Source organism: Grampus griseus, assembly GCF_964374135.1.
Source record: "Grampus griseus genome assembly, chromosome: 20".
Classification (NCBI taxonomy): Eukaryota; Metazoa; Chordata; class Mammalia; order Artiodactyla; family Delphinidae; genus Grampus; species Grampus griseus.
In genome coordinates, this window is record NC_139014.1 from 22,833,458 (window position 1) to 22,901,524 (window position 68,067).

Sequence of the window (68,067 nt, forward strand, 5' to 3'; positions counted from 1 at the left end):
ACCCCACCAACTCCCTTCCAGCAGCCCAGTGGTATTGCTGCAAAGAATGTTCATAACAAAGAAACCCACATTAAAAGTAAGAAGAACTTTAGGGTTTTTTAAATCTTTTTTCCTTGTCTCTCTTGTCCTGGAGATCAAAGGGCCTCACGTTGGGAGAACAAATGCTGAAGAAGAAAGCAAATGAAAGAGGAAAAGTTCACACTTGGGGCTGAGAAACAGATGGTGCAGAGTGTTGGGTAGAGCGGAGGCTCCGTGGTGGAGGAGGGGCCGGGAGATACTCCTCAGAAACCTTGACAAACTTTCAACCCGAGAAGAATTCTCCCCCCACCCCAATAAAGAATCAATGGGGAAAAAAATCTCTATTTTAAGATTTTTATTTTCAAAATAGGAGACTTTTTGGAGATTTGGTAAATGGAGGTGTTGGAGTGGAGAGCTTTAAATCTTGCAGAAAATGTACTTTCAGATCTTCTGGTAAAGATATGATTCCCTTTGCCCCCTCAGGGGCTGTGAAAAACCCACCTATCTGAAAGGAGTCTAAGAGGGAAGCAGTTTGTCATCTATTCTGGAAAGTTTAACAATGTGTTTTTGTTTGTTTGATTGTTTGTTTGTTTTTACCAACCTCTCCTTTGTCATTTATGATAGAAAATACAGTGACCTTCTGTTTCTGCAAATCAATGCTTTCTGTGTAGACCAGTCTGAGGCCTCAGATAAGTGGGATTTTAGGAGAGCACAAGGTGGGGAAGGGGTTAGGATCAAAGGAGATGGGGGGGCTCAGACGTATTGCAGATTCTTTTGAGCCTGCCCCTCTGTTAACAGAGAATTGATTTGCCCCTCATCCCTCCCTGGGGGAATCTGATAGTTCCTTCTGCTGTGGCCAAAATCCAAATAGACCAGCCTCCCCCAGGACCTGTCAGCCCCAGTCTGAGGTCCAGCTTCACCATCCTTGGGGTCCTGCTCTAACCAAAGCTCCTTCCTCTTCCCTGATTTTCTGCCCACGGGTCCAAAGTTTGCAGGATCCAGAAATATCCCAACCAGAAGGCTCTACCAGCTTACACTGAATGGCTCCAAGCAAGAGTTTTGTTTCCACAGACACTGCTCTGTCTCCTCTGTCAAGGTGACCCCCTTGGGAAAGCCAACCTTGGTGGCAATTTTAATTAAATGCAGAGAAGCAGTTAATAGATTTTTTTTTTTTAAGACAAAGGCCAAGGCATCAAGCTCTGGGAAAGCTGAGCTTCCTCTTGCAACACACTTCTCTTCCCCTCCAGCTGGACTGTGCCATTATTGATAACTTGGCCTCTCCTATAATAGCACCAATTTCATTAGGAAGCAAACGCTCGGCTTTTCTTGCACACACTCCTAGTCCTTTTTGCTTCTTGTCTTCCTCTGAAAGGTCGAGAATTCAGTAGATGGGGTGGGGTAAGACGCCCCCCTTGGTCTTGCTGCCCGACCCCAGCTGTCTTGACTCCAGGGCATTGGGGGGTCCCCGGAATCAATAAACCGGTCGGGAGCCCGCAGGCCCGCGTCCTCTGGACGGCACTGCAGGGCGAGAGCGCTGGCGGTTAGGCGGCCGTCGCGGCGCTGCCCGAGCCAGGCCCGCCTCCGCCGCCCCCAGCCTCCGCCGACCAAAGGGTTGTCAGTGGGACCCGCCAGGAGACAATAGCTGCCCCCGCGGGCGCGCCGTCGGCTTGTTTGGAAAGCCCGGGGGCGCTTCGAGGTAAAAAGGTCAGCGCGGGACCGGGGTTTACCTCGGCCTCCTTCGCCCACCCCAGGCCTTCGGGACTCCAACCTGCCGCTCCCGCCGCAGCCCTCCCTTCCCCGCCTCCCCCTCGGCCCTTTCGCCTCGCCTCCGCTGCTGTCCAGCGCCGGAGACCCGGGAGTCACCGGGAGCCGGGTGGACGGCACTGCGGAGGCGGGCGGCTGCGGCCAGAGTCTCTCAGCCTCCCCGGCTCCTGAGCCCCGAGGTTCCGGTTGGGTGGAAGGGCGCCAGGCTGGGAGCGGGAGTGGAGGGGTAACCTGTGTGTCAATCTGAAGTTTATCGAGGGACCTGTCCTCTGACTCTCTGAGCAAGAATTGGCGGGGAGGGGGACGATGCACAGCCTCCGCAGCGCATATTAATATTTACCGAGGCACACTCTATGCCAGGCCTCGCTCTGGACGTGGGGGACGCAGAAGGGAGAAGGGGTAGTGGGCCCTTTGCCTCCCCCCGAACTTTCTCCTCTTTTCAAACCCTTTTCTGTTCTCTCCAAACAGATCCGTTTTTCTTCTTTCCTGCCTTCCTTTCAGGACCCTCTCTGAACTGTATCCTCCCCACCACCTTTTCCCTCCAGGTCTTCCCACATTCCTCCAACGACCTGAGGGCTGACGGCTGTCAGATCTGGAAACCTAGGGTGCTGTTCTGCTTAGGCCCCACCCAGTAAGTCCTTCTCTTTATCCAGCTGAGCTCTTAAAGCTCAGCTCCTTCCAGCCCAACCAGCCTGCACCTACTCTTTCCTCATCTCTCCCCCTGGGCTCTTGGAGAGAGCCTCCTTTACCCCTGGGTGGAGGAGTAGAAGAGGCGGGAAGAGGGGAAAACACACTTTATTGAAATGAGGTAGTTGGAAGTACAGAGAGAACCCGATGGCTTGGGGCTCAGGTTTCCAGAAAGAGTGGTACCTCCACTGTCTCCAAGGTTCAGAGAAATGTTTGCTGCTGGTAGGAGCTCTCCCTGCACCTGGGCCTCCCTGGGCTGCACCAGGGGTCGGGGTGGAGATGAGGAGGGTCCTGGCTTTTCCAGGAGGCAATAAATAGGGGAGGAACTAGTGGGGGCGTGCCTGCGCCTTCCTGGTAGAGGCTTGCTGGGGTCCAGCCTCAAACAAAATTCCAGAAGTCTCCGAAGTACCAAGTTCCAAAACACTTTGGTAGCTTAGAGATGAGGTCGCTGGTGGGAGGGGAGGCAGGTCTCAGAAAACAACCTCTGGAGGCTGCTAGTGCAATACAAATGTGCCAGGTGGGGGTTAATAGGCTTAGATTGGCGGGGGGGGTGCTTTTTGGTCTGTCACAAGGCAGCTGGTGCTGTTGTAAGGTCTGTGGCGACTAGAAAGATTAAGCATTGGTAATATGCCTGCACCCAAACACCTCCCACACAAGAAACCTCAAGGCCTTCTCTCTGTCCTGGGCCTAGAAGGGGGAGTTAGGATATGAGTGCATGAGGAGAGTCCTCGAAGCTCAAAGGCACTGGACTGAACAAATTGAAGTTGGAAGGGAAAGGAGAATCCAGGAGGTTGGGACTTGCTTCCACCCCGCCCACGTGCTGATCCCCAGATTAAAGGCCGAGGGAAGCCCTTCCCTTCACTCTTGACAGGTTGGGTGTCTCCCATGCCTCTGGTCCTCCGGTAGGCTCCCCAGCCATCAGCACCTTGCCCAGACCGGAGAAAAGGGGTCCCCCATTCCTCCCCAGAGCAGCTGTAAACTGGCGCCCCAGCCTTGGTGAGGATCGCCTGAGTAGTAAAGCCGAGGCCCAGGGTTAGGGAGAGCAGAGGAGAGGGCTGGACGGCGGCGCTCGGGTGCCGCGGAGCCCCGTCGGTTGGGAAGTTTAGTTCAGGAGGTGACGGAGCTGGGCGAAGCTTCCGGCGAGGTGCACGTGGACTGGTCGGAGGCGTCTCCAGCTGCCTCCTTGGGACAGCCTGAAGGGGCTGGGGGCACCCGGCCTCCCTCCCGTTCGCGCTTCTTCTGCTTCATGCGCCGGTTCTGGAACCAAATCTTGACCTGCGTCTCGTTGAGCTCCAGGGTGGCGGCGATCTCCACCCTCCGGGCCCGGCTCAGGTACTTGTTGAAATGGAACTCCTTCTCCAGCTCGGTCAGCTGCCGCGTGGTGAAGTTGGTTCGGAGGCCACCGGGCGCGCCCAGGCCCAGCTCCGACACCTTCGCTAGGGGCGGGGCGAGAGAAAGGCCACGTCAGTTCTCTCACCTCTTTCTCCTTCCCCTCCCCTCCCCCCTGGCCAGCTCCGCACCCCCATTCACCACGCTGTCCCGCTTCAGCTCTCGAAGCACCAAGCACCCCTCCAGGTGACCTGGATCAGCCTCCCCACGCTCCCATCCCCCATCCCTCCGCAGGACACCGGGTCCTGGGCCTGAGCTGGGCACACAGATCCGGAAGTGCGGGTATGTGTGGAGACTTACTCTTAATGGGAACCGGGCACTCACTGGGTGGGGAGAGCCCACCTGACCTGAGACCGGGCAGAGTGCTCTTACCTGCCTCTACCCGGCGGCGCAGAGACAGGAACCCAGCCCAGGACACCTCAGTGCAGAAGCAGCAGAGCCGCTCTGAGCCCCAGAGAGGGGGTAGCCACCTCTGAGCCCTACCTGTCTTGGGTGGGTTCCTCTTAACCTTCATCCAGTCAAAGGTCCGGGCTGTGGGGAGGCTGGTTTCTGACGGGCAGGGCGACTCCTTGTCCTCGGAGAGGAGCTCAGCATAGGCCGGTGCAAAGTTCCCTGTCTGCTCGTTCCCGTAAGGGGGCTGCGGCGGAGGGTATGGCCCCGGGCCCGTCCCAGCAGTTCCATAGCCGTCGGACAAGGCCCCTAGCTGGGCCCCATAGCTTGAAGGATGAAAATAGCCTCCATCTCCTTCCGGCTGGCCCAGAGGGTAGTACTGAGAAGGCCCGTAGCTGGGGCTGCAGGCAGTCGGGGCGTACCCCGAGGTCCCGGAGCTGGGGAAGGGCACCCCTAACGCCGAGGGCGGGTGCTGGGCCGGATAGCCTGAGTTCTGCTGGAGCGCGGGGCTGGGCAGCCCCCCACCATAGCGGGTCTCGCCTGCATAGCTGTCAACAGAGGGAGCCGAGCTGGGGGGGAAAGAGGTAGGGGCGCTGTAGGCGCTGGGTGCCCGGTTACAGAGTGGGTACTCTAAGAAGGAGTTCATCCTATTATAGTCCATGCGTCGAGGCCGCAGGAGGGTCGGCCCGTTTGGGGGAGACACCCTCTTGCCCTACAACCTTTCCGCAGTATGTCACAGCGCCAAAGCTTGCATCCATGGCCTAACCCAGCTCGCCTGGGCCAGGGCTCCCCCAGGAAGGGGGTAGGGAGTGGGGGTGGAGGGGCGCATGTGATCTCTCCCAGACCAATGGGCGCAGCGGGCCAGAGTTTGGCAGCCCCAGCGCCCATCCATCACCCCCCGAGCATTAGCATGACAAAGACACTTCAATCACCCGCAGCCCATCCATCTGAGGGTGACGTGGAAGCGTCAAAAACATCTTTCTTCAAAGACTTTTGGAAAGAAGGGACCAGAGGGAGAGGGGGGAAAAGTTAGAGGAATATTCAGGACTTTCCTCCCCTCCCAACCCCCAAGGCCTTCAATAGCCTCCTAGGTTATTAGATTTGGACAAATTCAACCCAGCTGCCCTTCATTCTTCCCACCCCCCCACCCAAAGGAGCCTTCCCCCCTCACCAAGTCTGTAGACCAGGAGATGGGGAATCCAGGCTTCTTTGCCCAGAACTCCCGCTCTGAGTTTCTTTCTCCCAATTTGGGGTGATGGGCTAGGACAGCCGAGTGAGGTATGTTATTTTGGGCCAAATGGATGACTGTGAAAGAAGAGGGTGGAAAAACACCTCAGGGTGTGAGGCAGGGCCTAGAATCTAGAGGAAGAGTTAAGTGAGGGGTGGGAAACTGGCATATCAAGGAGCGAGACAAGATGACAGAAATGTGGAGAGGATGAGAAATGCCCCGCTCCTCTCTCCATCTCTCCACATAACCACTCTCTCCTCATTCACACATGCATTTCTCTCCCTCGGCTTCTTTTTGTATTCTCTCTGTCTCAATCCATCTCTCTGTTCGTCCGTCTCTCTCCATATTTATATTCGTTCCCTACCTATCCATCAACTCATTTCTCTGGATGTATTTATCCTCTCTCTAGCCATCCATAGCTGTAGCTGGCTCACTCACTCAGACTCAGATAACCCCCCGTATCTCTCCAGAGAGTCACAAGGAGCACAGAGCTAGGTAATGTTTACTTACAGGTGAAGAGGAGGGAATTTTTATTCTCTTTCTGAAGTGATTAAAACTAGCGTAGTGCATTCTTCTGGTTCCTTCCTACCCCACAGCACACACACACACCCCCAAGCCTCAAATCCATAAATTCAATACCAATTACATCTTAAAGATGACTCAAGTTTCTGAGGACTTTCTAGAATAGGTCAAAGGAGTTTGCTTAGAGAACGGGAGCTCCGGGCTCAGGAGCGGGGTCTCACGCCTTTCTGCTCCGTGTGTCTGTTGGGTTAGGGCTGGGGGAGGGGAGGAGAACAGGAAGTGGTTCCTTCACTCTGTTCAGACGCGGATGGAACTGGAAGGGAAGCTCTTAGGTAGAGCCCATTGATTCTCCTCCTCCAGACTCCGAGGACAAGAGCTTGGCGCAATCTAACACCCACGCTCATTTGTAACCTGTCAGGGTGTCTGCCTGGCCGGAGGCCTGGGGCCGGGGCTAGGGCAAGTCCAGGAGGGCAAGAGTTCAGGGGAGGATCTCTGTAAACAATTGAGCTGAGGAGAGGAAGGGGAAGCAGGTGGGACAGGTCCAGAGAGGACCCTCAAAACTTCTCAGGTTTCCCTACCCTGAGAAGGCAGGGTGGGTACTCATCCCTCTGCAAGGAGGCCCAAAGTTGTCCCTCTCAGTCACTGTGTCGCTCCCTCTCTCTGTTTCCCAGTCCCCTCATTTTGCCTGTCCTCTCCTACTTTGTGTCTCTATCACCAGAATCACAGTGCCTTTCTCTTTTCTTAATAACTGTAAGCCTTGCTTAGCCCTCAGCTATGAAAGAGCTTAGAGCATTTCACAGGACCCCTGCCCCCCTCCCTCCTCACGGGTACTCTGCTTCAGACCCTGCCTCAGAGCAGGACAAGTTGGGGGGAGGGGACCAGCTGGCAACTCCTTTAAGAGAGATGCAATGGGGGAGGGTGAGAGAATGTTCAGTGCAAAGGGATGAGGGCGGACAAAGGAAAGGAGAATTGAGGTGGGGGGTGGGGGCGGCCTACAGAGGGATTGAAGAGAAAAGGAGTGTTGAGGTGAGAACAAGATTTCTTTCTATTTCCCCTTTTGGGTTTGTAGATGCTCCCAACAGTTTCCTCTCACTTTGAGATGTTCTCCACAGAGGCATTTGGAGAAGAGGGAAGTAGGGAACCAGGGTTTCTCTTCAAACCCCAAATCTGAGCTAGGTCTATATCTGACCTGGCTGTCCTGCTTCTGGGAGACTTGGGACTCCACTTTCGACCTTTCCCTCAATCCAGGGAGAACCTCCTCCCCTCATCCCTCGCCCTCCTAATTAAGGGAACAATTTGAGGTCTAAAGGGGGAAGTAAACTCCAAATCAGTTTAATAAAAGAGTAGAAATCATTCTGGGAGTTGGGGAAATGCAGTCTCCCTAGTAACAGCTGAAGTCACCAATAGTCTATTATAAAGAGTAGAAGGAAGGGGGCGGAGAAAATGTGCCTCAAGTTATATTGTCAAGTGCAGTGGTTGCTTTGGTCTCAGCTCTCCCAATTCACTCTGCTCTCCAATTCATCCCTGAGCCTTGCTACCTTCTCTTGTGTAGCAGAAAGGTAAAAACTTTTCAGATTTCCTGGTGGCTCTCCCAGCCCCAGCAGAAAAGACTGGGAGAAAAAGCAACATGGGACCATAGGTTCCCAAGTCTCTTCCTCCTTAAAAGAAACTCCACTGGCCTCTGGCCTGCGGAGAAACCCTATGGAGCCCGGATTCCTTGCTAAGCCCATAGCTGAGTGCAACACAAAACAAACAAACAAACAATGTAATCCACATCTGGAGTAATCTATGGCCTATAGGATTATCTGGTTGACCAAATTAAAGTCACCAGAGATGGTCTGGGTAGATCCAACACCAAAGTGAAATATAGTTGATTTCCTCTTTTCTATAATCTATTTAGACATATAGGAGAGCAAGGAAAACACAGGCATGTTTAGTACTGAAATGATCTTTGAGAGATGCTGACCCCTGTACCACTAAGGCAGGGAGACCATTCTAATCAGAATGGGGAAGTGTTAGAAGTTTGCACCTACTTCTGGCCTTTTCTATGGAGGAAGCTGCTTTAGCTGGGGGTTGGCAGAATCAATCTAACAGTTCTTTCATTAGGCCCTTAAGTGCCTCTCTGCCTGCTCTCCCCAGCCCAGATCTTGAAGACCAAAGTCCAAGATCAAAGATTGGAACTTAAGAATTTAAAAGATATTCAGGGTTATAATTTTTTTCTCCATAAGAAATGGTTTCTTGTTGCTGTTTTGGGGGAGGATGCAATCTGAATTCAGTGCTGTTTGTTTTACTACAAGCTCATTAAAATGTCACAAATCTGGTTGAGAACCATAGGCTATGAGTGGTGCATAATGTACTGGGAAGACTATTAGTTTTGGGGCCAGAATACTTGGGTTCAAATCCTTGCTTGGCCATTCCTTAGCATTATGATCCTGGACAAGTTCCCCGGTTTCTCTGAATCTCAGCCTCAGAGAAGAAGAATGGGTTTAATACTGCTTACTTCACTGCATTGTTAGTAGGATTAAAGCAAACAAGAAAATATAAACCATAGAGAACTCTGTAAGTGTATGATATTGGCATTCCATGCACAGTCTGAAATAGTGAGTCAGTCTTCAGTTTTTTAATATAACTAGCATATTAAAATATGGAAATATGTGATAGGGAAATAGCACATGTGCTATGTATTTATGTAACATATCACCATATATTGTACAATATGTACTTTATCATATGCAAATGTCATTGAGAATCAGAAGGCTGGCTCCGTTTAGGCAAAGGATTTTCGTCCAAACTGAAGAGTTTTTTTGAAAAGTAAAGCCTACTATTGTATCATCTGTAACACATCTAAATGATTAAAACCGCAGCAGAAAGATTTCAGGTTGGGTATTAGCCAGAACTTCCTAACCTTCCAAATTTTGGAGAAAAGTTTTCTAGATGTTTTCTCTCTTCCCTTGAAGGGTTTAGCTTAGAAACTGTCCTTCCCAAGGTAGGGGTTGAACCTGACTTCTGTGATGGCAGAATAGGATATAAACTTTCACCTGGAGGGAAAAGTAAGTCAGAGAGTCGGGATGTTTCTAAAAGGAAAGATTAGAGAAACATGAAGAATTGAAATAACTTTCTACTTAATTGGGTCTATCCAGGTATGGTGGTTGCAGCTAAACTACCCACGGTGGAGAACTTACTGAACACCCATCAAGGTGAATTTATATCTGAATGACTGTCCAGACTGTGATTTTTCTGTGGTGGTTGGGAATTAGAGAAGGTTTTAGGAAGGCACTTTTACTGTTGACTCTCCTCAGAGGAGGAAGCAGTTTGTTAGATCTCCTTCAGGCACCAGATATCTGCCTCACCACTGAGTATGGAGAGGGATGGGGGTGGGGGAGCAGGAGGGCCGAGCTGGGCTGGAGAGGTCAGTGGAGGATTTGGGCCACACCAGCCATAGCAGGTGAAAGGAATGATGTAGGGCCCGAGAGTCTCCTTTCTGCAAACTGAGGACATGTACTTGATAGACCATATTTCAGGAAGATGTACAGTGGGGCCAGCGAGTGTTTGTCAGAGACCTGGAGGAAAGGTGGGCAGGGGGTTCAGCAGAGCTCTTTAGGGAGACCCAGAATTTGTACCTATGCTCTGATACCCTAGCAACCAGATAAAACCTGACTACAGGGGACTTTTAAAGTCTAGTACACTGGGAATTCCCCAGAGGCCCAGCGGTTAGGACTCCATACTTCTGCTACAGAGGGCAGGGGATCGATCCCTGGTCCTGGTCCGGAAACTAAGATCCCACGTGCCTCGTGGAGTGCCCAAAATAAATAAATAAACATTTTAAAAAATAAATAAAGTCTAATACACCATGGCAAAGAAGTTTGGTGCCTCTTTTTGTATAAAACGTCCTACTCTTTTTCAAACAAGAGTAAACATAACCAAATGCTGGGGAAGGTGGCAGAGAATGAAAGCCAGGGGAAAACTTGGCTAGGACACTTTTTTTGGTTTTGTTTTGTTTTCATTTATTTTTATTTTTTTAATTAACTGTTTTTAAAAAGAAAAGTTTAATTAAAGACCAAGTTTAGTTCAGAAACAATGTTCATCAGGCAATAAATTAAGCACCCTGTGTAGTGGACCGGAAATTCTATTTCTCTGCTGCCTTTACAGGAGTAGCATCACAAAGGTGAAACTGGTAGCATGTGATGCTCAAGTACTTGGTTCACACCTTCCTGAGTGTCGTGTCTCCTGTACCCAGCTCAGGGCACAGAGTGGATGCTCATTAAACACCAGGAGGAAGCGACTCTGGGGTCTTGATGGAGGAGTGAGAGTCAGCCTGCAGGATCCCGAGACTTAAAAGGGCCGACCCTTGAAATAAAGAACACTGTCTAGCTACAGATGGTTCAGAGCTCCCTGTATGATGCTTATTCTCCTCTCTTAGCCCATCGAAATTTGCATTCTTGGTCCTCCTACTGTGGGAAAATCCAGCATCGCTGAAGTGTTGTCCAAATACTACAAACTGCATCATATTAAATTGAAGAATGTCATTTCTGAAGCCACAGCAAAACTGGTAACACTTTTAACTACTTTATTGGGACTTTTTAGGACACTTCTTAATACTCATATTCATTGAATACCTGGCACCTGGCCCACAGCACTACAACCAGCTACATGCTTGTTGAAAAGATTTCTCTCCCTGCTTTTAAACAGTGATCGGGGCATGACTGTTTGTGTAAAGATACAAATTAAAATTTGTTAAAATGGCTGTACCAGATACTTGGGACGTGGGTTATCCTCAAACATCACAAGTCACCACCTCCATTTAAAAGCACATGATACCAGCCATAATAAATATGTGATACATTGTTTGTGAAGACTAATGAATATACTTTCGGCATATACTGATGCAGAGAACATTAGAGGCATTTAGTTCTTCCATTTATTTTATAGTTGGAGAAACTGAGGTCCAGAAAGGGGAAGGAACTTACCCAGGCGTAAGTTAAAAAAAAAAAATTAATGACTCATGGTTATCATGATTGCAAATAATTCCTCAATCTAACGGTCTTTTGCTTTCATCATAATATTAATGGGCCATTCTTCTTCAAAGAATGACTCACCAAGAGCAGGGCAGACTGACCAGCAGCTTTCAGGACTGCACTGAAGCCTTCCCACTCCAACCACAGCCAGTTTATAACCAGTCTGTGCTACATACCACTCAAGAGGAGTCCTGTCCCATCAGGATAGGATAAGTGAGCACAGCCACCTGGCACTGCCCTCTAACCTGCCATCACTGGGGGGTCTGCTGCCTTATCTGGGAAACCATCCTCTTCTCCTTCCTTCTCCATAGCCAGCCTGGAAAACTCAGGTTAAAGGGGATGACCCTAGAGTTGAAACAAGGAAAAGGAGCTAATTTGGAACACAGGCATCCTGAATCCTGGCCCCTTATGAATCCTGGATTGCCAGGCATTCCTTTGAATTTAAAATTGGTTGAGATAGAAAAGAGGAGTCATTTCCTTTTGGAAATACCTTGCCTCTTTGTTCTGCTCTGGTGGCATCAGAGATGGTGAGTTTCGTGAAACATGGGACAGAAGAAAGAGAGAGAGGCTGTGTGTTGCCTGTGAAAAGAGTTCTAACTCCTCTCTAATGATCAGTCAAGGGAAATGCTGGATCTCCTGATTCCCTGACTTGGTTGCTTCTCACCCCCAGGACACACAAAGTACCTAGATCTAAACAGGTAGATCGAGCCTTTCGTTGGGCCCTCCACTCACTTTGGCAGGGAGGATCAGGGAATGATGCAGCCTCAGGCAGGAGCTGAAATTCAGTGCCCTTTGGGCCACTGGTTTAGGTTGGGGTAGATTGCAAGGCAGTGGCCAGGTAAAGTGGGTCAAAAATTCCTAAGCATGGGAGGAAGGCAGGAAGAAAGGTGGCATTATGATCCAGCAGTACTTAAACTTTCATGTGCATATAGATTACTTGGGAATCTGCTGAATTGAGATTTTGATTCAGAAGATTTGGAGTGGGGCCTAAGATTCTGCATTTCTAACTATCCCACAGATACTGCTGATGCTGCTGGTCCATCAAGTCTCTTAGAGAACCGGAACCTCAGAGGCCCCTGAGTACTGCAGACCAAGCCGTGAATCCTCTCCAGCGGAGCAGACCCTGCATTTTTGGCATTGATCAAGGGTGCTCTCCTTTTGACCAAAGAAAGCTGGAAGGTGGGCAATCAGCAAGGTCCTTCTGATATTCTTGCTCTTTGCTACAGCTGAAAGAGCATTTTTAACTAGACCAAATTATCTAGTTTGGCTGTCCACAGAAATCAAAACCCCAGCTGAAATGTCTTTATTTTGTTGGCGTAGAGATAGCCATGTGCTGTGATTTTAAAGATGTTAAACACTGTCCATGGGCATATTTTATGGAGGAATAAACACACAGCCCAATGAGATGTATAGTGTGGTTGTAATATATTATATGTTCACTTATTTATGGGGAAAATAAACACACAAGCCAATAAGCTGTGTATTATTACTTTAATATATTGAATTTATTTCATACCTATATATTTTACGAGGGAAAATAAACTAATAAGATACATGATATCATTATTAATAACACATCTAATTGTTCTATATTAATTTACTTATGAAAGAAATAAGTGCAATTTAATGTGACATAACATTATTTAATGCAGGAGATGAATTCTATATTAAGACAGTTTAAGGGATTAAATTCCAGAGGAATAAGATGTGTGTGCTTCCCACACTGAGGGACCAGGTTAAAAAAATATGCAAGGGCCTGTCTAGTCCTATATGTCACGACCTATGTCGGCTCCTGGCTTTTCCTGACAGTTGTTGCCTCTCGGTGCCTGGTACTCCAAGTCCCCGTCCTGCTGGTTCAGGGGAAAGTCTGGGAGGCCTGGGAAATAAACTGCTTTTCAAGAACGGCAGCATCTGCTGGGGAGGTAGCCCTGCGGTGTCTGTTTCTGAGCCCGAGAAATATTAAATAAACCTAAGGAGGATGGATGGCTTTCCAGGGCCCTTTAAATCTCCACGTTCCCCGGAACAAACCAGGAGGCAGATGGGGCGATCGATCCTTGCTTCCCGCTTACCGGGTTTGCAAGAAGCCTGGCAAGGTGCGGTGGGGGGTAGGCGATAGTGTTGAGATGGCAAATGAACTTGTGGGCAAAGACAGGTACGTCTGCACTTGGAGAAAGCTCTGGCCGGGCATCAAATCCCAGAGCGAAGGATCAAAAGTCAGATTCGGCTACGCAGACCCGGGCCAACAAGATCCGTCGTTCGCCCCCTCCCACTCCCACCCCCTCGCGGACCCTCCGTCCATCTCGCGTCCTTAGCATCCGTTGGGCTGATTTTTTTAAACAATACAAAAACCAAAAGGAGGCTCCCTGGCTTCTTTTCTTCACTGGCATCTGGACGATCCGGACAGGCGAAGGTGGGTGCGGGGACGGTGCCCGGGGCTGGCCCCGCGCATCCCGAGGCGGCCGTCATGGCGGCCACAATCTCTTCCCTCGCCCTCCCTGCCGCCCGGCCCCAGCGCCATTTTGAGCATCTTCCTTGCTTTCCTGTCTCCCTCCCGCGTTCCTCGCTCCTCCTTCGCTGCCTGCAGGCCAAGCGCCTCCCAACGCAGCCCGGGCTTCCCGGGGCTTGTCGCCCGGCAGCTCTTCGGACGCTCCTCCCAACTCCAGGTGCCTTAGGGTGACTGAGGGGCCCGAAGAGCATTGGTGCCCGGACCCCGCTACATTTTCCACCCGGTCTCCTTTCTTGTCCACTTGGAGGTCAGTTACCATCCCTGGGCACAGGCGCTGCTTCCCAAGAAAACTCCCGACCGCACTCCACTACTTGGCCCTGCCCACGACCCCAGGAGTCGGGTCCCCAGGCGTCCTGGGAAAAGCTCCTCCACCCCGCTTGGGGCAGAGGCGAGAAGCCTAGGAAACCCTAGGACCCCTCCCAATCTAGCTGAACCTCTGCGCCTCCCACCGCGACCCCGAAGCCTCTTCTCTTGGCACCCACTTCAGTCGGCAGCGCACCCTCTCCCCCTACCTTTATTTTTAAGCAGAGCCAAAGGCTATCTGTTACGGGGTGGCAACAAACGCCCACTCTCGTCAGAGCTGCGGGCGGCCAAATAGGACCCCTTTTGTACCATCCGGGCTTAGTCGGCCCAGGGCCAGACAAACCTGGCGCTGGTCCTGAGGGAGTGAGGGCCGGCCTAGGGGGTGCGGGGAGGAAAGGGGCTGGGTCCCAACACAAACACTCGTTTTCGTATCATAAAGACATTTATTTAATCTATGAAAATAATGTACAATAAATACTTTTCCCTTTTCCTATTATTAAAGAATTTTAATAAATAATCTACGATCTAAAACTTAAAAAAAAAGAGGAAAATAGGTTCCTCTAGTTCCTTTTAAGAAAGCACCCCCCCGCCACCGCGCCAGAGTTTAATTATTCCTGAGATTTCGTTGGAAGGACTCTACCAAACGGATTTTTTCTGTGTGATTTTTAAAAGACGCCCGAGTGCCCAATATTTTAAAGAGAGAAGAAAGGAAGTGGATTAAACGGTAATTCAATAATACCTGAATTTTAGCAAAACACATAAAGAAGTCTACACGGCTTGGGGAGGGGATCCTCGGCAGCCGAGGGGGGCGGGGGTCGAGGGCCGGGAGGAGGAAGCGGGTTATTAGGAGAACTGCAGGTCGATGGCACAGAGGGTGCTGGTGAAGAAGTCCAGCTCTTCTTCGGAAAAGGGAACCGGGCTGTCAAGCGAGCCCTGGAGGCTGGGGGAGAGGCCTCCGGACAGCTGGAGACAGGAGTCGGCCGCGAAGAAGCTGAGGTCGGGCAGGAAAGGTGAATCCTGTCGCTCCGGGAAGACGTCTTCTGGCAACGGCTCCGACCCCAGCCCTCCCGCCCCGCGCAGCGCGCCGCCCGGCCTCCGCGCGCCCGCGTCCTCCACGCGAGCTGCCAAAGGCCGGGGTCCCGAGGCGCTAGGAGGCCCCGGCGCGACCTCGGGCGGGTGACAGCAGGCTTCCCGAACCGCCTGCGAGGCGGTGGGGCGGCCCGGGCTGGCCACGGGCTCCTCGGCGGGCTCGCCGGTGTCCTTCGGCGCGCCGGCGCAGGCTGGCTCCCCGTCGGGCGGCTCTCGGTGCTGCGTCTGCCGCTTGTGCTTCATGCGCCTATTCTGGAACCACACTTTGACCTGCCTCTCGGTGAGGTCCAGCAAGGCCGCTATCTCCACGCGGCGCGGCCGGCACAGGTACTTGTTAAAGTGGAATTCCTTCTCCAGCTCCAGCAACTGCGTGTTGGTGTAAGCAGTGCGCAGCCTGCGCGCCCCGCCGCCCGCGGCCTCCTGCAGTCCCGGCCCATCTGCAGGGAAAGCGGGCTGGGCGTCAACGCTGGCCGTGTCCTTAGCCCAACCTCGACTTGGTTGAAATAAAAACCACCCCATCAGCCCAAAACAATAGCAGCAGCACCCCCGCCCTTACCGCTTACCAAAGCGGCTCGCTCCCAAGGCTCTGGCCTTCTTTCCCGTCCCTGTCTCGCCTCCAGACTCGGCCCGGGTCAGGGCAAAGCATTCAGAGAGCCGCCCACGAGCCACGCATGGGGTAGGAAGCTGTTCCCTTTCTCCCCCAGAACCTCAGAGCCCCCTCCCAGGTCCTCTGAATGGACCCCTAATTTCGGCACTTTCCAACTCAGCCTGGGGAGAGGGTTCATAAAGAAAGATTGTTCCTCACCTCCTTTCCTCCCTAGCTCCCTAGGTCTCAAATTCTCCCTCTTCTAGAGCTGGGGTAGATGGGACCGAATCTTTTCCTGCCTCCAGATTCGACCCCAGCCAACAACACTCCTCCACACAGATAAAGGTGAACCTCAATCAAATCCCTTTCTTCTAGCAGAAAAAAAATGCTCTTCCCCAACCAGCTTCCAAAATCTGCTGTAGAAAGAAAAAAAAAAAAAGTGCAGGCAGCGGCCAGGCCTGAACCCCAGCGGTCTTTTCTGCTTCCTCATCCCTGGAACCGACGGGGGCAAGGAACCCCAACAGGCTCGCCAGCTTTTCTACCTCCCCCATCGCTCCTTCTCCCCCTTTCTTTCTAGCTGCCCCTCACCCCATCCCTACCGCGCTTACCGACCTGCGGGCGATCCGACCCCGGAGGCCGGGACGGAGGAGGCGGCCGGGGGAGACGTGGCGGATTGGCTGGGTTTCTTGGCGGATTTCTTCTCTTTCATCCAGGGGAACTCAGGAGCCAGGGGGGCAGCGGGGAACGGCGGCGGCGGCAGAGCGGGCCCATCTTCAGCTCGCTTTTGGCTCCCGGGTCTCTGAAGGGTGGAGGCGCCGGGCTGGAGGCTGGGGAAGGTTTGCTCGAAAGGAGGAGGAGGAGGAATTAATGTCGACTCCTTGATTGATGAAGTTTGAAATGTCTCCAAGACAGCGGGGAAGGAAGTCAGACACTCGGCGAGCGATGGCTGGCTGTTTATAAACCCAATCTCCCTCTCAAATTCAAAATTCATGGCTTTCAATGGTGGGGGAGGGGGCCTGCTGGGGGGGCGTCAGGAGGGAGGATCGGAAGGGACCCCCCCTCCTGCCCCCCCCAGGTCTGTGTGATGGAGCGATTTTGGGAGGGGAAGATTTTGCTTTTTTTTTTTTTTTTTAATTTTGGGCCTTTATAATTGTATATTGCTGATAAATACAAGCGTATGGGGACTCTCTCTATTAAACCCAGGACTCCGGCGAAATTGCAGGGAATTCATGGTCACGGGACCGGCCTTGGCCAATCGCTTGTCTGGGCCTGGTGGAAAACAGAGAGCGTTATTTGCTTTAATTGATTCAAAAACTGTAGAGGACCATGACCTGGACACCATGAGCCCCCCAGTCCTACACTCCCTCTCCGCATGACTCACTTTCTCCAGAAAAGCTAAAGGAACCTTTTCCTCATCCCCTTCAGAGGATGGGAGGTTCTGGAATCCCAGGAAACAAGAGAACCTAAGGGAGAAATCGTCCTCTTCTGCAAATATTTTTAATAGAGTAAATTAAAGCTTTCTTTACAAGGCCAGCAGCATTCTCTTCCCCTCCCCCCCCCCCCCAAAGAAGCTGAGTGAGGATCTCAATGTGAGAGGAAGAGGTAGTAAAAAGAGGCTTTCGCCTTTGGGAAAGGTCGGTGTTACCGTGCAGCAAGGAAGAGATTTGCAAGCATCAGCAGCGCTATCCCCAACCCACCCCCCAAAACAACAGATAAATCTTGGGAAATCGACAAGCACTCCTAGGCTGACACAGAGGGGTGAGAGAGATAGTGAGGGGCCCTTTTGCACCTCTGGCCTACATAGCTGTGTGGTCTCAGTTGCCTTCTCTGCCCAGCGTTTGCAGCACTACCCCTGCCCCTATGTCTACCTGCCTCCTCACCTGGAGGCATCTGCACTCCTATATGACACCCCCAACAGACAGGGTCTAAGATGCATATGCACCCACCCACTCAAGCCTCAAGCCTGTATCTGCATCTATATCCAGCAACAGGAACAAGAACCAAGGTAGCCACCGATTCAACTTAGAGAACTCTCAAACCTCAGGTCAATGTATGGGGTGGAGGTGGGGCTTTTCCCTCAAGGAATCCCCCTGCCATTTTTGCCATTGTATTAATTAATATCCCTGACAAGGTAGAATTCCCTAAACATGGAGGGGGTGAAAAAATAATGACTACTGAGACGATATTCCATTTCTGGCCCCTGGGGGGAATTGTTGTTGTTTATTTCTTTTCAGAGGCTCAAGATAGTGTGAACTTTAGGGAGTGCTGTGATTTACGGGAGGGAAGGGATACAAGACTCAGGGCCCCAAGCAATCGGTGGGAAACTAGATCTCAAAACAGAAAATGAAAAGTCGATCTGGGGTAAGATTTTTAAATAAGTGGGTCAGAGGGACCGAGAGGAGATGAGGTGATCAATCTTAGCCCCCTGACAGCTCCCTCGGATGGCATCAAAGAATTTGGCTCTTTGGGAAAGCAGAGGGAACAGCCGAAATTCCACATCCCTTTAAAAGGCCTGGGGATGGGGGGTGCTAGCAAAAGAGAAGGGTGATTCTGGGAGAGCAGGGAAACAGATGGGAAATGGGGACAGAGGAAGGGCGCTGGGTTGGGTGGAAAGTTTGTCTGGAGAACTCCCACGGCTCTGGCCTCCCCTCCCCCTCCTTGCTCGCTGCCTCTTAGCAAGAAGGAGAAGGCTGGTTAGCAGAGAAATGGCATCTCGGCCGGGAGCTGGAACTAGAAACTTTCTGTCAATGTAACAGACGCGTGGGTGGTGGTGAGTATTCATCCGCGTGGGTGGTGGGTGAGTAAAAAAAGACAGAGAAATCTGAGGAAAAGGGTGGGGTGGAGGAGAGCCAGGAGGAAAAAAGGGGAGCTGGAGGCAAGGGCTGCAGGGCAGGGGGCGGCAAGCTCTGGAGGGTTCAGATCCAAGAGAGCTGCTCTGAAAAACTGGGCAAACTCGCCAGAGACGGTTAGTTGTGTCCAGCTCAGCTCCAAATAAAGTAATTTTTGCTACTTGGAGGAGGGGATGGGGGTGGGAGTGGGGAGTAGGCAGAGAAGAATCTGAAGAGTAGTTGTCTGGAAGTTGTGCAGTGAGGCCTGGGAGAGGGTTCTTCCTCCGGCCACCCCCTTGAAAAGCCCTGCAAGTTTTTCACAGCCTCTCCGGCTAGCTGCAGGGTTGAGTGCTTCTCTCCGCAACAACTCCGGCTGCCCCTGCAGGAAATACGGCTCTCTCTAACCCTGCTGACAGATTTTATGGCCAGATTAGAGAACAGCAGAACACTTGGGTGTTAAAAGGGACCAAGAGAACCTTCCTTCCCCGAGACACCGCTTCCCTGCCCCCTTGCTGTGCTGTGAATCTTACAGCGCAGATATTTCCCCCTTCCCCAGATATTTTCCCCTTCCCCCTGCTTAGCTAGGGCCTGAAATCCCTCAGAAGGAAGGGTAGGGGACACCAAGCCAAGGCAGCCCTTATTTTTCTTGTTTGCAATGACAATTTCAAGCCAAGGCTCAGTTTTTCAAACTTGAGCTAAACTCTCTGACTTGGCCTGCCTTTCTCCTGCTAGATAAATAATCTATCCACTCAACCCCCAGAGCCAAACGCGGCGCTTCACCTAGTTACATCATTCAGAAGATGTTACTCAGGGAAGAGGAAGAGAGAGAGAAAGACAGAAAGAAAGAAAAACCCTTGAGCGTTATTTGATCCCAATCAAACTTTGCACGCTCTTATGCCTTCAAATTATAGCCTGACCCAATGCTAAATTGCTTGCTGGTTAGGTGAGCCTAGTCCAGTTAAAATCCTACTTGGTGGGTGGGGGGGGGGAGTGTAGAATTCAGGTTGCTTTTTTATTGTTATTTATTGTTGCATAAAGACTGTAATTACTAACCTTGGACTGCCAGGATGCAACATAAAAATGAAAATCAGCTCTCGCTTTAAGGCTGAGGGCCTGGAACGATTCTCACTGACACGCCCCCCCCCATCACTATCAACAAATATATGCTCCTAATTAAGCAATGCGGGCGCATCGCTTACAATCAGAATTATGCAACTCTTCAGCAAGCAGCCATCGCCTCTCTTTCAACGAATTAGCTCCATATTTCAGCCTGTCTCCTCGCTCTTATCGGCTCCAGCGACGCAGCAGTGACATTTCATCTTTGACAGACTCTCTCTATCCTCGCTCCAATGTGATAAAAGTTTTATGGAACCACGACTAAGAAATGAAGTTTTCCCAAGGATCGTGGAAACAGAGCAGCACATTAGCCTGGGGACCATTTTATTTACGCTTGGATCCAACAGCTTCTCCTACCCTCCTCCTCTCCCCTTTCTCTGGCAGTGGAAATCAAACACGCCTCCTCTCCCTCCGCCCTGAGTTTTATTTAGTGATTTAATTTCACTTTAGTTTTAAGGTTTGACCTGAGAAGTCTAGGCCTCAGATTTTTTTTTTAGATTAATCATTTTCCTTTGTTTTCATTTTAGACCCAATGGTGGTTGGGCTTCGGGTCACGTGACGACTTCTTTGTCGCTCCGGAAGAGAACTGTGAAGTTTAGGTTGTGTGTAAGAAGCAGTAATGGGCCAGGTTTTTGTTGTTGTCCATAGGGTGGGGTGGGGTGGAGGGGGTGGGGGGGCGGTGAGGAAGTTGTGGCCAAAGAAGCAAAAAGACAAAAGACCAATCAATGAGAAAAACTGAGAGGCAAAGAAGCCAAACAGAAAGATGGAGAGGGAGCGCCCAAGTCTCCTGTCCCCCCAAACTTGTTACTTAAATCTTAGCTAAAGAACTTGGCAGAATGTTCCAAGCTTGCGTGAGAAAAACCAAATAAACCTGAGACACAGATGGGGGAGGTAGGGGCCTGAGCAGGGGAATAAAAAGGCCAGGATAGGGTCTTCACCATTCTTCCCTTGGGGGAAATCTGGCAGTCAGCAGCCTGCTGCTCTGCTATCTAAATTGGACCACCAGGACAAGATAAAATTGATAACAGAAAGTTTATTCAAGAATTGTTTGACAGACAACCCTTTTAAGTAAGGAAAAAAGTAACTACAGAAGAACAAAGAAAGTTCCAAGAGGGAATTAACTCTAATTCTACAAATTCAGGACTATACAGTGACAATTAGGAGCTGAGTTCATGCCTTTTAGAACTAATTACAATTGCTCATAAGTACGAGTTTAACATAAATCTACAGCTCTTTTCTAGAGTACAATATAACTAAAATAGCTGGTTTTACATGACAGGGAACACAACATCCTTTATAACAAGTAAATACTAAAAAAAGTACAATTTTTTCCTTTTTCCTCATATAAATACATAATGTAGGGGGATAAATAATACAAAAAAGGAAAATATTTTAACAGGCTATAACCAATAAATATATATGAAAATGTTCACTAGAACACACACTTTTTGAGCAATGCTGGACTCCTGCAGGCCCAGGCATCTCTCACAGTTGTTTTTATATCCATTAAAATGTAAACTCTAAGTGCAACAAAAGTGTCCTGTCCCGGTTGAGCAAGGCACACAGGCCCAGCTGCAGACCCCGCCTGGGACAGACAGTTTGTTAAAATATACCCTGTTTTCACGTTAAGTCAAGAGAGCAACGGAAGAAAAGAAAAGTGTAGAACCTCGTGTCACCGACTGCTTTCTGTGGAGAGAGGGGGATGGACCTGGAGCTGAGATGCGAAGCAGCAGAATGGGCAAACCTTCAGTCCTGACAACTTGCCTGCCCTCACCTCCCAGCTTTGCCATAAAAGAAAATATATATATATATATTTATAATATAGACAGCTCTGACTTTCAGGATCTCTCACCATCCCTGAGCCCTCTGTAGACTGTAATTGATGGGGGCGGGGTATAGATATTAATGTCCTAGAGCAGGAAAAGTGTGGGACTAGAAATGGAGGGAGTGCCCAATCAACCGCAAATCGATTGACAGAAATTTGAGGATTCAGGGAAGTGGGAGGGGTACGTGCTTTGTGCCCTTGGTTTTGAAATGTGTTTTAATTTTTTTTTTTAAAAAAGGAGAATTGCCAGGAAAAAAAAAATCAAGATTTGGGGGAATTACCCACATAGATGTAAGGTAAGTTGGTTGGTTGGCTGGTGATGGCCTAGCCATCTTGTCTGTTTTTTAAAATGTGCTTCTCTGCGTTGTTTCCCTATCTCCTCTTTCTCTACCCCACTCTCGAGGGTGAAATTCCAACTGGGTATTGCTGGAGGCCTAGGATTGATAGGGTCATCTCCAATCTGCTGTAGATTCCTTTCCAATGGGTGGGCAGGCGGACTTAACAAGAGCTGCAGGACTTAAAAAAGCAACTTCTCAGGCCAGGAGAATGGGAAGGAACTCCAGGCCCTTTCTTCCCGGGAAGCCTGGCTGCCACCTCCCTGCCTCTCTTTCAGACCTCCAGGCTGTCCCGCAGAACTCCACAGCCCCCGCCCTTCCTGGGTCTCCCCCACCCCAGGACCTGCCCCTCAGCCCTCCCTCTTCCATCACAGGTGTGTTAACTTGGGCGCTTCTTGGATTCTACCCTGAGGAGGAGGCGCATGGTGAGAAGAGAGGTCTGTGTAGGTGGGGTGGGGGTCGCAGGGTCCGTGATGCTGGCTGGGGGCCATAGGAGGCGCCCCGTTGTAGTCCAGGTTCCCCGACGGGTGGTGGGAAAGGTGGTTGAGGCCGTAGAGGGAGGGGCCGGCAGAGGGCGGCAGCGGATCCGCGTAGCCGCCCCCGCCCACGTACACCGGGCTGCCCTGCATGGTGGGCGTCCCGTAGGCGCCCCCGTTGGCTTGGAGGACATGAGGCTCATAATCGGGCGCCGGGGTCGGGGGGTACTTCTGAGGGGCGCCGCAGCCTTTGAGGGGGGGCTGGTAGTTGGAGGGCAGCGCATAGGCATTCTGGTGGGCTTTGCCGAAGGCGGGCGGGGACGGGCTGTCGTAGCTGGGGGTCATGGAATGCAAGGCGTTCATGAAGCCGGCCGTGGACTGCATGGGCTGCGGGGGGCTGCCAGCGGGGGAGGGGCCCCCCGAAGACGAGGCCAGGCCCTTGGCCTTCTGGTCCTTCTTGTACTTCATGCGCCTGTTCTGGAACCAGATCTTGATTTGCCGCTCGCTGAGGTTCAGCAGGTTGGCCATCTCCACGCGGCGCGGCCGGCACAGGTAGCGGTTGAAGTGGAACTCCTTCTCCAGCTCCACCAGCTGCGCGCTAGTGTACGCCGTCCGCGCCCGTTTGGACGCCGCCGAACCCGGGGGGCTCTTGTCCCCTCCCCCGCCGCCGCCCCCGCCACCGCCACTGCCTCCGCCGCCGCCGCCGCCGCCGCCGCAGCCCTCTGCTGGATCCGAGGGGGAGGGGTGGGAAGGGGAGAAAATGAAATAAAAGATAATTACTGAACACGCCGAAATTGAATGCATCGTTTCTTAATAAATCCAGGCCTGGACTCGGAGCACCCGCCGCCCTCCCCTTCGCGTCCCCGCCGCCTCCTCTCCACTGCCCCCCCACCCGCCCGTCGCATTAGCGGACACTCTATAATAGTGGCATTTATTAAGAGACCTGTTCGCCTCTCGCTGCCCCAGCTTATGAAAATTTGATCATGTCACGCAGACAGAGCCGCATGGCCATTTATTTAGGCCTGGATTTTCTCGCGCACACTTCCTCCCCCTTATTCCCAGTTCCAGGTGTGGAAGACACTCCTCCCACCCCCACCCCCACCCCGCCCGGTCCTGTGGACCCGGCAGGTGCCTGAGGAGAATCCCGGGGGGGGGGGGGAGTCTGGACATTCTGGGCAGGGCGCGGAAATGTGGGGCGAAGAGGCTGTAGTGCCTGGAGGCCGGGACCCCGGGCCGCCCAAGCGAGTGATTAATGCCCACAGTAATCATCCTTAATAATAATCAATCGTTGACGACTCTGCGTCTACTGGCAGCGTCTGACTCTGCGGCCTTGCGAACGGCTGAGGCCGAGCACCTGGACTTCTGGACCTCTCAGAAGCTCAGGTGGAGGGGGCTGGAGGGAGAGGGTGTTGGCGGGGTCAGGGGTCATCAGGTGGTGGGGGGTACGGGGAAATGCGCCGCTAACGCCGCCACCTGATATTGTTCCCAGGCCGCCGCCTGGGCGCCTAGGGGCTGGGTGCTAGAATAACAGTGACATTCCTGGCCTGGACAAACGCTGACGACGAGGAAGCCAGAGAGCCGGTACCTGTGCCAGGGGAGATGTTTTTCAGCTTGGACGTTTGCCTCGACTCTTTCATCCAGGGGAATATCTGTTTGGTGAGGGTGGAGTTGGAGCCGGCACCGCACTTGGGGGGGCCGCTTTTGCTGGGGCCACCCCCGTTACTGCTGTTGCTAGTGGTACTGGTAGGTGCAGCGCTGGGCGGGGGTGAGCCGGGCGGGGCGGGCAGGGGCTCGGGGGCCAGGCCGGGCCTCATGCAGCTGCCGTTGAGCTCCTTGCTCTTGGCGTGCGGGGCGGCGTTGCCCAGGGACTGCAGCGAGCACGCTGAGCGCTGGTAGTCACCCTCCAGGTGCGTGGCGGCCTGGAAGGGGGGTTGAGGGGGACCGTCGTAGCCGAAGCCATTGCTGCCAGGGTACGAGGAGTAGCCTCCGAAGAGTGCGGCCGCAGCGTTGTCGTAGTAGGTGGCTTTCTGCATCGCTGGGCGAGGCCCGGGCGGTGGGTGGCAACTTGCAAGGGCTTGATACCCTCACGACCGGACATTGGCACCCCTGGGGTCACGTGGCTCGTCGGACCCCCCTCCCCTTTCTGCCCCCCTCCTCCCGGGGTCTGTTCGTAGCGGTTGACCTGCGGGGTGAGAGAAGAGACACAGGGGGAGAAGAGGACTGGGGCTCGAATCCATCTTAGGAACTGAAAAGGGAACTGACATCAATAGGGTTTTTCTACTCCCCCACCCAACATCTTCACAGCAGATGCTGAGGCCACTTCCTTGACCTGAAATGGATTTTTCTTATTGCAACGCTTTAATTTTAAAAGAAAAAGCTACCAGTTTTCATTTCCACTCAAAAAATAAGGACTCTACTCCTTTGGGGACTGCCTAGATATAGAATCTTACTATTGCAAGGGACATTGCTTCTCTCCTGCCTGAACACTAGCCCCTGACCTCTCCTCTTCCCTCCTTCTACACCGCCCCCCCAATCTGGGATAGGTGTGTGGGGGGGGGTTGCAGACTCCAAAATAAAAGCATCATCAACACCGTCCTCTGAGCTGAGAGGCCTCCTGCCTCTGCCTCCATCTAGGTTCCTTTCATCCAGGGTCTAGCCTGGAGAAAAAACTGAGTATCTCTGAAAGAGGCAGGAGGGAGAAGCAAGTTGAGCAGGGAACCTTCTGGTGTGAGGGATACTCTCCTTCCCCTCCCACCTCACGAAGACTGCAGCCTGACCTAGAAACTTCCTGAAGATTTTTAACCTGCAGAGCCAGTGGCACTGAGCCTCCTCCATGGCCTTGCTGCAGGTACCAACACCTCCAGTCTGAGTCTTTTCTAGCCAAGTCTGGGACCCCACAGCCAGCAGCCCCCATGGGGCCCCCAAATGGAACAGGATTGTTTTCCTGGCGGGGCTGGTTGGTGCTGTGACCATTTGGCCCAGGTCTCCCCCCACCCTCTGTTTTTTTTTTCATCAGGCTTAATTTTTTCCCCACCCTTTTCTTGACAGTCTGTTTCCTTTGATTTTTCTAAAGAAGAAAAGAAGAAAGAAATTGGATAACTGCTGGACTTCTCCTGAGAGATGGGAAAGTGCTTTCTAAAACAGAAAATTTTTCCCTAGGAAAAAAGGAAGTAAACAAAGCAACTTGAACAATATTATCCTCTGGGTTGGAAACTGGGTGCCCCTGTTTACTGAAGTTCTCTGAGGCCAAAAAAAAATGATTATTTTAATGCAGGCTTTTAAAAGTGTGCTGGAAAAATAAAGGTTCAAGCTGTCACAGGATCTTGTGTATTTCTTCTGAAACTTCTGACTGCATCCCCCATCTATCTTACCAACCCCTCACCATCACTTTTCATAAAATCTTCAGACTGACCCTCTCTTCTGACATATGAGTTTGGACTACTTAAATCTCATTCAGCCCAGCTGGTCAACTCCAAAGAAAACTAAAAATAGGAAAATAAAACAAAAAGGAGTGCAGGTGAAGGAAATCCCCCCCACACATAAACCCCCTTCTTAATGGCACAGATTTATACTCAAAAGGGAGCCGGGTAGCCCTGAGTTCTGATTGGGTTCTGGGAAGAATTTGTTTCTGGGAAACACGCATGGGTCTGCAAAGCAGCAGGTCCTTCCAGGGAGGAGAACTGGAGTTCAATTGACCAGGCTGACCCAATCCCTTTATTATTATTACCATTAGCCTCTGATGATTTAACCAAAATTAGCTTCGGAGCAGCCCTGGCTGAAGGGGGAATTAATTAACAGGCATCAGTTGAGTTTGTTATTAATAGATAGGAGAATGAAATAAAACTGTTGGAGGGGGTTGGCTGGCTGGGCCCTGGCTTTATTTAGTCTAAATGATTGTTACAGCAGTAATGATGATGATGATGATGATGATAAAACAATAATTTGACTAGACGCCTGGGGCTGAAATTCCTGTCGCTCCCCCTGCAATAAACTCGCAAACCATCGCAGGACCGAGGCCAGGAGAGTGTGGGAAGCAAGAAGCCAGCGACGTGATAGGAAAGAATGGAGACTCCGCTGGCGGCGAGAAAGGGCCGGGAAGGTTTGCGGACCGAGTTAGCCCCTGGCTGCCGCCGCCGGGCTGTCTCGGCTGCTGCTGCCGCGGTGGCTGGCGATGAGCTATGTTGTCCCAAGGAGGCGAAGAGAAAGCGTTCAGGACACGGAAACGGTTAGCAGCGGCAGGTTCCAAGCACAGCCGGCCGAGGGCCGAGCCCTAGGGCAGCAGCAAGTTTGGGCGCTGGAGGTAACCGAATTAAAAGGCATCTTAGCAACTCCGCACCGGGACTTTGCCAGGCCACACTCGGCTGGAGGGCGCAGAGGCCTGGCTGATGGGACAGTGAAAAGAGGGAAAGGTGCCGAGGGGATCCGAGATCTGGGGATCCAGGAAAAGGGGGGGTGGGGAGCAGCTCTACCAAGCCAAACATGTCTATTTCCCTTGCCTCCATGTTGGAAAAATCCAGGCTCCATATGGCTTCTCGGGAGAAAGGGAGGGAGGGAAGGAGACGTGGCTCCCGGCTTCCCCCCAGGGTCTCGCTGAAGAAGGGCGGTGAGCCACCCCAAGAAACCCACCTTTCCAGGCACACCCCCGAAATCCTGGGAGAGTAACAATAGCTGGGAAGCCCTGGGAGAGGGGATAGGCCACCTTCCAGGACTTAAAAAAAAAAAAAAGAAGGAAGAAAAATAAAACAACAAAAAAGGAAAAGAGAAAAAGATGAGGCTCTTCTTAGCAGCGGGGCAAAAATTCAGCCCTGATCTGACTGCTTAAAGAAAAGAGAAGAGAAAAGGAGAGAAGCAGGAAGAGAGAGGGAGAGAGAGAGAGGGAGAGGGAGAGAGGGAGGGAGGGAGGGAGAGAGAGAGAGAGGGAGAGAAAGAGGGAGGGAGGGAGGGAGAGAGAGAGAGAGGGAGAGAGAGAGGGAGAGGGAGAGGGAGAGAGGGAGAGGGAGAGAGAGAGAGACAGAGAGAGAGAGAGAGAGAGAGAGTCGCTGCGTGGAAGGAAGCTTAAAGCTTGTGAACTCTTCTTGAACCGAGATTGGAGTCATATGGGCCATAAATCATTGAGACATACTCTCCGCCATTCACAAACTGATAGCCTATTTCAGTCCAGCTTACCTTAGCCACCGATGAGGGGAGAACAGGCAGACATAATATATATTCACATCGAGCCCCAGCGCGAGCGGCAGGCGAGAAATCTCCCCTCCTTGAAGGCAAAGGAAAAAAAGACCACTGTTTAAAGCGGCGTCGCCCCCCTCCCCAATAGCCACCCCGGCTGGGGAGTCTGAGGGGCAGACCGGCCGGAGGAGCCGCGCGGCGTCCGCTTCAATTCACTCGGCTTAGGAGCGGGGGTGCGCAGGAGGGAGGGGGTGGGGGAGCGGGAAAAAAATAGAAGAAGACCAAAAGGTGCTCGGGCGGCTCAGCTCGCTGAGAATCCAGCTCCGGGCTCCGGCACGGCCAAGCCGCCACAGTGTGGTTGCCCTATAAGACTGGTACGCCCTACTCTCCGTAACAATGGCCTCTGCTTTTGCACAGGGAAAAAAACCACACAGACACACACACTCACACACTCACTCACTCACACACACACAAGCTCACACACACCCCCACCTCTCCCCCTTTAGCAAGCTTAGATGCCTGATAAGGAAGGAAGGTGATGGTGGTGATGGGAGAGGGGGAACATTTTGAACACCCCCCTCAATTTAAAAAAAAAAAAGAGTGAGAAAGGAAAGGAGGTAGAGGTTTTGAGTTTTGTTTTCGTTTTTTAAGGACAGGTAAATTTTTAAATTCAGATTTTGGCGGGGGAGGAAGAGGAGCGCAAAGATAAGGCAAAGCCCGTGGAGTTCACAGCTCCCCCCAGCACCACTAGTAAACCCTTCCTCTAATTGGAGAAGTAGCTTGGGAGGCCCTGGGGGGGGGCGTTTCCTGGGTGCCCCTCTGCATTCATTCGCAGTGGGAACACTGGGACTTTTTTTTTTTTTTTAAAGTAGTTTCACTCTTGCGGGACTGGTGGCTGCGTCTCTGGCCCTCTGGCTCTGTCTCCCTCCTTCCGAGTCTCCCATAGTCTCCCAGTCTCTGTTTCTTCTCTCCCCCACACCCTCTTTATTCCTCCTCTCTCCCGGCAAATCTCCTGGCCCAGTTTCCAACCTGTGGGGGGGGGTGGGGAGCCAGACCTCTCTTTTCTTTTTAACAGACCCCCCCCAATTTGAGAGCAGACAACAAGCGGTGAGTGATTATTTTAAAAATCCAGACCATCTTGTAGGGGGAGGGGGGTTGAGGAGAGGGTGACAAAAGGAGGACCTTGTGTTTAGCTTGAGTTCCAGACACGGCTGCCAATAGAGAGGCTGTAAGAACTGCATGAAGAAGTTTCTGTTGAGATTCTCACCTCTGGAAGGGCAGAAGGGGCTAAGAGGTGATAAGGGCATTTGTACTTCTAAGAAGATGAGAAGAACCCGCAAAATGGCTTAATTTTAAATGCACTGGCAGAAGAGATGGAGGATAGTTATTTATATTATTATTATTCAGAACAAACCTGTTAATTTCTCTTAGCTCTACAAGATTTAGGACTCTTGGAACAGGTGAGGAAGACTACAAAAGCTCAACTTTTCTTCGAGTGTGTTTTACAAGGGCAGGAAAAGGCGAGGAGGCCTGTAGGAGGAAGACAGGAGGCAAGAATGTAGGTGTCTGCAGATTTGGGGTGGGGGTGGGGAAGAGCCGTTCCTGGAGGAGGAAAAAGACAAAAAGAGCACCAGGACTTTTCCAAAAGCAGGAGTGTCTGCAACTCTGCCGAACTGCTGACTCGGGCTTAGAGGATAAAATAGAAGGCCGACAGTCTCTCTATTCTACAAAGGCAGCTTGGAAAACTTGTTCTCTTAACTTCTCCGTAGACAGAGCCAGCCACTACCTTGTGACATCCTGGTTAGAATCCTTGGCTTTTGCCTTCTCCCATCTGGATGCACCAGGAGAGAAGGGACTGGGAGAACAAAGGTGAGAGATGGTTTCCAGCTATTGTCTCCCCTCCAGGAGAGGGTGGCTGTGTCTGGCAAAGCTTCCCTCACACCCCATAGCTCCCCACTCACAGGCTTTTCTTTGGGCTGAGAAAGGGTCCTACTATCTACTCTCCTACTCTCGTAGGGGGTGGTCCCTGGCTCCCTCCGGCCCCCACTTCTTTCAGGCCCACTAAATCAGGCTTCGTGGGCTGCAGCAGCCAGCTTCCTGGGGCCCTGCTGAATGGGGGTGGAGGGGGGGACCCATGGCCTCTCTACCCTCTAGCAAGGAACTGCATGAAGAGTCTCCCACTGTGATGTCCTGAGGATCCTGCCGCCTGCCTAGAGAGTTGGTGGCTGAGGGAAGTGTGGTGGGGAGGTGAAGACGGAAGGTGGAAGCCATTTTCTGTATTTATTAATAGTATCAAGGAAAGAAAATGCCCAAGCCAGACCCAGTTCTGGTGCTTAAGCCAGGACCCTCAGAGAAAGCAGTCAGGGCTACAAAGAATCTGTCCTGAGATCTCTGAACCCTGGTTAGAGACCTGCTGGATTGGACCTTATGTAGCTTTGGGCCTGGTGGGTCAGGGACTCGCCCATGGCGGCTTCTAGAGGCTTGTAGAGAACAGCACCTTTGGGTCTTTTCCTCCCCAAATTAAAAAGTCAAGAGTGTACCTCAGACCCTCCAACTCTCCTAGCTGTTTCTACCACTAGCTAGAGAAGGTCATCGTGAAATTAAGAGAAGAGGAGGACCTGTTCACTTGTGGGACTGCACAGCTTTGCCCCAAGGAATAAAGAGAGCCCAGGGGGCACACAACTAGCTGCGGGCCTGCAGGAGGATCGGCCTGAAGCTGAGCTGAGGGGAGAGGACTTTTCCAGAGACAGCAGTGGACGCCTCCCCACTCGGAGCTTCAACTCATGTGGTCCCCTCTGGCTACACAAGGAGGTGGGGTGCAGTGGGGCAGGAGCAAAAAGGAGGGCTGGGAGCAAGAGAGCTAACCTGGAGAAGATTTTCAGAGCACACATACCCCCAAATGTGGTAGGAAATGGGGTGGGGGCTTCTTAAGGAATTCTGAGAGCAGAGCCCATTCGAAATGCTTGCGACGCAATTAGATCCCCGTTCGGTTTCTTTCCTGCCTTTTTTATCCCTTTCTCGGAGATTTCTGGCTGGCCAATTGCCCCTGTTTGGGGCTGGGAAGGTGGCGGGTGGATGGTAGAACTGGCAGCCCCAGGACACCCATTTTGTTTGCGGTGTTGCTGCAGGCTAGGGACCTTCCAAACTTCAGGGGATAGGGCAGGGGCAGTAAGGAGCCTGGGCAGGGACCTTGGGGTGGGAAACACCAGAGGGGTCTGAGGGAAGACTTTGAGGTCTGGAAAAAGGAGGAGAGAGGGATTTATCACCCCTGACAGTGAAGTCATGATTTAGGCACAGACTAGAGAGAGAAGAGGGAACGATCTCTTCCTGGATTCAAGGAAGGAAACTTGAGCACTTTACCATGTGTGAAAGACAGAGAGGGAGAGAAAATGAAAAAGAAAAATTGAGAGAAAGATTAAGACACAGATAACTTACTGTAATCTAATAAGGGCAGAAATTCATAATAAAGGCAAAAATCAGAGAAAATGTCCCCCTTCATAGACATTCTTTCCTCTCAGATTCAGTTTCCCCAGAGCTGGACCACTCGCTCCCGCACTCCCCTCCCCCACTCCTAATCTGTACCCAGTACCAGGGGACGGGCCCTTAAAACCCCCTTGAGGGATCACTGGGTGCCCATCCTTCAAGGCCTTGGGGGATCATGTCTCTCCCCCAAAAAACCATCAAAGAGCAAACGAAAATTCTCCTCTCACTAAGCACAAACTGGCTGGCTCCCTTAAAATCGATTTCTGATATCAGCCTTTGGGATGACCAAGGATTCCCCCCTCCCCCAAGCCCCCAGCTCAGCAAGCCCCAAATTCGCCTGGCCCGCTGGGCTCCCTGAGAAGCCGGGACCTGGGAGTCGGGGAGGGGGTGGCGGCAAGGCTTTTAGCGATCTCTTTCTTTCTGGTCCTGTCTGGGTTCCCGGTCCCACACTCTTCAGCTTCACTGCCCAACTTTGTGGCCGCGGCAGAGTCGTGAAAAGTTCACACACACACACCCGAATCTCCACCGCTTTTAAATATTAATAAAGATTTCCAAGCTGGGTGTTGTAAAATGGGAATTGCTACTGCAAATCGCTCTTGGTATTTGGATCCCCAACTCCCACCTCTCTAAGATGCCCGAGCGCGAGGGAACAAAGGGGCTGAGGAAACGAGAAGATTCCGCGCCTGGGCGGAGGCCCGTGTAGACCCGGCTCAGTAGAAGCTGAGATTGAAAGAAGAAAACGGCCGCTAAGATTGGAGAAGAAAAATCCGAGCTGCACTCTCCCCTCACACCAGGCGTGGGAGCGCGAAAAGGAGGCAGGACAAAACAGGGCAGCCACGAGGGTTTGCAAAGTCTGCTCGGTGACCAAGGAGGCCGCGCCAGGGGCTGATGGTGCTTAAGGCCAAGTCGGGAGTTGGGAGCTGGCGGCGCCTGGATGGGAATGAGCCCGACTGAATTGGGGGTCCCGCCTCATCTAGAAGCTCTGTCCTGCCCTGGCAAACCCCACCCCGGGCGGATGTCGAGACAAAGGTGGGCAGAGTGGAGAAGGCAAGAAGGAGAGGGGAGAATCTTGGACAGCTTGGGGAGGGGTAGGAGTGGGGGTGGGGGTGGGGTTTGCTAGGGAAGGAACAGAGAAGCAGACAAGAGAGGAACAGGACGCAGCCCGCTGCGAGGGACTGTGCAGGTCTCTCCTGACAGATTGGATGTCTCTCCCAGTGACCTCTGTTTAGCAGACAATAACTCACCGGATTAATGACCAATCAGCAGAAGGCCTTCCGAATTGCCTCCGAATATAAAAAGTCAGAATGGGATAGGGCCAGAATCTGGGCCTGCCGGCCCTTTTGGTTTTTTCTTTCTCTCTCTCTCAAGTAGGGTTTGGGGTGAGGCTCTAAGAAATGGATTATCTGGCCAGAGACTCTGATTTCCAGAACCCCGAAGATGAATTTGTTTCTTATCTCTTCCAACTTCCTCCACCAGAATTCATATCCTTGACCACACTTCCCAAGGCAACCTGGAAGCCTCTCCTCCTCTGCTGGCCTCCTCATATCCCTGATCCTACAAGAAATCTCCCTTCTCACAACCATGCAACTTCTGAGAAGCCCCCATCTCTTTTGAATCTTATTTTATTTTTTCCCAGTTAGGAGAAGAGATGGAAAATAAGAGCAAGAATAGGACAGGGGTCATCCACCTTGCAGGCTTTCTGTCCTGGCTGCCCTGGGAGGAGACCTGGTATAGTGCTGTGGTAGCCTGCGTGTGTCCTCTCCCAAGAAGAGGGGACCCAAAGGCCCAGGGATCAGGATCAGGCTGGAAGTAGTGGTGGTGCTGGCCTGCTGTCATAGAATCTAAATTCTGAAACCACAAACCAGTCCCTGGGCTATACTGCCAACAACTCCAGCCTCAGCTCCCATGCCTGGCGGGGAAAGTGCCTTGCTCTGAGAGGCTGAGCCCCTCCTTCCTTAGCACCCCCTCCAAATGCCAATCCCGGCCCAACCCACCCAGCCAGCCCCTCCCACTGCCTTCCATCTCCACTGCTCTAGGCCTGGGCTTCTCCTCTGCTGAGAATAAGGACACCTTCAGGAGGAGGAATGGTCCAGATTGCAGTGGATTTCTTAGAGCCAGTCTGAGTAACCATGCACTGCTCTGGGCACATGCAAACTCCCTGGATATTGCAAATATGCATGCAGTGACCTATACTCAGATGCCCACAGAACTCCAGGACACAAAAGGGAGCTGCTCCCAAGCACTAGAGAGTTACTCAAGGTCAGAACTGGAAAGAACTCAGGGAGTGTCCTGTCCAACCCTGCCATTGTCAACGATAGAGAAACTGAGGTCCAGAGCCAGGAAGTGGTTTGTCTAAAGTCATACTTGGGATAGGCGTGGAAGTCAGGAGGCTTGGATTCTAGGTGGTCCAGATTGGCTGTGTGCTCTGAAGCAGAGAATTCATTGGGCCTCACTTGTCCCCTTCTGTAAAGCCAGATCCTGTGTGGAGGGGAGGGCTTGGGCTAAATGATCTTCCAAGGTCCATTTTTTGGGCTGACAGTTTGTGGTTCTCTGTGTACTGATGTAAAAGTGTGACAATAAGCAGTAATAAACTGAGTTCAGACAATAATGGGCACCATCTTGGCCAAAGGCAGACTATTTCCTCTCGGGAGTTCAATGCTTACACCCTCACAACTGAGTACCAGCCACACTCCTGGTCCTCCTTGTCCCCTCAGAGGCTGGTGCACTGGTTTTTACTGCTCTTCTGTGTCAGGGGTGGGTTATTCTTCAAATCAAAAGTGCTATTTTTGGACACAGCAACCTGAACAGTAAATAATTAATTTGTGTAATTAGAAGAGGAAGGCTTAAAGCTGACAATTTTTAACCAGGAATCAATGCACCCATTGTACCAGCCTGGCCTTCTCACCCGACCAACCCCCAACACTGCCCACACACCTACCAGCTTCCCCAACTGCCTCCCTCAACTGGGAGGCCAGCATTCCCAAGACTGCCAGCAGGGTTCATGGAATCAGACTCTGCTCCTTCCCCAACAAAGTTCCATTCTCTGCCTTCTCCCCTACAGAAATTGGTCTGCCTGCAGCTGCCCCTCACAGCTTGCTTTCCCGACCCCCTAAAGCTGTGCTGGGCTCCAGGTCCAGGCTCTCTGCTCTTGGGACACATGTAATCTACCTCCCCTGCTCAAGATGCCCCAACAATTCAGGGAGTTTGCATTTCAAGAAACTCCCATTAATATCAATTTACTTCACTGAAACCTCGGGTTCTTCATCAAGTTGATGATTTATGATAAAATCAATTAAATTACAGCCACTTAGGGCCCAGCCGCTTCCTCTCAGATTTCATTGGTGCGGGGCCCAAGTGTCTGGTGGAAAAATGCAAGTTTAGCTGGAGGCGAGGAAAGATAATTCTGCGGCTGAGAAAATTTAATGCAAAACAATTTCCAGGCAAAGCCGGGCGTCTGGACAGAAATGCAAGAGCCACCAGTTGGCCTGCGGAAATAACTATCTGGGGGTCAAAATATTTTTCTCCCCACCTTCATCATCGTGCATGGCTCCTTTGCTCTGTTCCCCTTTGTGCTCACCCATCCCCTCCCAAACAGAGACTTTGGGGGAGTTTGAGCAGTACTGGTGGAACCCAAGCCAGCCTCAAACCAACATCCCCTACCACTGAAGGCCTTTTTCTCCCCTCCCCCTCCCCCTCCCCCTCCCCTCCCCCTCCCCTCCCCTCCCCTCCCCCTCCCCCTCCCCTCCCCTCCCCCTCCCCCTCCCCTCCCCCCTCCCCTCCCTCCCCTCCCCCCTCCCCTCCCTCCCCTCCCCTCCCCCTCCCCTCCCTCCCCTCCCCTCCCCCCTCCCCTCCCCCCTCCCCTCCCTCCCCTCCCCTCCCCCCTCCCCTCCCTCCCCTCCCCTCCCCCCTCCCCTCCCTCCCCTCCCCTCCCCCCTCCCCTCCCCCCTCCCCTCCCTCCCCTCCCCCCTCCCCTCCCTCCCCTCCCCCCTCCCCTCCCTCCCCTCCCCTCCCTCCCCTCCCCTCCCCTCCCTCCCCTCCCCTCCCTCCCCCTCCCCTCCTCCCTCCCCTCCCCTCCCCTCCCCTCCTCCCTCCCCTCCCCTCCCCTCCTCCCTCCCCTCCCCTCCCCTCCTCCCTCCCTCCCCTCCCCTCCTCCCTCCCCTACCCTCCTCCCTCCCCTCCCCTCCCCTCCTCCCCCCCTCCTCCCCTTCTCCTCCTCCTCCTCCTCCTCCTCCTCCCCACCCAGCTGTGCTCAATAATTCCTCAGTCTCCCATGGCAAAGTTAAACGTTCAAAGTGAGTATCGGGCAGCATGGGCAGATGGCACGCAGGGGCCAGGGACCAGGCCGGGTGGGCGCTGTTGCGCGTGGCTGTGGGAGGAAAGAAAGCACAGGCTGAAGGAGCACTACTCCATGGCGAGGGCACAAGGCGGCAAAGTGTGTCCAGAGCTACCCCTTGCCAGGGTACCAAGACCTGAGAACACCGAGTCCCCCCTCGGGCTCCCTGTGTGCTCACTTGTAAAGCGATGCTGTACCCAACAAACCCCAACCCGAACACAATGTGCACTCACACAATACACAAAACACATCTACGTGTGTGTGCTTTCACACTCTCCTTATACCTCACATTCTGTCCCGGCAAAGGGACAGTTCCCACCATCTCCCCACATCTGGGAAAATAAATCCCAGCGAATCAACCTGGCATTGCCTTCCACTCCAAGGAGAGAGGCTTCTCCCGCCTCTGCTCTCTTTGGTTTTTGGTTTCCAGAGCAGGCAGGGAGTAAACACATCTTCTCTGAAGCCATAAATCACCCCCTCTCCTACCTTCTCAGTTTAACACCCGGCCTCAGCGCAACCCCTTGTAGTTTCAGCTTCAAATAACCCGCGAGGTGCTATTAGGTTCTGGCCATAGGTGGCGACTGGACTGCGGGAGCAGGGCCCAGCCAGCCCCCACCCCAGCAGATACCCCTCACATTTGCTGCACAACCCCAAGCTCCCAACTCCAGCGGAAAACCGTCTGCAGCCTCCAACCGTCTGCAGCCCTTCCTTAGCGAGAGCGCTCCCCAGGCCCTAACCGGGTCCTGTCCACACCCCACATTCCTCCACACCTCCCCGCACCCTCCGCCCGCACCGCCTCTTTAACTCGCCCCCATCTCTGTCTTCCAGTGTTGCGATCCTCCTCCTTCCCGACCCGGGGGTGGGGGTTTCAGGCACCCCCCGCTCTCCACCCGGAGCCCGGCCCGGCGCCCGCTCGGCACCGACACCTACCTGTGCGGCTCCGCTAGGGCGCGGGCAGCGGCGGGGGGCCGGCCGGGCCCGGATCCCGGGTCGCCAGCGGGGGCTGGGCGGCCGGCCGCATCTCAGTCCCACCGGCCGGCGCGGGGAGAGGCCCGGAAGCGCGCCCCCAGTCCTCCTCCTCCTCCGCCGCCGCCGCCGCCGCCGCCGCTTTGTTCGGCCCTCGAAGCGGCGCGCGGCCGGCCCGCGTGGGGCTGCGGGAGGCGGACGGGCCCGGCTCGGAGCTGGGTCGCGGTTTCGCTGCGCGAGCGGGCCGAGCGGCCGGGCGGGAGGAGCCGCGTCTGCCGGGGGCACCGCGAGGCGAGGCGCGGGGAGCCGGGGGCGCCATGGCGGAAGGCGGGCGCGCAGCGGCTTTTCAATGTCACCGGCGAAATGGGTTCCATATGTCCGGCTCGGCGGAGGAGGGAGGGGAAGGGAGAGCGTTGTGGGCAGGACGGGACAGGAGGATGGGGGGCGCGATGGAGGGAGCCCAGCGGCGGCCAGGGGGTGATGGGAGGATTGGAGAGGCGAGAAAGGTTTGCGTTTTCCATTTTCCCTGGAGTTGTCTAAAGCTGCTTAGGCTGGTGGGAACTTTCTCTTTTCTTTCCAGAAAGATCGGGGAGGGAGGAGATAAGCGAGGGTAGCATCCGTTTGTTCAGACGGGGGTGGGGGTGGGGTTCAAGAGAGGAGATGCGGATTGGAGGTGAAAGGGAAAGTTCTCAGGCTGCTGGAAGATCAACTTCTTCTCCCTGTCCCCGAAGAGGGAAAGAAGAGACCAAACCCAGGAGCAGCAGAGAGGCCAAGGAAGGATTCCCTGGGTCTGGGTGTGAGAGACCGACACCAACCACCAGCCCACCCGCCCAACCCCACCCCACCCCAGGGATTCAGTTTTGGGAGATTCCAACCTTTAAGTTACTGAAGATGGTGGTGGAAGAGGAGTTTGAAGTGCCCAAGACATCTTGGCCATTCCAGACACTTCAGTTCCTGCCCCAGCTGCCTCACACCTGATTTAGCACCCCCAGGGCCTACTCTAGTCCCCTTGTTTCTGGGATGGCCTCGGCTTTGGGCAGCTGCTGGTAAGAAAGCACAGAGTCTGGAGGAACTTCCAGACCCTACAGCCCTCTCCTCAGTCTGTGCCCGCCCGCCCCCCCCTCCAAGGGGATGGGTCTTTCTCTGCATTTCTGTCTCTATTTGTTTTTCTCTCTTCTCTTTTCCCTTCCCTTCCTTTCCTTTCCCTTTCTCTCTCTCTCTCTGCCTTTTCTAACCTTCTCCGTGGTCTCTGTCCCTTTCTCACAGTCCCTTTGTCTTCTCACACTCTGCTTCTTTGTCTTAAGTGAATTTGAATTGTGCCTTGCTAAGGACTTAGGAGTGTCTCCGGAAGTCACTTCTGGCCTCACTTATTAGGCTGCCCCTCTGAGCAGTGTGGAGCCCTTGGCCTCAGAACCCTGTCCTTTTGGCGAGGGTGGGGAACCCGTCCTTCTGCCGTGGAGACATCTTCTTCTACAAAGAAGGGGGCAAAGTGAGTGGTTTCCTTTCCACCTCCCTTCTCACTTAACTCTGGTTTTGTGAGTGTGTTTGCGTACCCATCCAAGTTGTGGGATGTCTTCTGCCAGGACAGCCTCCCTGCCTCTCTGAGTGGCCTTTGTCTCCATTCTCTCTGTCATCCTTTCCTTGGCCTCTGCCTTGACTTCCCACCTCAGAAAAGGATCCTGCTGCTTGCTCTCTCTCTGGGCCCTCTCTTTTTACTTCAACCTCTCTCTCCTCATCTTTCTATCTAACTCCTGTGCTCATTAAAGCATTAACAGCCCAGTTTCTTAAAGGCATGGGGATAAACACTATAATTATATACAGAAAGTGGACACCAGCAGCGTCTGGGGAGAAGACAGAGTCAGCGGCTTTCCTAAAGCCCCTTTCATCAAATACGTTCTATCCCATCTCCTGCACAGCAGAAAAGCAAATGGGGTGCGTGTGTGTGCAGAACTGGTAAGAAGCAGGGTGATTCGTAGCTAAATGAACCAAATGCATATATTTTTAAAAAAAACAACAAACTTGCTGATTTGAAGGGTAGGCCTGTATGCCTGGATGGAGGGCATCAGGCCTCACACAGGGAAGTTTAGCAAGGGGCCAGCGATTGACTAAAAGATAATGGTGGAGAGGGATGGTTTCTCTGCTTTTGTCTCCTGGGCAGAGTCTGAGTGTGAGTTGGGGAAAGGGAAGAGGAGGGGGTATCCGGAGGGCCAGAAGAGACAAAGACCTGACCGGGCTGAGAGAACGGAGAGGAAAAGCGGGGAGACCAGGCCTCCACGTCACAGGCAGAGGCAGCAGAAGGAGGGGAGACGGAGAAGGGGGAAGGAGTTGGAATCACAGGGGCCGGGGCCTGTGAGATTGGCTCCCAGCTCTCCCCACTGGCTCCGGCCTGTCCCAAGGAGCACATCCTTCAGCCTTCTCCTGCTATTCCCCATCCTCCAAAACAGGTTGAATTCAGAAGCTACTAACACCCACCATTCCACCCTTCATGTCCCTTTTCCTCTCCGAGGAAGAGTTAATCCTTCCCCCTCTCTCCGGCATTCTAAGACTTTGGCCTACATTCTGGAGCACTGGATTGGGGGTGAACTCACCCTCTCCACATTTACCCCCCTTCACTTTCCAGGTGAGGGAGAAGGAAATCCTTGCTTCCCACTCTGAGTGTGTATGGTATTCTTCACCACCCAAGGATGGGGGGCCTGAAGGGTATGGAGCCCACTATCCCTCAGGTCTCTCTGCTGCCTCCTCTGACCCTGCCCACCTGCCCCGTGAGCTCCAGCCCTGTCAAAGCTGCCCCTGAATCCAGACTCTCCCCAGGCCCTTTTAGCGAGGCCACGTAATGTCCCCACCCATCCCAGCCTAGGGTCTTGGACTTTTCCTTCTCTTTCTCCCTAAACCCTTTTCAACCCAGACTCCCAAATTAGGAGGCCTCACCTACCACCCACCCTAAAAGCTGCCTGTTAACAAGAAGAGGGCTCAGCGCCCACTTGGAGCAGAGCGTGGGAGTGAGCTCCTGGACGCCAGCACTGGGGCCTAAGCCACCACTCCAGGACGCAGCTGATGCCATGAATAATTAACACCTGGGCGCGGCATCACTAATTTTCCTGCTCAAAGGTTTACACTAGCAGGCAGAGTTAAGTATCACAGATAATAGTGGCTATAAAGTCAGTTGGCCAGGCTCCAACCAGGGACGGAGAAGCTAGCAGCCCCGACTGAACTTGGCAAAGGCTCTGTCCCTCATCCATAACAACTTCGGGGCGCAGCGCATAATATCCCCAAAAGCCGCCTCTGGCTTTGCTCTCTACCAGCAGACCCTTCCCTACTGGGGAGGTACTGAGACCTCCATATGAAATCAGAGGGGAAAGTTACCAGCTCTCCCCCTCCCAATCTGTACCCCATTTGCTCCCTTTTTGGATGGAGGTTTAGTGAGAGGAACACACCCCATGTCCTGAAACACTCTCCAACTTTCTGAGACCACCTGATTCCTGGAACATTTCTTTTCTAGAACAACTTAGAGAACTTCTCCCTCCTTTAGCCCCAGACACATATAGTCCCTCACTGCTGAGGAAACTTTCTTTGTTTCAGGAGGTCGAAGGAAGGCTACCGGGGTGTGAATTCACTTCCTTGTTTTGTTAGACAGGAGGGTGGGAAGCCAGAGCTTTCAGCTTCCCTCCCTGCCCTTCAGCCTCTGCCTCCATTGTCTCCCCCAGTTTGGGTAGCTCCTTCCCCACCCTCAGCTCCCTGTCATATATTCAATACATCAGTCCTACAGGTTAAGCTTTAATACTATAACTGAGTCCCTCCAGCCCCCTCCAGTTGCAAAGGATCCACTTGGTCCCCCTCGACTACAAAAATCTTTGCCTTCAACTTCAGTAATTTTTTCCCCTGCCTCCACCTCTCTTGCCCCCAGGTTCCTTCTGCCTTCAGAGTTGGGTTCTTTACCCCCAGCCGGCGTCAGAGCAACCAGACTCCTGGAGGGGAACCGCTGGAAAATGAAGCTCTGTCTGCTGCTGCAGGAATGTTGGCTCTATCAGGCTCACAAACATAATTTTTATATTAGATCGTGGTCTTTGACTGGGTTTATATGCCAATGAGGCATTTCTGGTTTACCAAATTTATACAGATCTCACCTTAACTGATAATCACAGATACTGCAATTTAAGACCTCCAGCTATAGAGCTTTCATATTAACTGCTGATATATTACTGAAAATCGTCTGAAATAACCAACTTCTGGGAACAGAGCAGAGAGAGAGGAAGTGCCTCCGAGAGTGACTCTTTCCCGGCCACAGAAATAGCCCAGCTTCCATATCATTTTCTGTGAGAAATGATTTATCGAAGACATGGCCATAAACAACACAACTCACTCACAAACACACGCAGATGCGCGCGTGCGCGCGCGCACACACACACACACACACACACACACACACACACACACACAATGGCTGGCATGCCGGCCGAGAAGCTGACACCCATATTGCTATAAATCAAGAAAAAGGTTGGAGGAGAGGGAGAGGGAGAGAGATAGAGAAGAGGAATATTCCTAAAATCTCTATGCAATGCCTCAATGGGTATAAACACACAGAGGACCATGTGAAGAGAAATGGCAGGAAATGAAGATGGCTATTTGTCACATTCTACGACAATAACATTAATAACAAACAATAAATTTACATGGACATATAAGACGCGGTAGGTAGTGAGAAATCCCTTCTACTTACAATACCCCAGCCCGCGGTGTGGCTCCGGCTGCGGGGCTGTTTTATTGCTGCCTCCCTCTCTTTTTCTCTCTCTCCCTCTCTCTCCCCCTCTCTCTTTTTTTTCTCGGGGTACAGGCTTGTTTTTCAAAGGACAGTTGAATTGCACGTCAGAAACAGGGAGACCGAGCCTGCGATTTTCCTGACGAATACATATCTATTCTGCAACCTCGGCATTAATTATTTAATGAATCACGTGACCAGGAGGGGGAAGGGGGTCTTTCGATTTCAGGCTCAAAGGACCACTATGACCTTCCCCTTCAGGAGGAGAAATTTTCCTGCAAAATAGGTTCCCCCCAACCCACAAATGGAATAGTAGCTAGTTCTCTCTCCCACATTCACATCTGTATCTGCTGTATCTGCATTCCCTAACCAGCCCCCCCAGAACACACACTTACCCACAGCCCACCTCTCCTCTCTCCCTTCTCCTCCTGCTCTGCTTAGTTCGTGGAGGTGCAGAAATAGTCTGCAGGGGCTTCTGGGGGGTGGGGTGGGATGGGCGCAGAGTCCTTCTCCAAGCCCCTGCATTTCTCAGCAACCAGTTCCTCTCTCTGCATCCCCCAACTCTATTCTCTCCCTTACTCCTAGGGTATTTTAGTGGGACCCACTCCCCCTCTTCCTTAAATAACCAACAAAATTTCTAAAGAGACCAGCTTCAAAAGAAGCATTTCATAAGTCCAGATTGTATATGTGTAAAGAATGGGGCTTCTGGCTTTAATTCTCTTTTTAAAAAGATCTTTTGTGGTACCTTTTGAAAGGGCAGAAAAGGGACAGGGTGAAGAGATGACTCGGGAGCTTCCAGAGTTGAGAGTAACCACAAGGGGGACTTGTTTTCGTTGTGTTGTTACTATTATAGGGAACCAAAGTCTACTGACTGACTGAGAATATGCTCTAGAGACAAAAGACCTGGACTAAGTTTCCTACACAAAAGAAGTGGACACTCAGTCTCTCTGTACCTATGTACACTCAGTCTCTCTGTACCCATCCTGTCTCACCCCTCCCCACCCCCCAACACACCAGTGAAGACAGCTGGAGATTTGAACTGGAGGGGAGGAGAGGGAAAGGGAAGAAAGAGGCTTTGAAGTTGGCCTGACAGCCCTGTCCCCATTTCCCAGGTGTTAGTACCCCTTGCTTCCAAGCAGCAGACAATGGAGACAGATCAATAGGAAAAAGATGGGGGGATCGCATATTAAAGTGTTAAAACACTGGTGATGATAGGAGAAATCCAGTCCCTTGGCCTAGAGAGAGAAATGTACGCAGAATTCTTCATCTCAGATATGAACAAAACAAAACAAAACATGCCCCCAAACCTTCACATACAGCTTGGCGCCAGAAGAAGCAGACCAGTTACGACCAGAATCCCAGAACCGGAGTATTTGGCCACGGTGCGGGATGGGGTTGCAAAGGGAAGCAGGGAAGACATTCCTGAAGGAGCCCCTCGCTCACACTCCCAGCCTTATCTTCAGCAGCTCTGGGGCAGCGGCAGCGGCTGGTGGACTGGGAAGAACAGACGTGTTTTGGGGAGGGGGGCATGGGGCCCAGGGGCCATCAGCGGTTTGTTTGGAGGGGTCTGAACCAAAAGCAACTGGATGGGGAGAAGGTTGAGGACCCAGGTGCCCTGACCACCCCCAAAGAAACCGCCACCCCCGGGTGGTGTCCGGTCCAGCGGGTAGTGGCAGCGCAGCCCCTGCCTCGGGCACTGGGCCGGCCTGGTCCCTTCGGAATCCCTCTCCCAGCCCTCGGGTGGGGGCGCCGGCGGGCCTGGGCTCTGTAGGGGGGTGGTCGGCTTTGATTGTGCAGATACAAAACCCAGGCTGGTATTGAATTCAGCCCCGCGCCTGGCTCCCATGAGGGCAACTCCCTGCATGGTCCTGGCCAGAAATCCATTAAAACTGGTCCCCCAAAGAAAAGCAGTCCACTAAAGTCTAAAAGAAAAATACTAGGGCGTGGGGAGTGAGGGGGTGGGGGAGAGAAAAGAGGAGAGAGAATATGCTGGAGCATGGGAAGACAGCAATCTCTGAAACGGAGAAATTATTTTTAAGGACGAGCAAAAGAAAAGCCAGTGACACGAAGGCACGCCGGGCAGGTTCTATTAAAATGCCCACACTCTTCGGATCCTGGGAATGTCCATGTTCAAATAAACAAGCGCCCGGGCGTGAGCAGAGTGCTTTCTTGCTGCCGATAAAGCGAACGTTTACACTGTGAGAAAGGCGAGATTGATTTACGAATCTGAACGTGCCTGTTTTATGGCCGATCACAAATCCGTCAGCGCTCAACTCACGCTGGGAAACTTCCCAACTCCGCTTTCCAACCAGACCCCCCCGCTCCCGGACCGCCGCTTCCCAGGGAGACCCACCACGGGCGCTGGGGCTGCCCCGGCGGCGACAGGCTCTGGCAGGACCCGGCAGCCCTACTCCGCCCAGACCGGTGCAAGTAGGATCGAGGGTGGTGAGGGCCCAGGAACTGGAGGAAGAGAGGTCCAAAGATTCGGAGGATAGAGGTGGCCGCTAGAATCGTAGAAGGTGAGCCCAAGGGGCTGGGGAGCGTGCCCGTAGCACTCAGCTCTGCAGAGGTTGGGGTCTGGGAGTGAGGGAGGGGGAAGGTCCCTCAGTTCCCACCTGTGGGGCTGAAACCCTCAAAGGAACCCCAACGTTCTCTTTCCATTGTTTTCCTCCTCTTTCCCTTTGGTGGACCTCTAATCGTCACATTGCAGAAAGCAGGTTGTAAAGACTCAGGTGACCAGATCTTTATCACCTGAGCCTATAGAGGGCTCACAACTGGTTATCTGCCCTTATGTGTTATGGGTGTACATCGCCCCAAATATTTTCATCCCAGGAGCAGTCCAGCTTGCCTTTCTGCTCGCTCTCTTTTCTTACCAAGGCCTCCAGCTCTTGCATTTATTAAACCTCCCAGGGACAAAGGAGAGGATACCAACCAACACCAGTTATTTCTTGCCTGAGACAGTCCCCAAGACATAGGAGACAATTTACAAAACGCAAACCAACACCCCACATACATCCCAGCAAGTTTCTTTCTCTCCTAGTCTTAACTCAAGGGAACACTTCCTTCTTCCCAGCTGGAGTCTGTCTGTCTGTGTGTCTATCTGTCTCTCTCTTTGTCTCTCTCCCCTCCTAAGAGGATGGCTGCTGGTGTAGATTTTTAAGATACAGCAAGTAGAATATAGATTTGAAAAGGCTCTGTGTTCAGAGTTCACTTCTTAGCAAATCCTCCGCACATCTCTCGAAAGTTGCTGGAAACTTTGGTTAACATGGCACAGCTGTCCCTGGCGATGGTCAGAACAGCCTGCACTGACCCTTGTCCCATCTCTCTTGCTCCTCTGGTGGGGAGGTACTCCTTGGGCTCTGTGAGTAGCTGGGGTGGGATTGGGGAGTGGGGAAGGGGTGAGGGTGATTATAGAAATAGTTTCCTAAACAACGGGACTTCAGAAAATGGGTTAAGATTTTGTGGATTTGGATAACAGACCTCGAGAGACAGTAACCACAATGGGGGCCCTGTGTCTCCTTAGGACCCAGGGGTTTGTCTCCCTAGCCCTCTGAAGCCCCTGGACCTCTCATATCTGCCTCCCTTTGTCTTTCTTCCCTCAGCTCCCTCCAACAAAACAGGAAAGAAGGAGGGATGAACTGGACATGGATGGCAGGGTGAGTCTGCCTGAGGGAAGGAGCTCTGCACAGAGAGAGACCAGCACCCTACTTCCCTCCCCCACACGAGCTAAAAATTTTTTTTGTTCCTTTTCTCCCCAATGGACAGTAACAGAAAAACAATCCAGCAATTTCAAGATAGCAAAGAAGGGGTTGTGGGGGCTGGTGGGGGGTGGAGAAGATGGGACATACAACAGCCCAAGGACCCCTCCCTGTGGAGGTGTGACTTTCCCTTCTGGGCAGGAGGCAAGAGCCAACACAATGTCCAGTCTCAGAGAGGTCAAGGGGCTTCCGAGGTCATTTTGTGGTTCTAATACTGAGCTAATCGCCTAGAAAACGTGGCCTCTCCATGAACTCTCTCTCCTGCCAGCCTCCTACTTCCAAAGCCTCAGTGAGCCCCAGGGAAAAAAGGCCAGCACATTCTGGTCTGAGGCAGAGCTCACCGGCTCCCTCACCTTCAGAAGCGGGGCCCCAGAGGGGAGAACAGAGCCCCCAGACCAAGAGAGCAAAAGGAAACCAAACTAAACTCTGAGCCTCCAGGAAGAAGGAAGGGAGCCGAGTGGAAGAAGAGGAAGATTCCGGCATCAACGAACCTTGCCTGTGAACAGAACAGTTTCCTGCTCCAGAGAGTTGCAAATATTTGTCTAGAATCCCAACCTAGACACAAAAAGAAAAACTGAAGACATCCACCTATACCCCGCTCTGAGGTTGGGGCATTCCATTTTTCCAGGAGGTGGCAGTGACAACTGCTCACTGGTAAACAGACCTGTAGGACACCAGCCCCCAGTGTAGACAAGCAGAGTCACGGAACCCATGGGCCACATGTGCACCTCACCTCGCTACACACACACACACACACACACACACACACACACACACACACACACACACACACACACACACACACACACACACACACACACGCTGGGGCTCCCAAGGCCCTCCTGCATTTTCTAAAACCAGAAAGCGCTTCTGAGCTGCCTCATAAACAACCTTTTCTGGGGTTTTTCTGGTGCCTAACACCTCAGTCCCAATCAATTCAAACACTCTCCAGGTGTCAGTCCCTGACCCAAGCATCTGTCATCATAAAAGGCATCAAACCTGACCAACCGTCCACCATAAAAACCCCGCAAAGATAGTTGAAAAAGAAAAAGAAGGAGGCGAGAGAGTGTTTCTTCTTTCCCTAGTAAAAAGAGCTCATAAAACGATTAAAAAAAAAAAAAAAAAAGCCAGCCCAGGCGGGGGCTTTGTTACCTTTGAGCCTCTCGCCTCCTCTCGCCTGAACTCCGCGGATCCCATTCATGACGAACGGCTTCTTCCAAACTGAGAGAAAAAAGTTTTCAGCTTTATGGTTCCAAATTTTTTCCCCCTTGCAGATCCGGGAGTGGCGGCTAACACTTTTTTCCCCCAACAGCCGGTCTGCGGAGATTTGCTGTTGAATAATAACAAAGGAGAGAGGATACGTATTTAAAGAAGTGATTAATGGTTTTCTGTATAATTCTCACATTTTTCTTAGCTCTTGTCTACACAGAATGGCTGTGAACTTTAAGCTCCATAGAAATCTTTTTTATTCTATTCATACCTTCCTAAGAGCAGCTTTGATTTGGTTCTATAGAGACATGGGGGGGGGCATATGCTTTTTAAGAACTATTTTCCCCTCTAGAAGGGAAGGGCCGCCACACCCCTTGGCAGCTAAACATCACACCGCGATTCCACCGAAAACAAAGCTCGCCACTCTCAACCTCCAGGTCCGGGTGATTTGCTACGAGTCTCCCCGCAGCATTGAAACGAGCGGTTCAAACGCCCCTTCCCGCGCGGTGGACCCCGGCCCAGTCTCTCCCGGGCCCTACACAGCCTCAGACGCCCGGGAGCTGCACACCGGAAGAATGCAAAAGAAATCACAGTAAAACGCGCTGGTGGAATTGGTTATATTTATTTTCTGAAGGGAGATGGGACCGAAAAACGACTTTTAAATGCATCTGCTCTACCGAGCCCTGAGCTTGTGGGAGGCGAGATGGCTGTACCCGGAGCCACCACCGGACCAGAGCCCCGAGGCCGGAGCCCCCAGACCTTAGAACTTCTCTTGGGCTCAGCCCCAAAGCGGCCCAAGCCTGACAGCGCTTCTGAGGGTCACCTGCACCCCTCCCTTCCCCCACTCCATTCTAGGGGTGACTGGGACCTCAGAGACAGAAAGCTATTTGGTCCCCAGTCATACTTTCGATACTTTCTATGAGAAAGAAAATGAAAATTAATACAGGAGCAGGGCTTCACAAAAGAGGCCATTTGTCTTCTTGATTATCTATTTGCTTGTCAGAGTTTGAGCTATGGCACTGGCTAGCTCCTTTGTAATATAAAAATACTCTGAAAACCTGAAAACACCCAGAAACATCTGTGCAAAAAAATTAGACTCATTAAAGCCTTAAACACCTCAGAGGAAAACGATACCTTCTTACGCGGGAGGAAAGAGGCCGGCCGCTCAGAATCCTCTCTCGGAACTTTAATAAGCAAAGAGCCGTCTGTCTAGAAGGAGACAGCTTTAACCGCATTTTATTTGCTTATGACAAATAAATCACTATTTGAAAGCCTTTGTCATACTTAAGCCTCTTGTGTTCTACAATGAAACATTTTCCCCCCATTAGGGATTGGAGTCAGCCCTCCCAGTCCTTTCAATCCATTTTTGGACTAGAGGGGAAAAATTAAAAGCCCCAAACAAAACACACCCACCCCAAAAGGAAAACAAACCAGCCACCACAATTTGGAGTCCTCTGAGATACAAATTCCCATCGGATCCTTTGAAAAAATTCCTCAACCACATAAACGTGCAGTCGAATGGACTGGGGTGCCTACAACATACTCTGGGAGGCATTTATCTGCATCTTTACATCAAGGTTTCAACAAAAACACGCCGTGCTGGTCACAAGAAACCAAACATTTATTTCTATTGTCACTCTGTACAGGACACACATTTTCACGCCAACAAAGGGTTCTAGACTCAGGCAGCCCCAGAACTAAGAAGGGTCCTGGTTTGGAATGTCAGAAAGAGCATAGGAGAGAGGACGCACATGACATAAAATAATTAATAATAATAATAATCAATGCAACAATGATAAACTATGGGAGAGGTCTCTGTCACCTCATCTCCCAGGTGGGAAGGGCATTTTATTTCCTAGTTTCACATTCACTTTCAGTCTAGAACAGGCCTCCACTGTACAACTCCAGATTGGCAAGAGGGTTGTGACCGGCTCCCAGAACGCAGCTGGCCCCTCACCCCTGCAGGCACGGCTTGACCTCCCAGAGGAAGGCCCTCCCGGTCTCTGGGTCCTCTCCTTCTCTTGGACTCAATTTCCCTGCCCTGCTTCTGCGTAGCCGAGGCACGCATCCCCCCGCCCGCCTCCACTTGTCCCCTTCCTGTGGTCCCTACCCCAGCCCCGCAGTGGAAGGGGGTGAGCCGCCAGCGTCCCCGTGAACGGGCACGGAGGGGGAGAGGTTGTGCGCGTGTGTTTGTTACCGTGGCCAAAACACTGCGCTATCTGGCAGTCAGAGGATGCTTTCGCTGGGTTTCAGGAATGGGGACAAAGAAAAAATATCCAGACTGTCTTCCAGCAGCGGCAGCAGCAGAGGCGGCGGCGGCCGAGCCGGGCCTCATTTGTTAGCGGGGTGTCGAGGTAATGGTCGCCACCGAGGCCCGTCCTCTCCTCGGCAGAGTAAACAAGACAGATGGGCCTGGGCCTGGCGTGATTAAAGATGAAACGTGGATCCATCTTCACCAAAGCTGAAAATGAGGAGTGCAGCCTCCTCCTATTTCTCTTTCTGTCTTTTTCTTTCTTCCTTCTTCTTTTTTTTAAGGAAGAAAGCAAGAGACTTGAACCTTGCTTCTGGGGGGCCTCGCCTGGCTCCATATTGTCATTTCTATAAATAAAGCTTCCCCTCCCCCCTCCTCTGCATTTATTCGTGTAAATAGACAAAGTGGGGGGAGAGCAGGTAGGCTTTTTCGGACCCAGGCCTCAGGGTCCCCTCCCGCGTCTCCCCCAACCGCCCCCCCCGCACTTGCAACCCACTCCCGCCCCGAGGTTCGCGGCTCCCACGTGGGGGACACTAGAGCGCGGGGGGGCCTCCGTTGGGCCGGCCAGGGGGCCCTCCGGCTGCGCCTGCGGTGCCACCCGAGCGGATCTTGGTGTTGGGCAACTTGTGGTCTTTTTTCCACTTCATTCGCCGGTTCTGGAACCAAATCTTAATCTGGCGTTCAGAGAGGCAGAGAGCGTGGGCGATCTCCACCCTCCGGCGCCGCGTCAGGTAGCGGTTGTAGTGAAATTCTTTCTCCAGCTCCAAGACCTGCTGGCGAGTGTAGGCGGTCCGAGAGCGCTTGGGCTCCCCGCCGGCGTAATTGGGATTTACTGGACACACACAAAGAGAGGGAGAAAGAGAAAGTTTTATTGCCCCGAAAGGGAGGAGGGAGAGCCCTTTCTTCCAGCTAACACAGTATCTCCCTCCCTCCCTCTCCCGCCACCCCTTCTTCCTCCAGAGGGGGTGGGGATGAAAGAGAAAGCGGGACCCCAGGAAGAGAAAGAGACCTCTAAGTTTTGGAGGATTGTGTGGTCACGACGTTGTTGTTTGGGTGTCCGGGGGGAGTGAGGAATCTTCACAAGGTTTTAATCGCTCCTCTCTCCCCGCACGTGGCCTGGGGCCCGGGATGGGAGAATGAGGGGTGAAAGAGGGAGGGGGCTTCATTAAACCTTTCTTCTGTTAGTTCCCACCCTCTGTGCTCAGATTCCAAGCAGTGCCTGCCCCCAGTAAAAACTTTTGCCCACTTCTCAAGCCAAGGAGCCAGACTAGAGGAAAGAAAGGAAAAAAAAAAAAATACAGGGAGTTGACTCAACTCTCAGCTTAAATACAGATTACCTCCTCCCCCCTTCTCCTCCCCCCCTTACACCCCTCCCCAATTTCCAATTTCACTGAGACTGCATCTCCCTGGCGAAAAAGTCGCTGGTGAGAATGGCAAAGAGGATGGGGAACCGACTTCAAAGGCGCGGGGCCCACCAGGCCATAAAAATTTATGGGGGATGTAATTATGTGGCTCTGAAAACAGGCGACCGTAAATCTCCGGCAATGGCGAGTTTATAGCGGGGACAATTGGCTTCCCCTAGCTCCCCCCCCCAATGCCTCGAGGTCCCTTTGGTGTAAAGCGCCGGGGGTGGGAGGGGGAAGGGGTGCCCACGCACTCACCCGTGCTCACGTGAACTTTGCGCATCCAGGGGTAGACGATGGGCTCTTTGCACGCGGAGTGGGACGGGCTGGGGTGCAGGGGGTTCTGAGCGCAGGGAGGCGGCGGGGGGCTGCTGCTGACCGCCTCGCAGCGCTGGCCGGGCTCCGGGAGGAGGGCCCCAGAGGGCGGCGGAGCGGGAGCCCGAGGGGACAGCCCGGGCGGTGGCGGGGGCGGCGGGGGCGGCGGCGGAGGCGGCGGGGGCCCAGGGTCCCGGCAGGCCGCGTAGCGCTGCACGGTGCACGCGGAGCGCCGCCCGAAGCCCGCCTCCGGCTGGAAGCTGCTCTCTCGCCTCTGGCCGCCGGCGTAGTACCCCGGCGAGTGGTCGCTGGGTAGGTAATCGCTCTGTGAATATTCCTCGCACGGAGGGAACTTGGGGTCGACATAGTTTGAGTTGATCAAAAAAGAACTCATAGCCATTAATTTCTGGGAATTGTCCACAAAATATACTAAAATTTATTCCGACCCCTGACTCGTTTTCCTGTTTCCGAAAGCCCTCCTACTTACTGTCAAGTGAACAAAGTTAGGGGCCCACGTGATCCTCGGAGCCAATGGCCGCCCCGCCTGCGATTCCCGGATAAGGAAATCTGCTCACCCGGACCCTACTCCAGCCAAAGAGGTTTATTTCCCCTTCTTCTCTTCCCCCCCCCCTCCCCACCCAACACCAGGATTTACATAGGGCTCCTGCGGGGCGACCGCCTCCTCGCTTCTCCTCACCCGGATTGGGGAGAGGGAGGGAGGGAGATGGAGAGCGAGTGAGCAGGTTGCCACCCGAGGGCCTGTTGGGGCGCTGGGCGGAGCGCAATCCCTGGATCCCCTCAGAAGCTGGGGCTTCGGGTGTGGCCCCTCCTGTCCTGACTCACCTCCCCCCAGGCCTTCCTTAGGGCCCCAGCCCCTCCTCACGACGTGGCGAGGGGGAGCCCCTTTACCCGGCGTCTGTGCGGGGGAGTTAAGTGAGGGACGGACTAGGGGCTCCGCCTGAGAGGGGAACCCACACGGGGGAGAGGCACTGAGCGTGGGCCTTTTCTCTACAGCCGCACGGGGAGGGGTAGGGAGTGAGAGGGGAGGCATCGGAGCAACCAGGCGGGTGCACGGAGGGACTTGTCAGAGATGAATGGAACCGCGGGCGGATCGATAGGAAATTCATGCACTAATTCGGGGAGACCTCGCCTTCCAAATCGCATTTAGCTGCGCTATTAGTTTGGCTGTGTCAGTCAGTCCGTCTGTTTCCCTCTCCTATCCACTCCTCCCCGTACCCCACGCGGCCCAAGCCGGGAGAAACGACTTGGTTTCCCACACTAAACATGAGCACTAGAGTAAAAAACCTCCAACTTTTGAGAGCACGCTGAATAGAAATTTGCTAATTCCAAAAGCACCGGAGCAACGCTAACCGGGCGTCGAGACGTTGTAATTGCCGCTAATGGGGCCGCCCGCGCAGCGAGCAGAAATCTCACATCCTTGTGATGCTGAGGATAGGAGACAGGGGTGATCCCCGCACAATAACACCCCTTGGTAATCGTGTGTTTCCAGGGCATCTTGTTCTGAACCCAAACGGAAAGGCGACCTCTGCATCCGTTTGAAAAGCAAATTTCCTTTGCCTTCGCACACTGAAGACAAGTCATTTTTACCGGATTTTCAGTGAAGCCTCCCTAAGCCCAAAATAGGGAATAGGTGGGCTGGAGGGAGAGGATAAAATAAAAACATCAGCAACAATATTAACCTTTTAAGTGAAGTGAAAAAGGACCAAGGCTCCCAAGGGCAGGCAGGGGGAGATTTCAGGTAGATGATTCCTCCATCTCTAAGCAGTTGAGGGAGAAAAAGAAAGAGAAAGAAGAAGGAAGGAGTCTTCGTGTGGTCAGTCACTGGATGGTCCTCATTTAGGAAAAAAAAATATTTTTTTCTTCAGGAAGAAAAAAATGAGCGGAGTGTTTATGTCAACTACATATTCCCCTAGATACGAATTTGTGACCACAAAATTCCTTACACAAATTCGGATCTACAGGGTATATACAGAAGACAGATAGATCTTCTTGGCCCAGAAATTTTCCAGTTCTCCTACTTTCCACGCGTCCTTCTTTTGGGGTGTAGTTTGAGTGCTTCGATTTGATTTCGTTTTGTTCCAAGTTCTGAGGTCTGGGAGCAGGAAAAGTCACTGCGGTTCCATTCCTGGGATTACAAGGTTTTCAACTCTCTTCCTCTTCTATTAGAGAGAAATAGAAGCTGCCGGTCCCGCAAAGGGACGCGAACCTCGGGGCCGCTGCGCAACTCGGCGGCGCATGAATTATGAGATGTAAACATTAGCTAAGCACAAAAGGAGGAAGGGTCATCCTGAGGCTGTGGCGTAGTCAGAATCAGGCCCTTCTGGGTGCCCTCGCGCCCCTCCCCTCCGCCCAGGACTTTTTTTTTTTTTTAAAAAAGAAACAAAACCCCAATCGGCAACTCCGTGCTCCTTGCAGCCTTTAGTTTTCGATCAAACGAATATCTAGATATTTTCCAAGGCGCCTCTCAGCAAAAGGAAGAGGGAGAGGCGGCTGGGTGTGAAGGGGGGGTCATAAAAGTCCTTTTAGAAAAATTCAATGGTAAAAAGAGAGAGAAACAGCTGTAAAGAAAAATGCTGGGAGACCAAGCAGATGGGGCCCCGGATATTTAATGATGGGCAATTCCGTTTACAACCTGAGAAAAAGATCAAAGGCGTTTCATTTCCGAATGAAGGGCAATGAGGAACCATAAAACATGCAGCCAGATGATATTCCGGCCCCTCCCAACCTCCCATACCTCCTGGGGCCAGAAAAGGGGGATAATAGGTAAAGTGTGAGGAGGAACCCCATTTCCCCCACCTCCCTAGCTCTGGGCAGGCTCTCTCAGTTTAAACTTGCTCATTCAGCCACCTGCTAGGCTTGCTGGCAGTGGAACCAAAATGGGGATCTGGGAAACCTGGGGGATCTGGAATTTCTGAAGGGACTTCCTGAGGCTGCCAGTAACCACTGAATTTACTAAGCTGAGAGACTGAGGATGGAGCTGAAGGGAACTGCGTCCTAGACTGTGAAAGCTGAGGGCCTTCACAGGGTGAGGAGAAGGGTTCACAGAAGCCTCTTCTGCACCCAGACTCCCCATTCATCTCTCTAGGTCTGAAGAATACTTGCATCCCTAGTGAACAAATCAGAATAATATCAATTTCTTTAACAAGTACATCAACAAAACAAAAAGCAACCCTCTAACCACCATGCTCTAAAGGTCTCTGCCCATCCCTAGTCCTGGGACCCTTGCAGGTGGATAGGAGGAGAGTTTCCACCTACCAGCAACTAAGCCCAGAGACCCTCTGATTTTCTATCCCAAATCTAGATTACCAAGGTTGGTTTCTGGGCCCGATTTCTAACTTTCTAACACCAACACTCTCCCAGCCAGGCTGGACTCACCTATATTTGAAAAATCACACACACACACACACACACACACACACACACACACTAATATTGTAGTTATCTTTGCCAGGAGAGGGTCCAATAAGTAATCTCAGAACCCCATTTAGGCACCCAGGGAGACTGGCACCTGACCCTGGATCCACAGACAAAATGTGTGGATAGGACCCCCAACAGCCCCCCAGCGTCAAGCAGGGGCTTTTCCAAGTCTTGTCAAGGGCCACTTTAGTGAGGGGCTCCACGACCCCTTCCAGCTGGCCAGGCCCCTCCCCCACCCCATACCTCCTGTCCTTCTCAACTCGCCTCCCTGAAACCCGTCCAACTCGAACGCTTTTCGGAATTTGGGGAGGGCCAATGCGCTGGCCACCGGGGCCTCTCTGCTGCTCTACACTTTCTCAAGAGATGCGGTCCAGGTGCCCCAAGCACCCCAAAAGAGAGGGATGGGAAGCAGAGCCCGCGGGGCTGTGTGTGGCTGATTCTGGGGACAGAGCGCTGGGCGCTGAGAGCCGCCACCTGCCCATCCCACCGAGGCGCCGCACCCCCCACCCCAGCCAGTCCCACCGCGATGGGTGGAGGACTCGGTTTATCTGCGACTTCCAAGACGGGGTTCAGAGCAGGAAGCTGCCTCTCCCTCCACCCCCGAAGAGCACTAACATTGATACGCATAATAATAAGAACCAAGGCTCCACCCGCGTTCAGAGCCACCTCTCCGGCGCTCCCGGTGGCTCGCTGGCCCGCCGGCCGCCTTTTCCCTACAGCTACAGGTTGCTGGAGTGACCTCTCGCTGCTCAGCCCCTCCGCGGTCCCGGGCGTGCCCAGCCCGCGCCGCATCGACTACTTTTTGTCGGCGGGGAGGGAGGGACTGAGCGAGGGAGAGAGACCCTGAGGCCAGGAGGCCCGCACCGCCAGCGGCGCGGAGGAGCGCGGGCGGGAGTACTCACCGGGCCGCTCCCCGCGCCCTCCAGGCCGCCAACCCGCCCGCGGGCCCGCGCGGCCCCCGACGAGCTCGCTCTCGTCCACTATTGTGTGTTCGGAAAACCGAACCGCGGCGGCGGGCAGAGGAGCTCCGGGCCCCCTTGGCGGCCGGAACAAGACTTTTTTTTTTTTTTTTTTTGGTGTGTTTTTGTTTTTGAAGCGCAAGTTTTCGTATTAATCTCATACTTTGGCAGTCTTTGTTAAACAGCTAGGCGCGTCACCAGGCTCTCGAACATTTTAATAATTTTTAGACGCCGTGACCTGCGGTTCACCCCTCTCGGGCCTCCCCCACGAGCAGGCAGTTACTATAATACGCTCGCGCAGTTCGCTCGGTCATATTGAATTTTGCGCAGGTCATTACTTGGGAGAAAAATGACAGAGCAAGGAATTTGATTCAGCTCATCCTCTCCAGCTCTTTTTGCCAGAAACTTCTCTCCCCTTCCCCCCACCCCCACCCCCAAAAAGTCCCATTCGGATAGAACTCAGCCCGGCCCCGCCTCTTCTTTGATATTCCATCATTCCTATATTTTTTGTCAGCTCTCGTTCGGGGTCCAAGAGGGAAAGGGTAGAACTCCGCGGGGGTTCCCTTTGCGGCCTGTGATGGAGGCTGGCACCTGGAGAAGTGGAAATGTGGGGATCTGGGTCCCAGAGAGCAGGCCTCAGCCAGAGCCCCCTTCCCTCCTTCCTCCCCTATAAATGGCTGTACTGACAACGCCTGTATTCCCACCCAACTGCACACTGCATCTGCTTTGTTCTACCCCTCAATGCCAGAGAGACCCCCATTTCTGCCAAAACTTTAGAGGTTCCAGGGCCCCAGGAATGACCCCTCTACCTCCTGGTGCTGAGATTTGGTTCACAGGCCAGCATGTTTGGGGAAGATAGAATTCTGAGAGAAGGGCTGGACTGCACTGGTCAAAGCTGGGGCACTGGCTTTCAGAGGCTTTAGTTGTCCTTTAAAAATCAAACAGTATCCTCCCCATCTGCATTTTTATTTAAAACTACTTTTCATCTGTACAGTAACTCCTTTGCCTGCCCCCAGCACCACCACAAGGAGGTTGAGGAGGAAATCAGAGAGGTGTTAAAAATACTCAAGAGATTTTCTTTGGTTTGTCCCTCCAGGATCAGAAATAGGTGATGGGCCAGCAACACATTTCCCCCTTTCTCCAGCCTCCAAGGCACCAGCAGAAGTAGATCAGGTGACTCCCCTCCACCCAGTTCAAGTCTAGGGGGAGTGTCTGCAAGGGGGTATCTCCCTAGTGCGGGGAGGCCGGAAGAGAGCATCCCAAGGTACCCAGCTTGGCCTGGGATGGCAGAGGACTCCTCTTTCTCATTCTGAGGCCCCTCCAGCCCAGGACCTTGGGCTGCTCCAGTCTATTCCACAAAACTATCAACTTGCTAACATACTGTCCTGGAATGGAGGGAAAAGAGACTGAGGAGGAACAGAAAGAGATAGATTCTCCAGTTCAGGTTTTGACCTCTACCTCCTCCAGACCCTAGGAATTCCCTATGGCCTGACTCCCCAGAAAAACTTGCCTGAAGGCCAAGCAGAAATGAGGACCCACACCCAATTGGTTTAATTTTTAAAAAATATTGGGGTCAAATTGATTTGAAATTTGACATTAAACTGTGGTCTCTTCTGGCCATATTTCAAAATGCATCTTTATAAAAACTCCCAGGTCCTCTTTTTTTCTGGCGGACAAACACCCAGAGAGTACCTCCTATATTAAATGCTTAGAAGAGAATATGATGACATCTCATAAGGCAACAAACCGTCACGTAAAGACCCCAAATAAGCATATGCCCTGGTGTTATAATTAGTCTCTCTAAGCATTTTACTTATGAGCTAAGCTTAATGCACGGATTCAAGGTTCATTTAAGGTTGCCAGTTAAAAAGATCTCTGTGAGTCCATCCAGTATTTTTCCTTCTCATTTCCCCTCCCTCCTTGAAATAGGAAGAGAGGGATTCTGGAAGAACATACAAGTGTAGGTTTGGGAGAGAGTGAGAGAATTAACAAGCTAACCTTCTTTCAATATCCAAGTGCTTAAACCCAAGCAATTGGGAAAGAGGGATGGGAGTTTTTAAACTCCGTCCAGTCCTGGCCCATGGTTACTGGACTCCAACTGCCTGGACCCCGTCTGGGGGTAATCCCTGAAAAAAACAGGCCTGCCTGGAGGGAGGAGGAGCTGGGGGATCCAGCTGTTTGGCCCCTTTAGGGGAAGCCTAGTGGGGCTGATGTGGGTTGGAGTCAGGTCTTCACCTTGGAAGACTTCTTTGGCCCCACCAAACCCACACGTCCTGCAAGGACGTGTGGGTAATTGGATTTTTAAAATGTGTGCGGCTGGGTAGGTTTTAATTAAATGTTATATGGTGACTCAAAGGTTGTCTTTGGGAGAGAAAATTGCGCAGAGGATTGGCCATGCCCAGAGCGCTTTCTTTTGTGCAGCTCCCCACCCCACCAGAGCCAGTCTGGGGAGAAGGGTTTCTTCCTCCCTCAGTTTCTCCTTCCCCAGATCTGCCTCTCCCCTCTCCAGTTCCGCTCCCGCACTCCCCGAGCCCACAAGTCTTCCTTACCTCGAGCATCCCTTGCTCGCTTTCTTCTCTCTTCACACACACACACTGCCTCCTCCCCTCTTCCACCCCGCCCCAGCCGCTAGACGCCGCTGCGGCCGGCTCACGCACGCTGTAAACTTTTGACCCTCCAACTTCGCGACCCCTCGGGCAATAACACTGGCCTCACGGCCCAGGGTCTCATTCTGCTGCGCCGGCTGCAGAAACCCAAACGCAAAACGTCTTCCCTGCCCTTCCTCCCCCGCCCCCACTAAAGGCCTTAGGCCTGGAGAAGAGGAGTCAGTCTTTCGATTGTTCAATAACTCCTCCTCGGGAAAAGATGCTGACTCCACTTCCGGCTTTTTGCACCACTTCCCGTATTTTCACCGTTCTCTCATGTTTAGATGCCTGGAAGAGCTTTTGACGACCCACCCCTCTCGATTCTTGTCCCCCAGAATGGGGCCGCAGTTGCTGTTGACAGGAGTGGGGACATACGGGAAGCCGTAGAATGGGCTGAACTGGAGAAGGGTGTTTCTGGGGTGAAAAGTGGAGAGAGCTTGGAGCAAGTGTTCCTTGGGAGAGGAGGGGGCCATAGGCCCCCAAAAGGCTGGAGAGAGAGCTCAGCGTCCAGGCTTTGCGAGGCCCAGCGGGCCCGGGGCCACCTTGCGCGGCCGCTCGCTGGCGCCTTGGAGGCTCCAGCCTGGCTGTGAACTTGGTCTAAGGCGGACTCTACTGGCAGCTCGGGGACGTTACAGCCTCAGCCTCTGCCTCTCGGCCAACGCAGCGGCCGCGCGGCGACCTGCGCTGTTTCGGTTTCCTTTGCTCCCAAATATCGCTTCCCAAGCCCCCACTTCTCATAGAGAAGGATTTTGTTCCTCCTTTCCTTGGGGCCCTTGGGGGTCGGAAAACAGAAAAGAGAGAGAGAGACACACAGAGAGAAAAAGAGACTGGAACAAGCAGAAGCTCCGATATACAGGGATTATGCTCCATCGTGTCTCCAAGCCCCAAAGAGGAGATGTTCCCACATGCAGGGACTTTCCCCCTTCCGCTCCCCTAAACGCTTCTTTTCAGGCTGAATCCCCTCCTCTCCACCTGGCCCTCCTGGGTCATGTCTTGGCTAGGCAAGCGGGTGTTCGGGCCTGCGAAGTACCTTTCCTCTCTAGACACATTCGTCCCTACCCCACTGGGCTCCGAGGTCACGGATCGCCGCAGCCAAAGTCAGCCGCCGCGCTCAGAGGCTGCACCGAGGCCGCAGCTCTGGGGGCTCAGCCCGAATCCACTCGGAGAGAAAGACCAGAGCGTGGCTGGGCAGCTAGGGAGGAAAAGCTAGAAGATGCGAAGACGAGATTTAGGGAGAGAAAAGACAGGACAGAGGACGCCTAAATCATAGAGAAAGGAGAAAGAAGGGGGAGAAAAAGGGATTAAAAGTTATAAAGGTGCTGATATTCGGGGTCCGACAGGTCCAGAACTGCCCGAAGTCCAATCCTCTCCAGTCTCCTAAATACCCCACTTCCTCTTGGAGCCCGAAATCTGGGTCTCAATCAATTCGCCAAAAGGAGGGGAAATCGGTCTAAACCTGTGGGCCTGCCCCCAGCCCGGCCGGGAGCGATGGAGGTGGCGGCGGTGCGGCCAGCGGCACGTAATGTATGCGGCAGCGGCTCGGAGCCCCAAGTAGGCCGGCGCTCCGGCCCTGTCTGCTGACCTCTGCGTGATCCCGGACTCTATGAATTATTGATGAGATATGAGCGTTGATTTCCCCTTTCAGGATGCAAACTCCATTATATTGTTAAAATGGCGATTTAATCGTTGAGAATAGCTTTTGGTGTGGGTTTTTTCCCCAAACTCATTTGCGCCTCCTTCCTTTTCATTTAACTCTCTTAATTAAATCCTTTAACAGATTTTAATCACTTTTTGGAGGGAGGGGTAGGAGGAAGGGGAAAGACATCACTACTATCACCAACAAACACTAAAAACAAGCCAAAAAACCATAAAAAGCTTCTACCTTGGGGAAGTTGAAAGGAAGGTGGGGAGGGGGTGTTAGCCCCTCTAGAAAGGTCGTGCTGGGAACAACCACCAGAGGATACATCCATCCGAGTGCTGGGGCAAACTAACTCTGACAAGGAAGTGTTGGGCCTGGGAGGTGTCTAATTCCACCCCGGAGGAGACTTGTGTGTGGAGTCCGACTGTGGAGAGTAAGTCAGGCTTACCCTTCTTGCTGAGAAGTCGAGGGACATGGAGCTTGGGGAAGACACGTGTTTCTTGAGGGGAGCGATTCTCCAATCTGAAACCCAGGGCACGGCTTACCGAGAAATGTCCATTCTCTTTAGGGCCCCCATTTCTCCCCTCCCCCACCCCAAGCAGCTCGGTTTCCAGGCGGTGTCTGGGTTAATTAATATGGATGTGTAACAGCGCTGCAGCAATCGATAAATCCCGCTGTGGGCAGATCCCAGCCTCGAAATCCGATTACTCTGAGAAACTCCAAAAAATGGAAACAGTGACCAGTGGGCTCTCCGCTAAAAGAGGGGAAAGGTTCTTGCTAAGCTCCATTCTCCTTGGTTGGCCGGGTTGGTCCCCAAGCTGGGAAACCCATGCAGGCAAGCGCCTTCTCTGCTCTGTCCCGAAAGGGACTGAGTCTGGGGGACTGTGCTGAACGGTTCACTTCTCCCTTGCTCTGAATCCTTGGCTTCCACCTCAGCATCCAAACCCCAAGGATAAAGGAACCAGCCCAAGAGAGGAGCTTCCACGTGGATCCTGCCCCCATACCCTGCCCCCCCAAACCCCAGAGAATACTTCTCACAGCCAGGCAAGAGTTAAGTGTCCCTGTTGCAGTTACCGAGAGGAAGCCGATGAAATATGGGCGCTTGGAACTCCAGGCCCGGCTGGCTTTCCTGTTTACATTTCTTTATACTTCCTCCTACCCCGAAGCCTCGGAGAAACAAAACAAAAAACCAAACCCAAAAAATAACCAAATAAAACAAAACAAAATTAAATTGTCCATTGAGTAGTGGTCAAGCTGGCCTCAGAGGGAAAAGGGAAATGTAGCCTTACCCTCCCGCTGCTGACCTCCTCTGCCCTGCCCAGGTGGAGGGTGCCGATGGATAGCATGAGGATTTGACTAGTGGGTTCTGGCCTGCAGCTCAGAGAGTTGGGGCCTGGACCCAGCTGGGGAGGGGAACCAGATGGGAGAGGAGAGAGAGAAACAGCTTTCCCTGAGAACGTCTTGAGGAAGACTGGAGAGGAGGACACAGGTCTGGGGCAGAGAGAGTTCCTTTGCACCAGAAACCATTAGAAAACTCTCATCCTCTCCCCCAACACGTCCTTGCTGGGGTTCAGGGGAGACAGTTGCCCAGAAAACCTGAAGTGGGGAAGAGGAAAGCCCAGCTAGGGTGGGGTCTTCTCCAGGTAGGATCTGCTCAGAGCCGGAGGAGACCCTTCAAGCGTTCTGGCTGTTGCAGCAGAAGTGGGCACCCCCGCCAGAGCTGCTCTTCACCACTCCGGAAAATCTCTCTAGATATGCTCAGCAGATGTCCCTGGGCCGCTGGCCCCAGATATTCTATATCAGAGTTTGCAGGACTGATGCAGGAGGGGGCCAGAAAATCTTTAGTGGCAGTCCCGGTGGTCTGGGGTTTCTGAGAGAGGGTGGCTGGCGGCATCAGAGTGAGACCAGGGGCACAATAGGAGTGGGGTTTCCCAGGAGACCCCAGGTCAGATTCTGTGCCCACTGCACTCTTCCTTTGCATCTCATTCAACTCATTTGCCTTGTCCAGAGTGGAAGCCTGTGGAAGTTATGCCTCCAAAATTTATTGGTATTTTAAATGGTGCTCGACATCCTTTGGGAACTGACCAGAGTCTCCTTTCCTTGGGATACAAATGCCCCATCGTTTCGGGGGAGATGTGTCTTCACAGTAAGGTGAGGACCCCAAGCCCTCTGTCCTCTTTGCACTCAAAGCCTGTGAAAGGTCTCCCGTAAATCAGGCCTGGGCAGGGAATGCAGAGCTCAGGGAATAGAGAGCAGCTGCAGGAGAGAGAGGAAATTAGGAGAGAGTGCAGATGTTCTTTAATGTGAAATGGGGAGAATCTTGTCACTCTCTCCTTGTCCCAAAGATCAGAAACCCCTTAAGATGCCGCAGGACCAATTCCAGGGACAATGGGAACTGACGAGCTAAATCCAGAGAGGGTGGGCTGGCAAAAGCAGGAGTGACAGGGTGGTTGACCCCCCCATGGGTCTTAAAATTGGGAGGTCAGTTTGGTGAGGAAGAGACCTCCAGTTTTTAGAAGGAGGGTGACTTATCCTTAGAAAATAACGGGCCCCAGGGAGTCAAATAATAAAATCCTTCTGGTTTGTGGTGCCACAAAACAAAGGGGCCTCTAGGCTCTGGTAGGGAGAGAAGAAGGAGGAAGGAGAGGAGAGGAGAGGAAACGAGCACCTTTCCAATTTTCTCTCCCAGCTCCTAAGTCCCTTTTTATTCTCCTGACAGTTGGGGCTGTGTGTTCTTCAGCAAGTTTTATTTTTGGAGGGATTTCCAGGGATCTACTTAAACACCTACATCCTCCAGATAAAAAAAGAAGCTCTCCCCTCCCCCCCACTCCTGGTCAGGAATTTGAGGGAAATTCACCCTCTGTCTGCTCCCTGCTTGGACCTCAGGACCCTACATAGAGCCAAGCCAGAAGGTTGGCCTGGGACCAAAAGGCTGAAGTTGGATGCAAAAGTGCCATGCTCCCCATCCCTGATAGCCCCAATGAGACCATAGAGAAGCAGGGGTACCCCCTTTCACGGGGTTCAAAGATCTAAAAGCCAGAGAGTGTCCCAGTGCAAGGCAGCCCACAGCAGCTGCGTTAGCCTTTCCCCGGACTTTTTCTCAGCTCAGATGTATGCAGATAAAAGTGCCCGGCGGCTCGCTCCCACACACCCCTGACAAATGAATGTCATAAAGTTCCTTTCCTGGGGGTGGGGAGATGTCTGTCTGAAGATACCCAGTAGTGAAGTGGCCCCCCACACACACATACGGGGCCCTCCCTTCAGCAGTAAACACCCCTCCTTCTTGCCCCCTAAATTTCCAAGGGCACTGAAGGAACCCACGCAAGCTTTTTCCCCACAAAGACTCAGACACTCCGGCAAATAAAACCAGGCACCCCGGACTGCAAAGGCCTTATTGAACGGAACTGAGTGCCCCTCTTCAGACACCCAGCTGGTCAGAACTTGGTGCAAAATCAGGCTAAATTTCCTCTACTTATCATCCCACAGTCCTGCCGGAGGCAAGGTTTCCTTCCCCCAGTTCCAAGCCCCACAATTGCGAGGGGAAAAGCAAAAACTGGAAGCGACTTACTGTGGGAGAGCTGGGCCTGGGCTGCTGCCACACCACCGCCTTCTGGGCTGGGAGAGCGCTCACCTACCTCTGCCCCCTTCCCCACCACTGCGAGCAGTTAAAGTGTCACTTAACATTCTGGAGAATGTGAAATATACCGCGCGGTGTCAACTCCCCAAAACCATAAAACTAACTTTATGGACCTCACGTGACTTTCTCGAGCCAGTGAGGGGTATCTGTCTGACTTCTCCGCGATTTTTACGATCTAACTTCAAGATAAAACCCCTATCCATTTGACATCTAAATGTCATAGCGACTTTTGGGATAGTTTGCTATGGGCAAAGGGGGACAAAGTCAAGGAGGAAGGGGGAAGGAAGGCCCAGTAGAGCCACCAAGACCCTCAGCTGCCTCCTCACCAGCTCCCCTCCCCCCACAAGTCCTGTAAGAAGTTGGGCCAAGCTGGAAGGGATTGACCGGGTAAGTGTCCAGACTTGACTTGTGCTCAGGGTGGAGGCTGACTTGGATGGAGGAGGACTGGCCCCTGGCCCTGAGCCAGTCCAGTTGATGGGGGAACCAAGGGTCTTCCAGGAGGGACCCCAGCTCCTACTCAAGAGGGCAGGTCAGTTGGGCCCCTGGAGAGAGGAAGCCCTTGATAAGTGTAGAGAAGACTGAGGGTGAGAGGAAACCTTTGAAATTGAGCTGATTTTTTTTTGTTTTTTTTGGCCTTAGTGGGTGGCAGAGCTGAATTGGGATTTGGACCAGGGGACAGTGGCGCTGGGCAGGCCTGTTTCACCGCCAAAAGGCCAGGAGCCTCCTGCTCAGGACTTAGGCCCAGATTACTTTCCGCTAAGAGATTTCCAGAGACTTTTTGGCCAGCTGGTGGAAGGCCAGGGTGGAGTCCAGCTCAGCAAAGGCTTGCTTTTCGCCCCAGCCTTGCCCCTTGCCCCTTGCCCCTTGCCCCAGGCTCATGTGGGGTTCCTGGGTCTCTCAGTCCCCCAGGCATGAAAGCCTGTCCCCTGGCCCAAGTACCGCTGACCAAGCAGAGACATAGGTGGTTGAGAGGGGCTGCTGGTGAGCGTCCTGCTTGTCCTTCCCTACACCCCAGATCTATCAAGAATGGTCTAGGGTGTGCCCGGTGATGGGAGAGGCAGGCCCCAGAGAAAAGACAAGTGGAAGGGCAGTGGAGGAGGGGAAACATTTATTTGACTTCAAGGAAAGCTACAAACAAATACCAAAAGCGAATCACTGAGACAGGCCCGCCCGGCAAAGACAGATTTCACATGTAGCACAGCATCCACTCGCTCACTACAGATGGTCTTGGAAGTGAAATGGGTAGGGAGGAGAGGATAGGTCTGACCCAGACTATCCCCATATTTACAAGCTCTGGGCCCTCTATGCCAGACCCATGAATTCACAGAGAAATACACAAGACATTTTACACTGAGGGTTATTTTTGTTTCCGGATGCTCCAGGACCAGGCCTTGTGGGGCCTACCCAGGCGGCAGGAACTTAAATCTCAGTATTTACCGGCCCTCTTCTCAACATCACCCTTTGGTCCTCCCCAGCCCCCTCCCACCCCAGGACCAAGTCTTGGGAGACTTGGGCCTGGGAGTGGGGAGGGAGGAGGAAGAGGAAGGTGGAATGAGACACAGTCATGGACTCCGGTCTCCGAGGCCAGCTCAGCTGGGCCCGGTGCTGCGGCACTATCCGACCTCAACTGCTGCCCCTTTTAGAGAAGTTTCTAGCTGAAACTCAAAATACAGCGATCATCCTTTTATAAATAAGTTAGAAGAACACAGATGGGGAGGGGAAAGTTCACATTAAACATGCGAGTTTCTTTTTGTCCTGGGGGAAGGAGTGCAACCACAGACACCAACGTTCAGAAACACTGGCGGATTTGGGGTGAGCAGAGGGGAGTGGGGAGCATGGTGGGAAAATAATAATTATCATTATTATTACAATAATAACAAGATTAACCAGTCCAAGAGAGAGGGAGCCACAGGAAGACTTAAGACCAAACGAAAAATCGTAGCACAAGGCCCGGGCGAGGCAGGCTCGTGGGAACCGGTCCCCAGCGGGCAGCGGCAGCGCGGGGAGGCTTGGAGGGGCTAGGGCTGGGAGCAGCACGGGCTCTTGGGCCGCCCGGGGCTCCTCCCGGCGGGCTCAGGGCTGGAAGGCGCTGCCGGCTGTAGCCAGGCTCATACTTTTCAGTTTGTTGTCTTTCTTCCACTTCATGCGCCGGTTCTGGAACCAGATCTTGATCTGGCGCTCGGACAGGCAGAGCGCGTGGGCGATCTCGATGCGCCGCCGCCGCGTCAGGTAGCGGTTGAAGTGGAACTCCTTCTCCAGCTCTAGGGTCTGGTAGCGGGTATAAGCGGTCCGGGCCCTTTTCCCGTCCGGCCCGGTCATATCTGGAGCAGACAGAGCAGCGAGGCAACGTTATTCCGGTTAAGGGAGGGGGCCCTGGGTGGGAGGGGGGCGTGGAGCAGGACCCAGGCGTCCCTGGCACCCAGCTCACCGCAGCTCCAATTCTCCCCACTCCAGATGCCCGCATCCGAGCTCGCTTTCTGCACCCCTTTCTCCTGCAGCCCCCACTTCTGCTGGCAGCGAGTGCGCCCGGCTTTGTCTCTTGCTCCCTCCCTGTGCCTCACCCTTCGCTGGGCTCAGGCGGTCGCTCACCCCGGGAGGGAGGAGAACGGTTGCACTTTTGCCCTGGAAGGCTCGTTTTACCGCTCGCCCCTCCTCTGCTAGAAACAGTCTCAAAATTTCGGGGGCAAAGCAGGATCCTTCCCCACGTTACATAAACCTCATCCTTCATCCTAAAGCTAGTTCAAGCTGGGCAAATAAAACCTAAGGCGAATCTGGGAACAAATTATTAAAAATACTCCTCCCCAAACCCCCAGCTAAAGACCTTCTTTGGCTCTGTCCCCCCGAGCTGAGCTGTGAGGACCCTCTTAGAGACTTCTTCCCCTCTGGAGGAAAGAAATCTATATTTGAGGAAAAGCCAAGTTCTCCTCGCCGCCGCCCCCCCTCCCTCAAACGCGGAGAAGGAAAGCCGAGAAGACAAAAAGGGGAGCGAGAGCGAGAATTACCATGGCTGATGTGAAGCTTCCTCATCCAGGGGAATATCTGCGGAGTCTGCCCCTCGGGCGCGGCTGTGGAGGTGGCCATGGGCTCTGGCTGCGCCCGAGCTAGGCTTGGGCTGCTTAGCTGGCTCGCCGCTTCCTCGGGCTCCGAGGACACGCTGGCCTCGTCTATTTCGGTGAAATTGGCGCTGGAGCTGGCCGGGGTCGCCTGGTCGGAGGGGGACGAAGCAGAGGGCTTGGCGCCGTGGCTGTCGCCGTTGGTGCAGGGCAGGGACTCGGGCGAGGACAGGGAGCAGCTCGACGCCGCTTGCCTGAAGCGGGGCTCCTGGGAGGGCGCAGGGAAGGCGCGCGAGCTCTCGCCCACCGCCCCAAAGTGGCTGGAGGAGGCCGAGGAGCGGTTGACGCTGAGGTCCATCCCATTGTAATTGTAGCCGTAAGAGCCGGTGTGCATGGCAGCGGGATCCCTGTAAGAGCCGCTCAGAGAGCTGCCACTGCCATAATTTAGCAACTGATAGTCCGGGCCATTTGGATAACGCCCCGAGAAGGAGTTTACAAAGTACGAGCTCATTTGGGTGATTTTGGAGGGCTTGATTTGTGGATCGTGGTCGTTATAACCCTGTGCTTCACGATTTATGATGTATTAATGAATTATAGCGATGCACTGTACTTCGTTTTGCTATGTATGCGGCCAAATATGGGGGGGGGTGGAAGGGGGATGGGGGGGCGTTAGGGAATCACGTGCTTTTGTTGACCAGTCGTAAATTCTCGCTGATGACCTCAAGAGGTAATTCATGCTCTATGGTTACAAATAATGACGATCCGAGAATCGTTAGGGCCGATTCAATGCGAGCCTCCGAGAGAGGGGGAAAAAGGAGAAGGGGGAGAAACAGGGAGAAGGTTGGCGGCGGCCTCTGAGCAGAGCGCGCCACCTCCCGGCGAACGGCGGGAGCGCGGGCCGCAGACAGCCATGGCGGCGACAGCTGCCTCCCTGCCGGCTCCGTGCAACCGCGGGGCTAGAAAGAAACCCGGCCTAGACTCACCCACAGGGTTGAATCTTTTAGAGGAGAAACCCGGTCGAGCCTTTACCCACTTTCTCGGGAGTGGAGTTCGTCTGTCCATCGGTCCTTCTCCCTGTCGTTTTTATTATTATTATTATAACAACTCTGGATAAGATGACCCAAGATTGAGTTGCTCTTCCCTTACTCGGGCTTTGCAAGTCTCCGAGTTGGGGACGGAAATGGGGGAGAGGTTGGAAGATGTGTGTGAAAAACAATGATTGCAAAGGGTTTCCCCTGTGAGCTCAGCCTGGCCTGCTTCCTGACCGGGATGCAGTGGCCCGTCCACAGCATCCAAGCTGAGCCGGTGAGGCTAAGCTGAGGGTTCGAAGGAGAAGCCTTCGCTTCTCCTTGTTCCCTTGGAAGTTTGAAATCCTCTTTCTGACCTCTTCCTCATCCTTAGCCCAGGATGGAAGAAGGGCAGAGCAAGACAGAGACCCCAAAGGAAGAGGCCGGCTGGGGCTAAGTGGCCTAGTTGCGAGAAAAACGGTGGAGACGACCGTGTCGGGGCTGGGGTTTGGGTGTAAACATGGTCCTGAGAGTTTGGGACCAAGGCAGAATGCTTTCGCCTTCTCACCAGATGCCCGCTACTGCCTTGGGATGCCCCACTTGAGACCCCTTGCTGGCGTCTGGGTAGTTTCAGAATTTGCCCAGCGGCCCACTCCTTCCCCGGAAAAGGGTTCCGAGGACCCGCGGCCCCTTGCTGAGCGCGCTGGGCGGCCAAAGACCGCCACAGCTGGGCCCCTTCTGCCAGGCGGCTATTTTCTTTAAAAATAAAAAAGGGAGAGAGAGGGAGGAGGAAGAAAGGAAAACAGTCTCCGCAGCTTGCCGCCTGGGTGAGGGTGAGGGTGAGGGTGGGGGTGGGGAGAGAATGGGTCGGTTTTTGTTGATGGGATGAGACCGAACTGCCCCATCACCTGGCCTCCTGCCCTCAGGTCTCCAAAGAGCAGGGGGAAAGTCTTGCCCTTCGCCCGGCGCCTGCCGGCGGCTTCACATTCCCCTACTTGTCGCTGAGCTACTACTTGAGGCAGGAAGGGGTGCCGGGAGTCTTCAGCTGAGGGCAAAGAGATAGATATCCGGTGGCCCCAATTTAGGCCAGGAGCCGAGGGCCAAGGCCGGCGGAGACCAGGCCATGTGGGCAGGCCAAAGACCACGGGCCTTGGCGATCCTGTGGAGAGAACAGCGCTGCTGAGGCACTGAGACCCGCCTGGCTCAGTCTCTGCAAGAGCTCCCGGCTGGAGGGCCTTGGTGGCGTCCCTCGTGCCACGGACAAACGAGGAAATGCTAGAGACTAAGAGGGAAACGGCCCTTCTCCGTCCCCCAATTCCGCACCAGGAGAGGCCGTTGTGAGCCTCAACACCGGCGAGGTGAAGCGCTGGAGCTTGGGCCGAACCGCTGCAGCCTTTATCGCAACTGTAACTTCCGAGCCCTCTGGGGCCGACCAGGGCTCCTGCCTTTGCTGCGGAGTTTCCGGCACGGGGACGCAGGGGTGGCGGTGGGGGTAGGGGAGTGGCAGGGGAGGAGCAGAGGTGACCCAGCAGCGAGGTTTTACGTCTTTATTATTATTATCATTATTAATAATATTAATATTATTACCGAAGTATTTCACGTCCAGAGCTAAAACAAGACTACAAACACAACACATAGAAAATTAATAAAATAGAACTTTGTTTTCTTCTGGGGCTCCTCTTCTTACTTCTAGGTAGTATGTGCTCCTTCCAGTGGCTTTGGGGAGGGGCTGGGAGAGAGGTCTGGGGTCAGGGAGTCTTCGAGGCCCCCGCTGAGGGGACTGCGAATCTACCATTGAACCGTGCACGGGGGACATGGACGAAATGAGACGCGACACGGACAAGAGCGTTTTGCTCTGCTTCCAGGAAACATCAAGTGAGTCCGGTCCTCAGTTCTCACGGGGGAGCCTCTTTGGGCTGAGGAGGTTCCACGGGGATGGAGGGGGCGCTGGGGTGCTGGCTGGGCTCAGGCA

At 53.0% G+C, this 68,067-nt stretch overlaps 6 protein-coding genes and 2 long non-coding RNA genes across 10 annotated transcripts in view; 2 read left to right on the forward strand and 6 right to left on the reverse strand.

Annotated features, from left to right (window-relative positions):
• Positions 1 to 3,576: 3,576 nt before the first annotated feature.
• HOXB1 (homeobox B1) lies at positions 3,577 to 4,977 on the reverse strand (the record flags this gene model as incomplete). Its single annotated transcript, XM_082679986.1, has 2 exons — positions 4,342 to 4,977; positions 3,577 to 3,905 (listed from the first exon to the last, which is right to left on the reverse strand). The coding sequence occupies exons 1-2, from the start codon at positions 4,907 to 4,909 to the stop codon at positions 3,577 to 3,579; spliced, it is 897 nt and encodes a 298-aa protein (XP_082536112.1). The 5' UTR covers positions 4,910 to 4,977.
• Positions 4,978 to 14,245: 9,268 nt separating this feature from the next.
• Positions 14,246 to 16,488, reverse strand: HOXB2 (homeobox B2; the record flags this gene model as incomplete). Its single annotated transcript, XM_082678301.1, has 2 exons — positions 14,246 to 15,348; positions 16,110 to 16,488. 2 exons carry the CDS (start codon positions 16,486 to 16,488, stop codon positions 14,666 to 14,668), a joined length of 1,062 nt encoding a protein of 353 aa, XP_082534427.1. The 3' UTR covers positions 14,246 to 14,665.
• Positions 16,489 to 18,161: 1,673 nt separating this feature from the next.
• LOC309837622 lies at positions 18,162 to 22,703 on the forward strand. Of its 2 annotated transcripts, XR_014298277.1 has the most exons (5): positions 18,175 to 18,267; positions 19,969 to 20,047; positions 21,505 to 21,562; positions 21,976 to 22,026; positions 22,565 to 22,703. It is a non-coding gene; the product is annotated as an uncharacterized lncRNA (long non-coding RNA). The 2 variants fall into 2 exon arrangements; XR_014298276.1 differs by lacking the exon at positions 19,969 to 20,047 and having other exon boundaries at positions 18,162 to 18,267.
• HOXB3 (homeobox B3) lies at positions 21,970 to 24,110 on the reverse strand (the record flags this gene model as incomplete). 2 transcript variants are annotated; one of them, XM_082678300.1, is made up of 2 exons in its annotated part: positions 21,970 to 22,799; positions 23,663 to 24,110. In XM_082678300.1, 2 exons carry the CDS (start codon positions 24,108 to 24,110, stop codon positions 21,970 to 21,972), a joined length of 1,278 nt encoding a protein of 425 aa, XP_082534426.1. The 2 variants fall into 2 exon arrangements, with proteins under 2 accessions (XP_082534426.1, XP_082534425.1); XM_082678299.1 differs by having other exon boundaries at positions 21,970 to 22,802.
• Positions 24,111 to 48,393: 24,283 nt separating this feature from the next.
• On the reverse strand, positions 48,394 to 50,146 carry HOXB4 (homeobox B4). The gene is made up of 2 exons (XM_082678950.1): positions 49,661 to 50,146; positions 48,394 to 48,831 (listed from the first exon to the last, which is right to left on the reverse strand). The coding sequence occupies exons 1-2, from the start codon at positions 50,115 to 50,117 to the stop codon at positions 48,533 to 48,535; spliced, it is 756 nt and encodes a 251-aa protein (XP_082535076.1). The 5' UTR covers positions 50,118 to 50,146; the 3' UTR covers positions 48,394 to 48,532.
• Positions 50,147 to 64,108: 13,962 nt separating this feature from the next.
• HOXB5 (homeobox B5) lies at positions 64,109 to 65,643 on the reverse strand (the record flags this gene model as incomplete). Its single annotated transcript, XM_082679371.1, has 2 exons — positions 65,038 to 65,643; positions 64,109 to 64,356 (listed from the first exon to the last, which is right to left on the reverse strand). The coding sequence occupies exons 1-2, from the start codon at positions 65,597 to 65,599 to the stop codon at positions 64,109 to 64,111; spliced, it is 810 nt and encodes a 269-aa protein (XP_082535497.1). The 5' UTR covers positions 65,600 to 65,643.
• LOC309838306 overlaps positions 65,106 to 68,067 on the forward strand; it is a 10,644-nt gene continuing 7,682 nt past the window's right edge. Inside the window, exon 1 of the long non-coding RNA XR_014298342.1 lies at positions 65,106 to 65,207. This is a non-coding gene — a long non-coding RNA (uncharacterized lncRNA). The remainder of the gene's footprint in view (positions 65,208 to 68,067) is intronic.
• The window catches only part of HOXB6 (homeobox B6), a 2,271-nt gene continuing 1,905 nt past the window's right edge, over positions 67,702 to 68,067 (reverse strand). Inside the window, exon 2 of the mRNA XM_082679298.1 lies at positions 67,702 to 68,067. This exon is cut by the window's right edge and continues 450 nt beyond it. The gene's annotated coding sequence lies outside the window, so the exon portion shown is untranslated.

Bases quoted from the DNA above. Each gene is read 5' to 3' on its own strand.
- HOXB4 (XM_082678950.1), bottom strand. From the start codon at position 50,117: ATGGCTATGAGTTCTTTTTTGATCAACTCAAACTATGTCGACCCCAAG. The intron at 48,832-49,660 runs GTGAGTGCGTGG...GTGTGTGTCCAG, and splicing joins CAAAGTTCACGTGAGCACGG to TAAATCCCAATTACGCCGGC.